General features: G+C 51.1%; 1 protein-coding gene and 1 non-coding gene across 3 annotated transcripts; one reads left to right on the forward strand and one right to left on the reverse strand.

Moving 5' to 3' along the window:
- Nucleotides 1–15,841: 15,841 nt before the first annotated feature.
- LOC115031161 (U6 spliceosomal RNA) lies at nucleotides 15,842–15,943 on the reverse strand. The gene has a single exon (XR_003836784.1). It is a non-coding gene; the product is annotated as a U6 spliceosomal RNA (small nuclear RNA).
- Nucleotides 15,944–16,143: 200 nt separating this feature from the next.
- Nucleotides 16,144–49,064, forward strand: Fbxo21 (F-box protein 21). 2 transcript variants are annotated; one of them, XM_021162088.2, is made up of 12 exons: nucleotides 16,144–16,421; nucleotides 17,240–17,375; nucleotides 19,305–19,399; nucleotides 25,717–25,838; nucleotides 28,391–28,537; nucleotides 28,729–28,865; nucleotides 30,393–30,529; nucleotides 34,220–34,399; nucleotides 35,125–35,257; nucleotides 40,075–40,286; nucleotides 41,766–41,923; nucleotides 47,073–49,064. In XM_021162088.2, the coding sequence occupies exons 1-12, from the start codon at nucleotides 16,183–16,185 to the stop codon at nucleotides 47,258–47,260; spliced, it is 1,884 nt and encodes a 627-aa protein (XP_021017747.1). In that variant the 5' UTR covers nucleotides 16,144–16,182; the 3' UTR covers nucleotides 47,261–49,064. The 2 variants fall into 2 exon arrangements, with proteins under 2 accessions (XP_021017747.1, XP_021017748.1); XM_021162089.2 differs by having other exon boundaries at nucleotides 40,096–40,286.
- Nucleotides 49,065–55,663: the final 6,599 nt, after the last annotated feature.

The raw sequence follows: 55,663 nt of genomic DNA on the forward strand, positions 1-55,663 counted from the left end.
AAACTGAGCTTGTACAATGTCAACCATAGTAGACGACAGAGCTGGGGGCTAGAATCAGCCTGTCCAGCCTCAGAACCTACATTCTAATCCACCATGTTGGTTATTTGCTGAGACACCTGATCTTGGTTCGAATCCCAGCTCCTCCACTTCCTAATTGTGTAACTTTGGGTAAGTGAGTCAACCTCTCTGTGTCTTTATTTCTTCATCATAAAATAGGTTGGTTTTAGGTTGTTGGATTATGATAGGATTAAAGGAGTTCTCGTGTGCAATACATGGATGGGAAGGAACAGGAAGGGATGGAGTGGAACAGGAAGAGATGGAACAGGAAGGGAAGGGATAGGATGGAACAGAAAGGGATGGGATGGATGGGACAGGAAGGGAAGGGAAGGGAACTGGAAAGGAAAGGAATGGATAGGATGGAACAGGAAGGGATGGGATGGATGGGACAGGAAGGGAAGGAAAGGGAACAGGAAGGGAAAGGAAGGGATAGGATGGAACAGGAAGGGATGGGATGAACAGGAAGGGAAGAGATGGGATGGAACAGGAAGGGATGGAGTAGAACAGGAAGAGATGGAACAGGAAGGGAAGGGATGCAATGGAACAGGAAGGGAAGGGATGCAATGGAACAGGAAGGGAAGGGAAGGGAAGGGAAGGGAAGGGAAGGGAAGGGAAGGGAAGGGAAGGGAAGGGAAGGGAAGGGAAGGGAAGGGAAGGGAAGGGAAGGGAAGGGAAGGGAAGGGAAGGGATAGGATGGAACAGGAAGGGATGGAATGGAACAGGAAAGGATGGGATGGAACAGGAAGGGAAGAGATAGAACAGGAGAGGAAGGGACAGATGGGATGGCATTTGTGGGTCTGATAGGGAAATAAACAGGCCTACATTCTGCCTCTTCCAACTTCCCCAGCTTATTTCCCTCTGGGTGCGAGCAGTCTCTCCCTGAAGCACTGTGATACTTACACACTGATTTTCTCTGGCCTCTCGGGGGTGAGCTGTATAAAGCTCCATTTCCTGAAAGTCCCCCCAGCTGCCCCAGTAGCATCAGCTCTGGATCAGGCTACCCGCCACATCTGCTTGTTTAACCAGCTTGCTACCTAGCATCTACTCAGGCTGGAGTTTTGTCAGGTCCAGACTGAGAGTTGGCCAGAGACAACTGAACAGGCTATGTCTCCCAACTGAAGGGCTCCTGTTGCCTAGCAACCAGGTGACCATTTTAAGTTTACACCCCACCCCACCCTGAAACAGAACCTTCGAAAGTACAAATCAAGGAAGAAAAAGGGGCGGCAAAGGCACATGGGACAGGGGTGGGAGGGTAAGAATATGTTAAGTCACTGGAGATCAGTCTAGAGTAGCCGTTCTCAACCTGTGGGTCACAACCCCTTTGGGGATCAAACAACACTTTCACAGGGGTCATCTAAGACCATTGGAAAATGCAGATTACACCATCCATAACTACCAACATTACAGCTATGAAGTCACAATGAAAATAATGTTATAGTTGGGGAATCACCACACCATACGGAACTGTATGAAAGGGTCACAGCATTAGGAAGGTTGAGAACCACTGCTCCAGAGTATGGGCTTCCGGGGAGGTGGTGGGGTTTCTCAGTGGGTAGAGTGCTTGCCACAAGACCAGAGTTCAATCCCTGGAACCCACCTGAGGGAGAGAGCTAACTGCAGAGTTGTCCTCTGACACCCCCCACCACACACATACACACACACACACACACACACACACACACACACACACACACACATGTATCATATCACAGACACATACATGGGCTTCCCATTCATGTAGCAAAAATATGCTTATATCCAGGTGTAATAGCACACTCCAGTAATCTCAGAAACTTGGTGGAGGCAGGAGGATCAGATTTTCAAGGTCATCTTCCGCTACCCTGGAAGTTTAAATCGAGCCTGAAATACATAAGACCGAGCCTGAAATACATAAGATCCCGTCTCAAAAAAGAAGATAAGGGCTGTCGAGATGGCTCAGTGGTTAAAAGTGCCAACTGCTCTTCCGAAGGTCCCAAGTTCAAATCTCAGCAACCACATGGTGGCTCACAACCATCTGTAATGAAATCTGATGCCCTCTTCTGGGGTGTCTGAAGACAGCTACAGTGTACTTACATAAAATAAATAAACCTTAAAATAAATAAATAAATAATAAATAAATAAATGGGGAAGGGAGTGGTATAGCTCAAACCTTTAACCCAGCACTGGAAAGGCAGAGGCAGACAGATATCTGAGTTCAAGGCCAGTCTGTTCCAGGACAGCCAGGCAACACAGAGAAGGTCTATCTATCTTGGAAAACAGAGAGAGAGAGAGAGAGAGAGAGAGAGAGAGACTTTTCCCCCCTTCACTTTACCCTTTGCAAAGTCACCAAAAGGATAAAGTCAAGGTACAGGGGTGTGAAGCTGGCACCGTGGTTAAGAGCACTTGCTATGTAACCTTGAGGGTCTGAAATTACATCCCCAGCACTTGTGAAACTGTAAAGCCAGCACTGTAGGGGCAGAGACAGGAGGATGGGGCTTGCTGGCACCAACCTACCTGAAAAAAATGGGAGTCCCAGACTCAGGAGAGACATTGCCTCAAAGGAATTATATTACATTATATTATGTATATTATATAATAATTCTCTGGCCTTGGAACACGGGCACATGCAACCACATACACAGGTGTGCATACCACACACACACATACACACACACACACGAAGTGGGTTTTTTTTGTTTTGTTTGTTTGTTGGTTGGTTGGTTGGTTGGTTTTTCAAGACAGGGTTTCTCTGTATAGCCCTGGCTGTCCTGGAACTCACTCTGTAGACCAGGCTGGCCTCGAACTCAGAAATCCACCTGCCTCTGCCTCCCGAGTGCTGGGATTAAAGGCGTGCGCCACCATGCCCAGCTTACGAAGCATATTTATGATCAAGTTAAACAGTACAGTATCCAGCCTGTGACTTGAGACTCACTGTCTCAGCTCTTCCTTAACTTGCTGTGTGCAAGATTTGAAGACTTCCCAGGGTGATTTCCCAGGGTTATGCTTGCCCCTTTCCCCTCTCTGCCCCCACAGGATTATCACCAGATAAAACGGCTGTGAAGACAGCCTCAGAGCCAATTGCCAACGTGTGTGTGTGTGTGTGTGTGTGTGTGTTAAATGCTGTGTGACAGAATCTGCTTTACAAAGTTCTGAAGAGACACTTCCTGCAGTTTCAGCAGCAAATTCCAGTGCAAGATCGATGGAGGAGGAGGCGAAGCTTCTCCTTGTGCCTCTAAATCCAAAGGCACCGTGTTCCTCAAAATGCACGCACTGCCCCAGGTTTCTCTTTCATACATACAACCTGCTGTGCTTTCTGCCAACGGCACCCAGTGCCACTGGGAACCAGAGAGGTTCCGCTCAACACCCACAGTGCACGCTTTGAGTACCAGCACCTTGAACCCCTCTTTTGCCTCTCCAGCTTCACCAAAACCTTCTCTGCTGGGTTGATCCTTGCCCCCCCTTCCCTACTCCATCCTCACCCCTGCGCACACGCAGGAGCATGCTCTGGCCTCCGCCATCTTTGTTGGGGCTTCCCTTTCTACTGCTGAAAATTAGTTCCTTTACACTTCACTGTGACGTAGAATCAACCTAAGGAAGGAAAGGTTGGTTCGGCTTGTAGTTGAGGAGGACTGTCTGTCCATCAGGGTGGCAGGAGCAGAAGGCAGCTGGTGACATTGGGACCAGCATGCTTGCCTCAACGGACCCCAGCCCACAGAGTGCTGCTACCCCACATTTAGGGTGGATCCTAACATCTCCATAAACATAATTTGGTTAAGCTCTCCCATTTATGACCAGAGGTGTGTTTCCATGGTGACTTGAAACCCCATCAAATGGAGGACTGGGATTAACCCTTCACTCCCTCGTTTCTAGAGTCGGTACCCATCATCCTTCCGGTCAGTCCCAGCCTCTCTTCTGTGCATATATTAACATGGCTTCTCTGCCTTTGAGTGTTAGTTACCTCTCGCCACTGAAACGCAGAGTAACAGACCTAAATCTCCTCCTCTGCGGCCACACCATTGCAGCAAAGGTTGGGGAGTGAAGTTCTGAATCCAGTGAGGTACAGGACTAACCTCCAAACCAAACTGTCACCATCTCTAAGAGTTTGGGTGGGCCTGCTCATGGAAGAGAGTTGCAGCTGGGCTTATGAACTACTGACCTTCCCTCATGCCAGGAGGGGATGGGAAGAGTCATAAGACCCTCACCTGAGTAGCCACCTAGCCCTCCAACCAGTTGTAGGCAATTCTGCCCAGCCGGGGAGCAGCCTGCATCTGGGGAGAGGCTAGAGTATATAGGTAGAGAAGGAGGTGGGGGAGGGGTCCAGCTATGCAGCCACTATGGCTTCATTGTCTATGCTGGATGCCAGGTGCAAACCTCACCCACTGATCTGTAGGTCAGTCCCAGACTCCCAGGTTCTCCCGTGGAGTAGACATTTGATTTGTCATTCAAACCGGGGAAAGGAAGCAGATGTTATTTAAGTTCCCCCAGTCCAGAGAGAAAATTCTCAGGACCAGCAGGACTGTGGGAGTCCTCTACAAGCTGGGAAAAGTCACAGGGCACTTATCCCACCATCCCAGAAGGAGTATGGCTTATCAGCACCCGTTTTTTTTTTTCAGTCCCATAAGACTTACTAGGGACTTGTAACTTCTAGAAGTGATAAGCGCTTTGTGGGAGATTTTTTTGTTTCTTTTTTTGTTGGCTTGTTTCTCTTTGAGATAAGTTCTCCCTCTCCATCCTCCCTGGTTGGCTTGGAACCCGATAGGTACACCAGGCTGGCCTTGGGTTCACAAAGATCCGCTTGCCTCTGCCTCCTGGGGGCTGGGATTAAAGGTGTGCCCCACCCCATCCCCCACTCCGACCCCCACACCCTGCCATGATACATAGTTTTAAGCCTGTATGTGGATGCTGATTCTCTAAAGCCACATTAGAAAGCTAAAACAAACGTAGCTCGAGAGGGAGAGAGTAGAGTACTTTGCAAGCATGCCGAAGGTCCTGGGTTCCACAGTTAGACTGTAAAGAAAACGAAGGGAGAGGAAGAGAGAAGGAGGGAGAACGGACTGACCTTCTCTAGCTTCTGGAAGCTTCGGTAAATTCCTTGGCCCATGGCCAGCTGCACTCAAGCTGACTGTTTCTCAACACCAGCTATTCTCTGACCCTTCTCCCTCCCCCCTCCCCCCCACAAACATAAACCCCCTCCTCCTGGAGGACTGTGTAATGACACTGCCCCAGGCCACTCAGCATAAGGTCTGTCTAAAGCTTCCTGCCTCGCTCACACCTGAGAAGTCTCTTTTCACCTTTACAAGAGCAGACCTATTCATCAGCTGCCAGGGCTCATCATAGGGACCTGTTTGGGACCATTGTCCTGACCTCCACAACCCTCCAAGGACGCTAGTTCTTCTCAGATGTAATAATATAGTCCAACTGGTCACTTGTGGAAATTTTGATCCTCGCAGTCAGAATCTAGTGAGGAGACACTGGCCAGCAAGACTCATCTTCCAGGGAAAGGAGAGCAAAACCAATGGAGAAGACCTGCATGGGGTTAAATAAAATGGAGGGAGGATGCCAGCCTTAAGGTGACTTCAGGGACACTTGAGGAAGGTGAGGAAGGGAAAAGCCAGGCTGGCTGGACCAGCCACGTAGCTCTCTAGATCCGAGGAGGCCCTCAAATCCCCCAACAGAACAGCTGACCAACGTTTTAAAAGATGGCCGTTTTAATTATGTGTGTGTCTTGTACCGGACTATCCTGGAAGCCAAAGGGCAGCCATCTTCAGGAGTTCCGCTGTGCCCTATCACTAAGAATCCTCCCCGCTGCCTTCCTGACTGTTCTCCTCTTGTATGAGGAACGGGGCAGGGAAGTCAAGGACTGGCACTTGTAGCCACACCCCCCAACCATGTGTATTCAGTTCTGCCCTAGTTGCAGCTGGCCCAAGCAGGGAGCTAGAATACAACAAGGAAGGGAGCTCTGGAAAGAGGCTCCGTCATCCTCTCTGGGTACAAGCTCTCTAGTGTGGCTGGTTTAAGCCCACGCATGCTTCTCACTTCATAAGAAAGGCTCCAGGCCTTGAGAGATGGCTCAGAGGTTAAGAACACTAACTGCTCTTCTGAAGGTCCTGAGTTCAAATCCCAGCAACCACATGGTGGCTCACAACCATCTGTAATGAGATGTAATGAGATCTGATGCCCTCTTCTGGGGTGTCTGAAGACAGCTACAGTGTCATATAATAAGTAAATAAATCTTTAAAAAAAAGAAAAAAGAAAGGGTCCGAAACCCACCGGTTCCCCATCTGGTGGAATCATGCCTCTTAGGACCTTAGGAGGAGAAAGATGCAGTGTTTACATCTTCCCTAGAGAAGGGATTTTAGCAACTGTGTGTGTGCACCTGAGCATAATGCCCCCAGAGGCCAGAAGAGAGCATCAGATCCCCAGCGCTAGAGTTACAGGTGGCTGTGACCTATCTGACATGGGTGCTAGGAACCCAAGTCAGGTCCTTTGCCAGAGCAGGTCCAGAGAGTGGTCTGTGGCAGCCATGACTTGGGTTTTTATTTGTTTTGTGCATGTGGGCCTTTTGTCTCATGTAAATCTGCAACACCTGAAGAAGCTATTGGAGAAAATAGGGCTACCAGTATAGACAGTCGTGAGTCTACGTATGGGTGCTGGGAGCTGAACCAGGTTCTCTGGAAGAGCAGCCAGTGCTCATAACTGTTGAGCCAGCTCTCCAGCAAAGATTTGTTGATTGGTTGATTAATTGATTGGCTGATTGATTGATTTCCATATGTATAAGGGCAATGATTTGGGTTTTAAATGAGTACTTTGATTAGGTAGACAGCAAACCACAATAAAATAATAAAGTGAGAGTGTGAACAAAATAGCAACAGGTGAGGCGCTCAAATCATCTGGCCGACATTAACTGGGGAAACTGAGGCTGCCGCTGGAGTTCCTGTTGGAGCTGTGTTTCGTAGCTGAGCTGAGCTGAGCTGAGCTGAGCTGAGCTGAGCTGAGCTGAGCTGAGCTGAGCTTCCAGCTTCTCTCTCCACCACAGGCATCTTTCTAGCATGAGCTCATCAGTGCTAACCTCTGGACGAAATGCTTTGCCTCCCGGACACAGCCCTCTTGCTCTTGGCCTGGTTTGCTGTTCTGTCCCCTCTGGGTCACAGAGTGAGGAAGGGTGAGCCCATCCCTAAGGGACCTCACAGGACCCTGGACAAAGACACTGCTTGAAGCAGAGGATCGGACCCTGTTTCCGGAGCCAGGTCTCCGTGAGCTCAGGCCACACGCAACAGCTGATCAACCAACGTACAGACATTACTCAGCCGCTGAGGTGTACGAAGGAGGTGAAAGGCAGGGGGCCTGTGGGTCAAAGGGCTTATCAGGGCTGAGATCGTGGGACAAGTGTTCTTGCACTCTGAGCAGGCTCTGCAGGGAAATGGGAGTGTCAGCAAAGGTCCCGGGCAGGAGAGGAGCTGGAATGTATTTCCGACACCATAGACCTAGTCTAAAGCTCCCTATATCTGGGGAGGCCCTAGGAGGAGGGGATCTACCACCCATGTTTTGTCAAATGGACATGTCGTTATACTGCCTTCTAAATATTTATGTTTATGTCACAGACTAGTATAGCTTCTGGCCTTGGTCCAAAGAGCCTCTTTTGGTAGTGTGGGACAGGCAGTCAAAGTGGAGCGCCTCATAACTGGCCAAAACAGGGAGGAGACGAGATTTCTGAGAGCTTAGCCCCAAACACGAGTCAGCAGTTTTGAAAAACAGTAGCCTTCCCAGTCTTTGAAAAGCCAACTAAACAACTGTTATCTGAGCTGTTTTTGGGAGAAGAGCCAGCGGGTGGGGGGTGGCGTGTGTGTGTGGGGGGGGGGGGGTGGGGAAGACTAAAGATATGTAGCTCAGCCCTGTGACCTCTGATCCCTGCGACTTTTAAAGTTAACTAAAAGCAAGGGACTTCACAGAACACAGAGCTTGGGGCATATCCGGGTGTTTCCTCAGTCTCATGAGAAACCAGAGATTTGGGGCATCCCAGGGACCCTCCCCTGCCACCCCACACCTCCACAGTGACAGACCACTGCAAAACACCTTTTCTTTTTCTTTTTCTTTTTCTTTTTCTTTTTCTTTTTCTTTTTCTTTTTCTTTTTCTTTTTCTTTTTCTTTTTCTTTTTCTTTTTCTTTTTCTTTTTCCTTTTCCTTTTCCTTTTCCTTTTCCTTTTCCTTTTCCTTTTCTTTTTCTTTTTCTTTTTCTTTTTCTTTTTCTTTTTCTTTTTCTTTTGGCTGAGTCCAGCTCCTCTCCTGCCCTTCAGTGGCTGTCAGACTGTGGTAGCCAAGCAGGCCTGGTCCAATCAGGCTCAGGCCCCCCTGATCTGTAAAGTGGTGTTGCTTTTGTATGTAATCTGCACACAGCTTCCATGTATCTACTGTGTGTTGGGGGACAATAATAAAAGTCTAAACCAGGCAGTGGTGGCACACACCTCCCAACAGCACTTGGGAGGCAGAGGCAGGTGGATTTCTGAGTTTGAGAGCCAGCCTGGTCTACAGAATGAAGTTCCAGGACAGTCAGGGCTACACAGAGAAAGCTGTCTTAGAAAACAAACAAACAAACAAAACAAAACCAAAAAGTCCTGTTTTGTTTTTCAGACAGGGTCTCGATTAGCTAAGGCTAGCTTCAAACTTCACTGTGTAGCCAAAGATGACCTTAAACTCCTTGTCCTCCTGCCACCATCTCCTAAGTGCTAAAGTTACAGGCAAACACCAATATAACAGTTTACTCACTGCTGTGGGTAGAACCTAGGGCAGCGGTTCTGAACCTGTGGGTCATGACCATCAGCAAACACATATTTCTGAACATCTTAGGAACTAAGACACCTACCACTTGCTCAGTAGCAGTTGTGGAGTAGCAGTGAAAATACATTTATGGTTGGGGAGGGGGGTTCCTAAATCCATTGGAAATAATGTGTTTTCCGATGGTCACAACCCATAGGTTGAGAACCGCAGATCATGCACACTGGGCGAGCACTCTACCCACCGGGCCACATTCCAAGCCCATCTGTTGTTGGTATTCCTGTTTTAAAACCTGTTCTAGCTAAGTTGCCAGGCTGATCTTAAGTCCCATGAGTTTCTGGGATTACAGGCAAGTGCCACCACCTCTTAAAACCCTTTGACCATGGCTTGTTTTGCTGGTTGGTTGAATCCACAGTGTAGAGCCCACCCAGGACAACTGCATTTCTACTGAGGGGCTCTGTTGAAGGAGGTGTGGTTGAGCCCCAAGCCTCCCTCTACCTGGACTGTGGAGATTGTGTGCAAGATGAGCCAGTGCCCCCTAAGGCAATGCTGGTGAACTGACACAATATTTAAGGTTGATTAAACTTCAGTCTATAAGTGCATGTCTGTGTCAGGGTCTGTGTGCGTGAGGGCAGAGGGCAACAGATCTGGAGCTGGAGCTACAGGCTGCTGTGAACTGTCCTCATATAGGCAAGAGGTATTTATGTCTAAGCAGTCTGGGTCGAGATGTGATCCAGTCTGTCCCCACAGCGGGTCTGTTAAGCTGGCCAGACTGTGTGAAATCCCTTTGTGGGAGGGATTCTGTTCCTTCTATGGCTAGATCCAGGGTTTCAGCCTGTTCCTTCCCCCTGGAAAAGGGGGGTCACTTAAATTAAGTGAAGCTCGTTGTTTCCAAGACTCAGTGTGTGGAGGGAATTCCACAAGTGTCCTTATTTAGAACATCCCCCTACCCACTGGGATGGTTAAACCTCGGCAAACAGTCATGGAACTGAGCAGTTTAGCTAGACTGCAGGTATGTGGCATCTATTCATTGGTTGACTGATGAATAATTAATGGATCGATTGGTTGAAACGGACTTTCTATGTAGTCTCTGACTTTGCTGGAGGGTAATATGGAGACCAAGCTGGCCGAAAACTCACAGAGATCTTCCTGTCTCTTGCCTCCCTAGCGCTGGGATTAAAGATGTATATGCTAGCGTGTACATGTGTATGAGAGAGAGAGACAGACTGACAGACAGATGAGACATCATTTCTCATTTCTTTTTTCCCCCAGTGTTGAGATGAAACCCAGGACCTCTCTATAGTCTAAACAAGTGCCCTAGGATAGCCTCGCTTCTTTAAGCATTTTCCTATGAGATGTGTCCACACATATATAGTCTCTGTCCCTTTGATATGTAAAGCTTGCATGTGTGCTCTGTTTTTTTGTTTGTTTGTTTGTTTGTTTTTATCATGGGAAAGTAAACAAATGAGGTACTTTAACCACCGCCACTACAGTCCAGGGGCATTAAGAATATCCACCGCCCAGATTTTTCATCTCCGCCGTCAGAGAGTCAGCATCCATTAAGAAGTAATGGATCAGGAGAGATGGCTCAGCAGTTGGGAGCACTGGCTGCTCCTCCAGAGGTCCTGAGTTCAGTTCCCCTCGCCTACCTTAGAGCCTAACAACCACCTCTAACTCCAGTTCCGGGAGCACCAGACACACACGTGGCACACAGACGTACAAGGCAGAGGAGTCAAACATCCATATATATATAATAATGTAATTTTAATCTTTAAAAAAATATATATAGCTGGGTGTGGTAGCACATGCCTTCCATACCAGCCCTCGAGAGACAGAGGCTGGTGGATTTCTCTGAGTTTAAGGCCAGCCTGGTCTAACCCCCAACACCCCTGCAAAAAAAAGTGACCCACACTTTCCTCCTTCCCCTTGACCTTAATACCCTTGACCCTACATTCTCTTGGATTCATATTTCCTGAAAGTTTCCTGCCAGGGGATCACGTGGGATTTGCCCTCTTGCGTCTGTTTTCTGGGTCCCCCTTGAGGTAGTAGCATCAGCAGCAGAATTCCCTTTTTCACTTGCGGTTAGGAGGCATTCTGTTCACCTTCTCTTCAAGGCCTAAACACGTTTCTGGCCAGCATCATTAGCCAGGAATGTTTTTCTTCCGGGCCTGGGAACCATCTCCTTGAAAACATAAATACCGAAGAAGACAGTGTCCCTGCCTCCCTGTTACCAGATAGGAGTTGAGCTGGGCTCTTTGTTCCTAACTGTAACCACCTGTGCGATAGAGATTTGGAGAGTGTCAGTATTTCTTGAGGCGAAGGGCAGCTGGCCAGCTTGGTGCTTTCCCAGAAGACTAGGCCACTTTAGGAGGAAGGAGGAAGGGATAGGTCCCAAGGAACTATGGGAATAGGGAAAGGAAGCCGCGCTCTGTGAGGAGGGGGACAGAGCTTCCTGGACACAGAGTGGGGACTCACTTGCTGTCTATCCGCTTAGCACTCTTGGTCTGGTCATTACCATGCTGTCTCTGAGTGGCTCACTCTTTTTAATGTGCGTTCCATAACAAAACCACTGTATTCATTTGGAAAGGGCATTTTGGCTGCCAGACTTTTTTTTGTTTGTTTATTTTTTGTTTTTCCTCCCTGTCACCCCAATCATCCTCTTTGATAATCTCCGGTCATGGTCATCTATGATCAGGTGGCAGGTGGCTCGAGGAAGGGACTGTCCCTTCTGATGAGATCCCCTGATCAGCTCCCAGCTGCTGGAAGGATGGATGGAAATGGTTTTTCCAGATCTGAGCACCACCCGTGATGGTGGTGGTGGTGATGGTGGTGATGGTGGTGGTGGTGATGTGATGGTGATTAACCACAGTTTAGATCAGGGCCAGAGCTGGAGGAACAGTGTTCAGAGCCATAGAGGGGACCAGGCAGTGACTGAGGACATAGAGAGATGTGGTCTTTGGAGGTCAGGCTTTGAGAGTCTGGGCTGAAGCAGGGTATCCCCTTCTCTAAGAGCATTATGACTATACAGCTAGCTTCTCTTCCACCAGGGTGGGTCTTGAAGTGAGGCCCTCTATCCTACCTCAAATACAGGCATTCCCCAGCCACAACCCCTCTTGGCTGGATACAGTACTGCACAAGCCATGTGAATCTACTTACCCAATACCCCTACTGCCCCAGGAGGTGGTTAGACACTCTTCCCATTTTACAGATGGGGAAAAAAGTGAGCCTCAGAAAAGCTAGGGAGCTTCTTCTAGCCCCACAACTGGTTAGACTTGTAAGGTCTGTAGGAGTTCCATTTTTGTAGCTTTGATTAAAATGCTGTGATGAAAAGCAGCTTAGGGGAGAAAGGGTTTAACTGACAATTGTAGCTTATACTCTACCACAGGGAAGTCATAGCAATAAGAAGCTGAGACAGGGTGCTGGTGAGATGGCTCAGCAGGTAAGAGCACTGACTGTTCTTCTGAAGGTCCTGAGTTCAAATCCCAGCAACCACATGGTGGCTCACAACCACCGGTAATGAGATCTGACGCCCTCCTCTAGTGCTGTCTTAAGACAGCTAATACAGCGTACTTATGTATAATAATAAATAAATCTTTGGGCCAGAGCAAGCAGGGAGTGAGCAAGTGGAGTTGACTGGAGCAAGCAGAGGTCCTAAGTACAATTCCCAACAACCACATGAAGGCTCACAACCATCTATACAGCTACAGTGTACTCCTATACATAAAAATACAATAAATAAATCTTAAAAAAAAAAAAGCTGAGATAGCTAGCTACAGCACATCCATTATCAAAAGCAGAGAGGAGTGAATGTTTACGGGCTTGTGCTCAGCAAGATTTCAGGACACACACCCCCCTTGCCTAGGCATGGTGCCGCCCATAGTGGGCTGGGTCTTCTCATACCAGTTAACTACTTAAGGCAAACCCTTCTCCATCCAAGACATACCACAAGCCAACCTAGTGTAGACAATTCTTTACAGAGACTCCCCTCGCTAGTGAATCTAGGTCCTGATTACTTTGACAGTAAAAGCTAACTGTCACCCAGTCCATGGGTGATGATTATGAAGACTGCCACATGCAAGGTCTCTCTGCCAAGAAAGTGAGAATCCTAAAGAGACTCTTCAGGTCCTGAAGGGGCTTCAGACCAGAGGGGAAGACACATGCTTAGCAAATGGTTATAAATCAAGAGATTATCGCATTGAAAACACAGGGAAAGAGAGAAGGCAGCAATCAGAAACCAGGCTAAGCCCAGCAAACAGAAACGGGAGACTTGGCTGAATGTGGATCCTGAGCAACGGGATGCACCGGGGAGGATACCAGTGGGAGGAAGGAGACAGCAGCTATCTGGGACCCACTTGGACTGGAGGGGGAGAGAATGACGTAAGCCATGGACAGGCAACGACTGTCCCTTTGTAACAATGTTAGAGACTCAGAGTTATTTCTAAGGCCCGATAGAGGGTCACGGATAGCTTGGCAGGATCTGCTGAGAATTTCCCCAGGTTCTCACCCAGAGCAGTTCTTTACTATGCCCTTTGTATACAGCTGGTCTTTGTAACCTGACTCAGAATTCACTCTCCAGATTCAAGGACTCTGACTTTATGATATCCATATTCCCACAGTTCGGGGTCTGATGATGAGCTGAATTGGGTTTTGTTGGCTGGTTTTTTGTTTTTGTTTTTGTTTTCCTGAAGGATGGGGATTGCCAAGTAGGCAAAGGTGCTTGATGCTAAGCCTGGTGACCTGAGTTCCTTGCCCAGAACCTGTGTGATAGAAGCAGAGAACAGACTCCTGCAAGTTGCCCCCCTATGTCTATATTCACACCATGCACACAGGAGTGTGGAGAACTTTGGGGGCTACTTGGCAGGAATCTGACATTGGCCAAGGACAAGGAAATGGGCTTCAGGCAGGAATCTGACATTAAGCCATGACAAGGAAGTAAGCCCAGGCAGGAATCTAATTTTAGGGTAGAACAAAGAAGTAGGCTTCAGGCAAGAATCTGATTTTGGGCTAGGACAGGGAAGTAGGCTCAGAAATCTTGGTCATCCTGAAAAGCCCTTAGAAAAACAGTGGTCAAAGGAGTGATCACAGGACTTTGTTTATTGCCTTTGGGGGTGGGGGTGGGGAGGCAGAGACAGGGTTTCTCTGTGTAGCCCTGGCTGTCCTGGAACTCACTCTGTAGACCAGGCTGGCCTCGAACTAGAAATCTGCCTGCCTCTGTCTCCCAAGTGCTGGGATTAAAGGCGTGTGCCACCACGCCCAGCAAGGACAGTGCTTGTTCCTTGACTATTTGTGTTTATTGTACTGCTTGACCTTATTACTTGCATGGAATTAAAATTGTATAAAAGTGTATTGGGAAAAAAATAAACCCGTCTCAGCCTCAGAACTGGCTGGGGTCATGCTACAATGCTGTCTGTTTTTTTTCTTTTTAATCCTCACTCCTTCGCTGGAGAACCTGTTGACGGACTGAGCTGACTTGGTCACATGAGCATACAAAATAAATTAAAATGTAAATAAAAGTGCATCTAAAGATGAGACCCAAGCGAGATTCTCCTCTGACCTTCACTCACACGCACACACATATGCACACACATGCAGGCATACGTGCTCTCACACACACACATACACACACATGTGCACACACATGCAGTAAGAAAATAAAGGAGCCGGGCAGTGGTGGCACACGCCTTTAATCCCAACACTTGGGAGGCAGAGGCAGGCAGATTTCTGAGTTCGAGACCAGCCTGGTCTACCGAGTGAGTTTCAGGACAGCCAGAGCTACACAGAGAAACTCTGTCTTGAACCCCCACCCCCACCCCCACCCCCCCAAAAAAACAAAGACAATAAAGCAGGGGCAAGAAAACACACACACACACACTTGTGACACCATCTGCTTTAGGGGTTCAAATCCAGATTTGTGTTTCCTATGACTCAACCAGTGCTTTGGGTTTGTAAGCCTTGGTTTTCTTACCTATGGAGTGGGCATGCATATGGTAATTATTGTATTGCCAGAGAGGGCATATATGTCCCCCAAATCATGAAGGATTGTTGAGTGGAAGACAATTAAAAGCCGACACCATGAACACCTCTAAAATCACACTCGGCATTTTGGGAGGCAGAGTCAAAAGGATCAGCCCAGTCACACAGAGGACAGCTCCCATGATACTTCAACCTGCCTCAAATCAGGACATAGATTCAGGGGTTACTACTATTCTCCACACCATCATAGAGCTAGAAATAGGGGTCCCCCAAAAACAAATAGTATGCTTGCCTCAGTACCCAGTGGAGAGTGAGTCACCCGTGGAGAAGGCCAAATCACTTCCAGGAAGTGCTTGGTATAAGATAGCCATTTTCAACAGCTTAATTTTGGGACTATGGCATGGCTGTAAAGTGCATGGCTAACCCGCACCAAGCTCTGGGTTCCACCCCCGCACCACCACCTCTGTAGTACATCTTGGTGATGTATGCCTTTAATACAAGCTATGGGAGGTAAAGTCAGGGGGGCCAGAAATTCAAGGTCCTTCTCCAGTACATAATTCAAGACCAGAGTGGACTACATCAGACTCTGTCTCAAATTGCTTTTGAGATCGGATCTTAGTATAGATAGCCCAACTTTTGATCTGTGTGCCTCCATCTCCTGAGAGCTGGGAATTCTGAACTAAGCCACCATAGTCATCTTTAACTTTTAGTTATTGTCTGTGTGGACTCATGTCCCACCAAGAAGGTGAAGGCCAAAGGGCAACTTTTGTTTTGTTTTGTTTTGTTTTGTTTTTCAAGACAGGGTTTCTCTGTGTAGCCCTGGCTGTCCTGAAACTCACTCTGTAGACCAGGCTGGCCCCGAACTTGGAAATCCACCTGCTTCTGCCTACCAAGTGCTGGGATTAAAGGCGTGCGCCACCACTGCCCGGGCAACCTCGATATATTTATTTTCGAGACAGGGTTTCTCTGTGAATCCCTGGCTGTCATGGAACTGCTCTATAGCTAAGGCTAGCCTCGAACTCTTGAGATCTGCTTGCCTCCACCTTCCAAATGCTGGGATCAAAGGTGCCACCGCCTCCCCGAATTTGCGTGTCATCCTAGGCGCAGCAGCCATGCAAATCTCTGTATCGTTCCAGTTTTAGTATCTGCGCTGCCGAAGCACCCAGCTTTCATTTTTAAAAATGCCCCTGGGAGAATCAGGACGCGAAAGGACCATCTATCTCTGCAGCAGCAGCCAGCTCTCGCCTCTGGCTATTCCCGGTCGTCCAGGCGGAGTGGGCGGGACCCCTTGGCGTGGGCGGGGCGTTCCCAGCCACGCCCCCGAGGGCGTGGTACGGCTTCTTAGGCTCCTATCGCGCGCGCGCCCGCCCGCACAGCGGCCCCCTCAGGTACGCGGACAAGATGGCGTCGGTAGCGGGGGACAGCGCTATGGAGGTGGTGCCGGCGCTGGCCGAGGAGGCCGCGGCCGAGGCGACAGGCCCCAGCTGCCTGGTGCAGCTGCCGGGCGAGGTGCTGGAGTACATCCTGTGCAGCGGCTCGCTCACGGCGCTGGACATCGGCCGCGTGTCCAGCACCTGCCGCCGCCTGCGCGAGGTGTGCCAGAGCAGCGGGCAGGTGTGGAAGGAGCAGTTCCGGGTGAGGTGAGCGAGCATCCCGTCCCCGGGACCCGCAGAGCCCCTCGGCGCCGGGGCCTCGCGTGGGGCCCCACCCCGCCACCCTCCCGGCCTCCGGGCCGCGCGCCGCCCTCTTCCCGCGGCCGCAGACAAAGGCCTGCCTGCAGCCCGGGGGGCCCCCTCCGGAGCTCCGATGGGGTCGCGGCAGCCGCCCGAGGCCGGGCCTCCGGAGCGCTCGGCCCCGGGGGGCTGCGGCCTTCACGCGCCTCACGGCTGCGGGAGGAGGCGCATCTTTTGTGGCCGCTGCAGGATGTTGACGTGCAAGCAAGGCAGCGGTGCGTGCATTCCTGGCTAGCTCGTTAGGATGCCGGCATCGGACCTGCCAGTCCAGCTCGTGACCTTGGGGGTGGAGGGGGTGATGTCGGTCCACCTCCCTTCTCCAGAGCCTGGGTCTCCTGGTCGGTGATGAGACCCCCCTCCTTTTTTTTTTTTTTTTTTTTTGCATTATGAGGAATCAAATAAGATGCGGCCCGGGTTTGCAGGGCCTGGTGCTGAGGGAGGCGCGCCATCCACACGAACCGTTAGCATCACTGTGATTGTGGCCAGCGCAGAGATGGGGGGCGGAGGGGAGGCGGCGGCTACTGGTGGTAGAAACGCTGCCTTTCGTGTCGCCACGCCAAGGTCACTGCATCTGAGTAGTGAGGGAATGCATGCATATGCTATGATTATTGCAACTAGAGCCTCTGCCAAGTCCCCCCCCCCCTTGCCCGCAGACTCCTCCGTGGTTTTTTGCAGTCTCTGCGGAGCTGAGAAAGGGTGTTTTCTCTCCCCCCCACCCCCCATAGGTGGCCCTCCCTGATGAAGCACTACAGCCCCACCGACTACGTCAATTGGTTAGAGGAATATAAAGTTCGGCAGAAAGCTGGGTTAGAAGCCCGGAAGATTGTAGCCTCCTTCTCCAAGCGGTTCTTTTCAGAGCACGTAAGCATCAGGCTTGGTCATGCTCTGTGTGTGTGTGTGTGTGTGTGTGTGTGTGTGTGTGTGTGTTCGTTCGTGCGCGCACGCGCTTGTTCGTGTGCGCCTGCCATAGCTTTTCAGCTCTTGTTCCTATTTCCCTTTTCACTGCTCACACAATCCTTTGCTTGCATGCTTGTAAGAGTCATTGTGTCCCCTCTCCTCCAGTCCAACAACACGGAACCATTTGTCCCTGCTAGCCCTACTTTTTTTTTAAAGCCAGAGGGAGTGGGGTGTTGAGGAGCGGAGAGGGACACAGGGCGGTGTCCACTAGGTCCAGAGAAGCCTTACTCTTTGAGACTGTTAGGCGCTTTGTGCACTGTCAACCTCTCGGTGCCTGCTTCCCAGGAAGGCTGCAGAAGTACATGCCGTGCAGGGAACTGCCTTATTAAGGAACCAAGGTTAAAAGCTGCCTATAGTTGCTCCTAGCAGTTGAGCATTTCTGTTATCACTGTGGCTCTTTGTTCCGAGAGAGGAGGTTCACTATACGGCCCAGGCTGGTCTTGAACTCCTGTCCAGGCTCCTGAGGGCTGTGATTCCCAGGAGGCAGCCTCAAGCCTGGCTCGAGTGGTGTGTCGCTTTTCTGTAAGGGCTGAGATGTGTGCTTCTTTTCCGGTTCGGAGTTAGTCGTTGTTTTTCTCCCTTGTCCAGAAATGTCCCATGGAAATCGGTGTCTGTTCCATTCACTACTTTTTGTAGGGCTAGGGAATTGTCCCCTCTCATATTTCCAGTCCCTGCAGATTGTGAGTCGACCAGTGTAGCTGACAATGCTTGTTTAGTTCTTCTATTTTGGTGAAGGTTATTTTCTGAAGGTTAGTTCTGATTTCCCACTCTGCTGTTAGAGGAGTTTATGAGCAGCGTTTTCAAGGCGTTTCAAGTTTTGAAAGGGCAGATCTGAACTTTGAACACATTTTTAACTCAGTCCCCAATGGGAACTACAAATAGACATCCCCCAATTTGTTTATAGAAATGCTTGTTAACGGCAGAATGAACCAAGGTTTGGTTCAGTCTGGAACAGTGTCCCAGCCAGTCAGTAATCACAAGTGTTCAGTCCTGGCTTAAATGTGCACACACACAGGTGTTTTGATGCGGGGCCTGTGGGATACAGTTAGTCACAAACCACTGGTTCACAGGCTCTCCTTGGGATCCACCTGGAGCTGTGTGTGCTTTTCTCTAATAATGATGGATCGGTGAACTCTACCCCCCCCCTTCCCTGTGTCACTGCTTACTTAATTAGAACGTGTGGTGGACTTTGAACGCAGCAGGGCACACTTAGAGGTGGATGCATAGATGGGTGATCAATTTGGCACAGCACACTGGTTTTCTTGTTTTCTCCACGTGCACACAAATCAACCTGAAACACTGGCTGCTTTCAAGAGGGAAACTGGGGAAAATCCCAGGACGTTAACCCAAGAGTCTTAATGGACCACCACTTCAGCACATATACCACCCACTTAACACACATCTATCTCCTCAGCGGGCTCGGAAACTCGGACTGTGTGAGTGTGAGGCTGTAGCCACGGGCGCCAGGTCTGAATGTGCCATGGCTGCCATGTTGGTTGCTTTCTGCCCTGGAGGCCCTAGGAGGCTGTGTATAAGAGCCGCTGTCAGCCCGGCGTGGTGGCGCACGCCTTTAATCCCAGCACTCGGGAGGCAGAGGCAGGCGGATTTCTGAGTTCGAGGCCAGCCTGGTCTACAAAGTGAGTTCCAGGACAGCCAGAGCTATACAGAGAAACCCTGTCTCGAAAAACCAAAAAAAACAAACAACAAAAAAAAAAGAGCCGCTGTCACTGCTCTATGTGTGGCCTCCCTCCCTTGGGACTCTCAGATATGTGTCTGCCAGGGTCAGCCATGCTAACTCATGATTGAGGCCTCCTGTGTGTGTCTTCTCCATAGGTCCCCTGTAACGGCTTCAGTGACATTGAGAACCTTGAGGGCCCAGAGATCTTTTTTGAGGATGAGCTGGTGTGTATCCTAAACATGGAAGGAAGGTAAGGCACAGCTTCCCTGGGCTCGCCACCGGGATAACTGCAGAGGGAATTGCTGTGGGGCGTGTGTGTGTGTGTGTGTGTGTGTGTGTGTGTGTGAGAGAGAGAGAGAGAGAGAGATATCTCGCAAGCTAGCTAGCCGCGGTGTTTCCAGATACTTTATATTATGCCACAGTTATGCTCTGAAAAGCTTTGTGTACGCCTGCTCTCGGGGTGGACAGTTGACAGGTGGCTCACCCCTGAAGTCCCAGTGCTCAGGAGGTCGGGGCAGGAGAAGCGGCAACTTTGAGAGAGAGCTGCATAGTGAGTTTCAGAACATCCTGGGATACAGAGCGAGACCTGGTCTCAATAAAGTCTTTTGAAAAAAAAAATGTCAGGGGAGCAGGGGAGACAGTCAGTGAAGACCCAAATCTGAGCTCCCGTGTCATACGATGGCCATTCTAGTGCTGGCCTTGATAGCCACCAGCTTAGGCACACAGAGAGTACCAAACTCCAGCAAGAGATTGTCTCTAAAGCTAGTGCGTACGACTCGTGAGGAATGAGACCTTTGATCGACCGCGGGCCTCCATATATGCTCACGTGTGGTTTTACTGAGCACGGGAAGACCTCTCTTCTTGTAGGTATCTAAATAGTAACTCCCTACATGCACTTAGCGATGGGGGCCCATTTAAGGGGCAGGGGAAGGTGAGCCTGTGTTCTCCGCAGACACACTTCTGATTAAGAAGAGCCCCTTGCGGGCTAGAGAGACAGACAGCTCAGTATGAACTGCTCCGCTTGGACATAGGACCTGACTTCAGTTCCCAGCACTCACATTGGGTGGCTCCCAGCGCCAATAACACCAGTGCCACAGAATCTGAACCCTCTTTTGACCTTCTCGGTGCAGCCATGGACATATCATCGCTTAACATAAAAATGACCCCTTATCTCTTACTGTTGTTTCAAATGGGTCTGTTTTGTATTTTCTGCCAAAAGCTTCATTTCCAGTACCCTGGTGACTTGCCTTGCAGCCTAACCTCCTGTGGGAGAGACCTTCTATTCTAAAAGTTGGAGATAAAGATGAATGTCCGGACCCAGGGACAGTGTTTCGGGGGTGAAGGGGGAAGTAAGAGGTGAAGTGCCACCATTCAGTGCCTGGGAGCTTCCCCGGACCTGCGAACCTGTCTGTGTGTAGGTTTATATGTATGTACGCTGGAGTGTGCACTGATAGGATCGTGTGGCCTTGTAATGGCCATTAGGCATGGCATGTGTGCAGTGTGGTTTGGTGGCTTTAGTTTGTTAGAGGTGAACTTTTTTTCTTATTTGCACTCTTACCCTGTCCTTCCCACTTCCTGCTTTTATGTTGACCTTTCCTGACTCCAGCCCCGTGGCTTTGCTTGTGTACTGTTGAATGTCAAAGCCAGGGCCAAGTGATCACTCTGGCCCTGAACTCTTGGCCTCACCTGCTTGCTTGCTTGTTTGTTTGTTTAATGTTCACTGGCATTTAACCTGCATGTGTGTGTCAGATCCCCCAGAGCTTGAGTTACAGTTACGGGCCGCTATGTGGATGGTAGGAATCGAACCCAGGTCCTCTGGAAGAGCAGCCAGTGCTCTTAACTGCTGAGTCATCTGTCTGGCCCCACCTGTGTGGTTTTTGATAGTGACCTGCTTTGGCTTGTTTTATCCTAACCACATGATAAGGTGGAGAGGGATTGTTGTTTGGCAAAATAGGGGCTGTGTGAGAAGCAGTCCCTTCTCTACTTTTCTCAGCGTTACCCCAAGAGGGTAACGAGGGTAACTGTCCCAGTCGGCTGTTAATGGAGGAGGTCCCTTAGGTAACAGCTACCCTCTGTCTTCCTGGGTCTCCCTGGCTGGCAGACAGCTGCTTGCAGTGGCTACAGTGGCTACTCTCTAGGCTTAAGTTCTTGGCCCTGTGGGTTGGGAATAAGTTTCCTTGGTCAGAGTGTTGCAGTGTGTTGAGAAATGTGTAAAAACTTATCACAAAGATGTTGGTTTTCCCCAGATTAATACCCAGTGGTGTTCCAGGAGACACAAAGAGGCAACCAAAGTAGGAGTGAGAAGGTCTTTATGTGTTCAGTTGTTTTTCCAACTGGATAATGCTGTCATTTAATAAGTACAGAAAAGTTAATCTACAAGAAGAGCCAGGGGAAAAAGTGTTTAAATAAGTGTCACGGGACGTGTGCACTGTGAGTTAGTGGGGCAGACTGTGAGGGAGCTTGTGATCTGACCAGAGCTATGTGGAGACAGCCCTGAGCAGAGGGATGGAGGAGAGGACCCCGGTAGGAGAGGGAGGCAAACTGTCGAGTAGAGAGTACTGCCTGGAACAGGGTACACAGCTGGAATCTGGCAGTCAGCCTTCCACTCAAAATGTACTTGTGGAGAGTGAGCAGCTGACACTGTAACTCTGGCTGCCAGGCCAGCTGGGAAGCCATGAGTGCTTTTCAGAGGCTGCCATGACAGGAAAATGGAGAGTGACTCTGCCTGGCCCATTGACCATCGTGGGAGACACCTTGGAATTCACTCTCCCGAGGAATGTTACAATCTGGGACTAGTTAGGTCATCAGGAAAACTGAAAGTGTATAGCCTGGAGAGTCTGTGTTGGTAGCTCAAAACAAGGTTGAAACAGCATTACCCTTGGTGGGACTCACGTGTAATGACAAGGAATGTTGTGCCTCTTAGAATGTTTGGAGTGGCCAGTCTGCACGGTCTACACGGTAACCCTGTTTGCATGCACAGTGGGGAGCGAGCAGTTTCCATAGATACTCAAGTGCCCCTCTCTGAGTTTGGGGTGACTGCACCTGTGTTGTTCTGTGGTCTGCAAAAAGCACAGCCTGCAGGAATAATTTACCACAGAGCTTGTGTTGTGCCTGAGAAAGTGGCTTGAGTGGCCAGTGCCCAGCGAGACACTTGTAAAAAAGTTACTGGATCTTAGAATCAGAAAGGGCCTTTGGGTATCCAGGCAAAATAGATGGAAGTTACTTCTATGCAAAAGAATGACTGTATCCTCAGACTTCAACACCAGCACTTTCTGCCAGAGGAAAAAGTTACTCCAAGATGTAAAGAAAATGCCAGCCAACGATTTTTATATCCAGCTGAATTGACTTCCAAGTCTAAAGGCCAAAGACAAACTTGTCAACTTGGAAGAAAGCAGACTTTGGGCTCTTTCTGACACTTCTGCTAGAAATGGAGTTTAAAACTCAAAACCACAGAGGTAGTCTGACTCAAGCCTACCAGTGAGCACTAAATGTATTTACCTTGATCTCCTGAATGCAAATGCAACCTACCCAGGAGACAGTGCTGTGTGTGTGGTTAGGGCAGCAGCCCTGACTAAGGCAGGAGTCACTAGCTGGAAGAACACTGAGCCAGTTCAACACATGAAGATGCTTGCTGAGGGAGGGCCTGAGTGCCATCCCTGGCATCCACACACTGGATCCTGCAAGTTGTCTTCTGACAATCCCATATGCCTCATGGTGTGCATTCACACACGACTCACACACTTGTCCACACAATAACAAACCTAAATGTATCTTTAATAAGAAAGGGAATTGAGCGGTGATGGTGGGAAGATCATACGCAGAATAGCCAGCGGCTTTCATACTCGGGCAAATGTCAGGACAACTGCTCCTTACCCTGAGGCCAGGCTGTGTGTAAGATGAAAGTGTGTAGTGAAGCCAGTGAGTGGCCATCCTGTTAGCTCATGTTGTGAGGGTAGAGTTGTTCAGGAGTACAGATACATGCAGGAGGCAAAAGGAGGTCAAAGCTTTTACCTCTGAATTTGAATTGACAGTGTCCGTGCGAACCCATGACCAGTGGAGTAGATATGGCCGTCCCGCTTGCTTCCCCAAATTAGGCCAGGGTCATGGAGACATGGCTGCTTCTCAGGCCTGTGTCAGAAATGTACAAGATGAGCCCAGAGTTTCTTGGCACTTTAGAGCCAAGTCAGCAAGACTGCCGTCAGCCCCTCACTTCAGTGTGGGGCCTGTGTGAGGCCTCCGTGGGCTAAAGGTGTGGCAGGGTGCAGCAGACAGTCTTTGAGACCATTACTCAGGCATTGAAGGAGAATGGGGATGCAGCACTGAGAAAATGAGCAAAAGGGATAGTCTGAGCACTCACACCGTCAGGAACTGAGGAATGGGAGGAGCCCGCAGCCAGCCTCACTGATTAACTTGGCAGGGCTGGTTCAGTTAGACCTGGGCAGTGAGCAGCAGTGGCCACTGGTCTCAGAGAAGGGCACAGCCAGGCCTTGCCACCGCCTCCATCCGACTTTTCTCTTTTTTCTTACTGCAGTCAGTCCCACTGTGTGGTCCAGGGTGGCCTCGCTTGCAGCCCCTCTCTGCCTCTGCCCCCTGAGAGGATCTTTTTTTCTTGTGGTGCTGAGGCTAGAAGGCTGGAGGAGCATGCATCTACAACAGCTCTGCACCCACAGATGGCTTTTGATGGAAGGCTCCACCACCTCCTTGGGTCGCAGATTTAGGTGCCACATACCTGGCATCCAAATCTCATGGAGCCTGTCCAGCCAATTTGTTGTGTATTTATTTTGTGTTATTGTTCGTCTTGTTCATCAGTGTATACTCAGGCTCTCATGCCCTGTGCATGAGGTGGTCAAAGGGTAGCTTATAGCAATTGGCTTTTTTTCAAAGGATGGATTGTGGTGATCAAAACTCAGGCTTGGTACCTTTCTTGCCAGCTTCTCCATCTACTTTCTAATAAGAAATTCAGAGCAAGCTAAAGCTTATGTGAATGTACTTCAAATGATGGGAAGTTGCCGTTTGGAGTGGGGAAACAGCGAGGGGCCCTTGAACAGTTTAGAGTGTGTGTTGGTGGTCACACTGGAGCAGTGGTTCTCAACTTGGGCGTGTAAAGACCCCTTTGGACTTCAAATGAAACTTTCATAGGGGTCACATACCAGGTAACCTTTACATCAGATATTTATTTGTATTACGATTCATAACAGTAGCAAAATAACAGTTATGAAGTAACAATGAGAATAATTTTATGATTGGGGGTAACCACAACATGAGGGTTGAGAGCCACTGCTCCAGAGAGATGCGGGAAATGGCCACAGAGGCATGAAGTGTGACTGGTATGATGTCCCAAAGTCTGAGCGGTGGATATGGTGTTTGTTTCTTTTGTTTGTTGAAGAGGACTTTCTCCAACAGAGGTTAAAGAAAAGGTGGAACAGACAGCTCTGTGGACTGTCACTGACCCTCTGTAGATGGAGAGTCTTCTACTGCTTCTTAGAGGCTACCCCACACGGTAATCCCGCCTCCCACTTGAGGACCTTGCATTTGGGAGACCTGACGTGCTCTGTGCATGAGTTTCTACACACATGAGTTTCTGCACGTCCTCAGCGCACTGGGTGTTACTGTGAGCACTGGAGATACCACCGTGAACAGCCCCAAATCTCTGCCTTCACAAGCTCCTAGGTAGCAATAAAACACCTAAGATGTTTATCATGACAGGAAGTGGGATGCCCAAGGGGAGAATGCAGTGTGAATTAGAGTGTGAGGGCTTATCGGGCAGCTTTAAGGTAGGATGGGGGGCCTGACTCCAGCTCTGAACAGATTGCAGGTGTCCTTCCGGGCAAGTAACATTCCACTGAGGAATAAAAATGCCAGGTGACACAGCCAAGTACAGGGCTGCAGCAGGAGCAGGTGGAACTGAGATGTAGGGGCAAGGGGGTGTGGCACAGGGACATTACCTTTTCACTAGAAGGTGGGCTTTGCGTGTGAGGAGGTGGGAACAGTGGAGAACTGAGGCAGAGCCATGCTTTTGTGGAGGAGCGCATCACTAGGACCTTGGACTGCTGTGTCAAAGGATGAGAAGGGAGAGTGTGGAAGCAGGAGCCAGCCAGGCAAGAGGAGGGGAGCGAGACACCTACAGAGGGTGGGCTAGCTTGCCAAGTTGGTGACAGATACTCATGAGAGGGTGTTGGGAGAGGGGGCGGGCCAGAGGGCTGACGGCTCACTGTGTCTCAAGAGAGGTGCTGAGAAGGAAGGCTTGTGATGGCCCAGTTATCCAGGCAGGTGCAGAGTAACAGTTGAGGGTGCAGGTTGGCATACTTCTGGAGGGTGGTCAGTGTGGATGGACCTGAAGCCATAGGGCTGGAAGGACTCCCGAGTGTGGGAAGCAGGCCTGGGACCTGGGAACGACACAGTGTGCTCACTTCCCAGGATTCCTTTCTCCAGAGATGCAGAGGGTATGGTGAACGGTCAGTTGGGGGCAGGTGTGGTCTGTTGTCTTTGTCCTGTAAAGTGCAGTATGGGATGTGAGGTGATGCTGGACAACTGAGGTTCTTAGTGGCTTGTCTGATTGTTTTCCAGGAAAGCTTTGACCTGGAAATACTACGCAAAGAAAATTCTCTACTACCTGCGGCAGCAGAAAATCCTCAATAACCTCAAGGCGTTCCTGCAGCAGCCCGACGACTACGAGTCCTATCTCGAAGGTAGGTCTGTCTGCCTGCCGGTGGGTGGGGGCTTTGCAGCTGAGCAGCCTTTAAGAGCCCACAGCAACTGTCCCTCCAGACAGGGGAAAAGAAAGCTGTGCTAGTGGGCTTCAGAAGAGGCGGGCAGCACTCAAAGTGACAGTGAGGGCTGGTCGCTCAGTAGGGAAAGTACTTGCCACACAGCTATGAGGAATTGATTTCAGTCCCCAGAACCAGTGTGGAAAGCCAGACTTGGTGCACACTTGTAACCTTAGCACTGGAGAGAGGGAGACAGGGGACTCTTACAGTTCCCTGGCCAGTGAGCTTGGCAAAAACAAGGTGAACCGCTTCCAAGAATGATGCTCAGGTTGACCTCTGACCTCAGCACACAAGCACACATGAGCCTGCAGATTGACCTTTGGCTAGTGAGATCGGTTCTTGCTGTTCAGAGTTGTAACTTCAGATATCAGCTTGCCCATATTTACCTGTGTCCCCTGAAGCAGTTGGGGATTAGTGAGGATAGGCAGCTCCCGGGGGGAGGTGTGGTTCAAGTGGGAGGGAAGGGGGGCCATTGAGGTGGCCCCTGCCCTGTGACAGGAGAGACTGGGTTCTTAGGGGAACAGTAAGAAAATAAGACTTGGCTTTTTAAACATTGTATTAATTCTTGGGTAGAAGGCCTCCTAGGCGATGATTGTGAAGTGTGTGCTTATGCACCCTCCCTGCTCCTGGGGGGTCACCATATGGGTGACTTTCCCCTCTGATGTTCTAGGTCACATCCTACCCGTTACGGTTCTCCAGTCTCTCAGCTGGACTCTGAGGGATCCTGGCTTTCCCTGGGTGTCACTGCCTGCTGCCCTCCAGTAAGCCAGCCTGCCTGACCTGCTTGGTTGGTTCCCAGGCCCTCTGTGGTCTGAACCTTCCCTAACTTTGAACCTTTCCACACTGTGCTCCAGAGTCCTGCTCCTGTATCCAGGCCTTTGCCTGGCTGCTGTCTAGAGATGGATGCTTGTCTTGACTTCCTCCTGATGACAGCCCTCTTCCCTCAGCCCCTCAGCCCTTAGCTCAGGGTTCACTTCTCTGAGTTTCCGCTGACTCCAAGCAGAGCTCACCGGCCTCAACAGCCACAGTGGGTGTCACACCCCATCTGTGTTAAAAGTATTCATTGCATTTCTTTGCATTTTGTTTTATTTTGTCTATTTTAGACAGAGCACAGCCTAGCCATCAGCTTGTCTTCTTGTGAGTGCTAGGTGTGCCCAGCCCTTGTAAGCAGGGTTGTTATGTTGCAGGCCCTGGAGTAAAGATCCCCACAGCTCAGTGTTAACTGTGTGAGGCTCGGTTGTTCTCTCAAAGGAGCTGAAAACTCTTGTAGTAAAATGAAAAAAAAAAAAAAAGTCATAGCCCTCCTCCTGTCTGCTGTTGCACTTGCTGGAGCTGGGAATTAGGCTGTCTTTTGAGGTGTTTGATGTTTCTTTTGTTTGAGGCAGAGTCTCACTATGTGGCTTGGCTGCTAAGACAGAGATGCCTCTGCTTCTGCCTCTGTCCCCTGAGTGCTAGGATTAAAGGTGTGTCCCGTTACACCAGCCTTCAGCTTATTTAAGTGTTCAGCATAGTGAGGCAGTCTTTGTGATCTGTAGATTATATATAAAAGATAAATGATTGTCAATACATTTTCAAATACAAAATGACAGTTTTCACCGTCCACCCAAGTAACTAGTTAGGCAGTAGCCACTGAGTGGCTGGCAGTGGCTGGTGGGGGTGCTGGCTCCAGAGCCTCACCCTGACTAGACTCCTGTAGCCAGCCACTGAAGAAGCCAGGGCAGGTGGCTCACAGTGGCTGAGCCCCAAGTGAGTTCTCCCACACTCAGGCAGCACAGGACCTGCAGCCTCTTCCAGGAGTCCAGTTGCCCTCAACTGCCTTCAGCTTCTTGGAGGGTTGGTAGGAACAGCAAGATCCTGGGCGAGTCTACACTCTCTTGAATTCAAAGGGAACTGGAAGGCTTTCAAATAGAAATATGCTGCAACCAAGTTCTGGTTTAGGCATGGTGTGAGGTTGGCTGAGGCCAGCGATGAACCTCTGGCCCTGCTCTGTGGACCAGCAAGGGCTCCTTCTCTGTCCTGAGGAGGTCTTTACACTGTGACTCTTCAGCCATGGGAGGTGTGATTGGTTGGAATGGTCTGTCCGCCACTCCTGCTTTCAGATTAGTTGGGAGGAAGTGCCTCAAAGTGAGCCTTTCCTGCGGTTGGGTTCTGAACTCAGGAGTGTGGAGGAGAGCGGTGGCCCGAGGGCACTCTTGTGGCATTTGGCTGTCCTTCTAAGAGGATGTGGGAACGTGTATTTCTGCTCTCTGAATCATGACCTCCAAAAGAAGTGGTTGGTTTTGTCTTCTTAAATGATGTATGAGTGCTTTGTGGTGACGGGGTTTGCTCCTCCCCCTCACCGTGTTGGCATGATGCCTGACATCCCCAGGAGCTGGGGTGGTGTGCCGTGTGAGAAGTCACGGCATGGGTGCTGGATCAGAAACGCCCTGCCAGCCGTCGGGTGGAGAGGGACGCTGACTGCACTCCTCACACAGGTGCTGTTTACATCGACCAGTACTGCAACCCGCTCTCCGACATCAGCTTCAGAGACATCCAGGCCCAGATCCACAGCATTGTGGAGCTTGTGTGCAAAACCCTCCGTGGCATCAACAGCCGCCACCCCAGCCTGACCTTCAGGGCAGGTGCGGAACTGTCTGAGATGGGCTGGCTGGGGGGGGGGCGGGGGGGGGCTACCTGACGATGGGAAGCACTAACGCCACTCTGGCTCTATCCGAAGCTGGGCGGCACTTGCCTGCCAGGCTCTTATCAGTCACTGTGTGTTTGGGGTGTGCTTGCTCATGCTTGTGACCCAGAGGAGATCTCTGTGCTGTAGGTGAGTCCTCTATGATAATGGAGATAGAACTTCAGAGCCAAGTGCTAGACGCCATCAACTATGTCCTATACGACCAGCTGAAGTTCAAAGGGAACCGCATGGACTACTATAATGCCTTGAACCTCTACATGCACCAGGTAGGTGTGGCTGCAGTGAGGAGACATGAGGTTCCCCTCCCCTATCCCATGGCTGTGGGATCTGCAGCATTGTCTGCGTGCTAACCATGCAGGCACTCTGCATTGCCTAACCCTGCAAGTGTGCACACACATAGGATCAGATAGTGCCAGGGACTGTGTGTGGCTTAACGCTGAGGAAGGGCAGGGCGTGGAGGTCCTGTGCCCTCGCCTGCCCTACCTGCAGGTTTTGGTGCCCTGGGATGCTGTGCCCCTGGCTCCCCGGCAGATAGACAAAGGTGACTGTGTGTGCAGCCATACAACCTATAGGCTCATCTCTGGTGGGCTGTCTGTCCATCTCTTGCCGGCAAAGGCTGTTGTTCCATGTTTCAGTGAAGTCTGTTTTTCCTCTACCACAGGGGCAGTATTGTGGGTTAGATCCGCTACAGGATGGCTTTTGTTAGCAAGCCCTGTACCAAGAAGTGGGCGTCTCTGTAGCTCAGTTTGCTCAGTCTATGATTATGAATGCTGAACCACACAAACTTGCCTCCGTTGCCTGGCTTCCTGTGGCCCAGCTACATCAGCCACATACCTCTGATGTCCATTTTCTTGTCTGTCCCGTTCTCTGTAACTTACAGTTTCTGTTGTCCTATTATATGCTTTTTACGTGCTTGCCTTCTGGTAGGAGGAGGCTGGCAGACTGCCTATAAAAAGCCTGGCAGTCAGTCCAGGTTCTCAGGCTGTGGTCGGAGTGCTCAGTATTGACTCACTGGGTGAAAGGGCACAGGCAACTAGAGTCTTGAAGGTGGCTGTCCATTCCATGCCAGCTTCATTGCCTATTTTGAGACAGGCTGTCACTCAGTAGCCCAAGCTGGTCTTGGACTCTCTCCTCCTGCCTCAGACTCCCAAGTGCTGGGATTATAAGCATGGACCACAGAAGTCCTGGCTTCTGTGATTTTCTTTTTTGTTGTTGTTTGTTTTTTGTTTTTTCGAGACAGGGTTTCTCTGTATAGCCCTGGCTGTCCTGGAACTCACTTTGTAGACCAGGCTGGCCTCAAACTCAGAAATCTGCCTGCCTCTGCCTCCCGAGTGCTGGGATTAAAGGTGTGCGCCACCACGCCTGGCTTTCTGTGATTTTCATGTCACAGGATAGTATTGTTTTTAAATATTTTAAAAACTTGAAAATTCATGTGTGTGTGACTGCTAAGTGGTGGAATGCTTCCCCAGTGTACATGAGGCTCCAGCTTCCATGTCTAGCCCTGCAAAGACAAACAAAAGTCAAAACCAAGATATTGGAGGTGTCAGGGGGTGTTGGGGGGCACACACCTACAAGCCCAGCACTTGGGAGGCTTAGGGAGCAGAGTAGAGAGTTTGAGGCCAGCCTGGGTTTGTAAGGAGACTCTGTCTCAGGGGTAGGGGGAAGACAGTCTGCTGCTGGCTCTGAGAAAACAGCCACTGGCTGATTTGGTCCCTGATCTAAACGCAGCTCTGGAAGCCAGCATGGGCTGCCAGCCCCTGGGCCTCCTGAACCTGACACTTTTCGTCCCTCAGGTGTTGACCCGCAGAACAGGAATCCCCATCAGCATGTCTCTGCTCTACCTGACCATCGCCCGGCAGCTGGGGGTTCCCCTGGAGCCTGTCAACTTCCCAAGCCACTTCCTGCTGCGGTGGTGCCAAGGTGCAGAAGGGTAAGCTGACTCTGCTATGTTGAATGGGAGCTGAGGAACCAGGGCCTAGCATTAAATTGGGTGTGCTGGAGCAGGTGTCTGCTTCCGAGAGTGCAGTTGGATTCTGGCAGTGATGGTGTGCTGTAGTTACACTGGGCCCTGTGGGACAGGTGACAAGCACTACTCTGGATCTTTCTGTATGTCTCACGAAAGCATATGAGTCACAACTATCTCAGAAGCCAAGGTCTTGTGTCTCTCAAGGTCCCATAGCTTGAAGCTCAATCCTATCAGAGGGTTCTTTTCCACTCAGCCATAAAGCGTCTTCCTCCTCCCACACTTGTGCCCTGGCTTGTGAGAGAGGAGGAGCAGGGTGGTAGTGCTTGTTCTGGGATCAGCCTGTTTCAGGCCGGGTCCTCTTGTTCTCCAGCTTCCCCTTTGAGGTGTCTTCCCTAGGGAGGAAACTCATCCCCTGCATCCTGTCCTGGAGGGTGGGATGTGCAGTCCCTGAGCTTCAGTGCCAGACAGGACTCAAATCTTTGGTGTGAAGAGTTCAAGGCCAACCTCCAGTATGCATGTGTGTGACACAACACACACTGTTCCCCGCTTAGACTCTGTAGTCTCTGTTCTGCTGTGTGGAAAAGAAGTGAGCGGGGCTACATGTGCCCTTCCAGTGAGGAAGAAAGCTGTTCCACAGGGGTGAAGCCCCATCCCTCTGCTACTTCTCTGACTTGTTATAGACTGTCATTATTTTCCTCACAGTGCGCAGGTAGGTTAATTTTTGGAATAAAGATATCCCCCCCCCCCGCTTTTTTTTAATAAGAAAAATGATTTTCAGCCCGACCCCGTTGTGTGTCTGTAAGATATCCATGTGACATCCACTCAGGGTCCTGTGTGATCTGAGCATTTCTGGCTCATTTCATTTCTAGTGTAAGGTCTATGCTACCCTGGCTGTCCTGGAACTTGGAATCCTCCTGCTTCAGCCCCATGTCCTGAGTACTAGCATTAAAATAGGACTGAGCCACCACCCAGGCTCAAACAGCGTAATAGCCTGAAGACAGGAGGAACACTTTACTCCAGCATCTAGGCAGGTGGCAAAAACAAACCCAGAGACTTAGACAAGACTGGAACACCAGGGACCATGCTGGCATGCACCCACACAGGCCTTAGCAGCAGCTGGACTCCACCCTCCCTGTCCATGCTGTGCCCTGCGCCCTTTTCCCTGGCCACACAAGACACCCCATCCAGATCAGCAACCTGCTTTCACTGTTCTTAGCTTTTGCTCCTCCATACAGAGTGAGAGCCAGTTTATCAGTTCCTTAGAGTCCTTTGTGGAAGGCATTGGGAGGCTGAGGCAAGAGTTTGTGGCCAGCCTGGGCTACAGTCTAACCCCTGTATTAAACAAAACAAAAATTCTACTTGGATATCAACTGGAGCTAGAAACCTCTCTGGCTGGTTCTGGCACTAGTGTAAGGATCCTGTCTCTGACCGTGGCCCTGGGAGTCCAGCAGGAAATTGTTCTCCTATACACACGGCCTGTTAAGGTTATCCTGAGCTACCAAGCCTTTTGTCTCTACCCGTGGCTGGTACTTGTATATAGGCCTAGCCATCAGCACCAGGCAGGATGGGTCTTCAGTGTGGATGGTTTGTAGCTCACAGAATCTGGACAGTGCTGTCTTGTCTTTTCTAGCTTAGTATGTTGGCTTCAAAGCAGAAACAGACAGCAGATAATCTTGCCTAGAATAGTTTTTCTTTTTTAACTGTGTGTGTGTGTGTTTACAGAAGTCAGAGGACACCTTGTGGGGGAGTGAGTCAGTTTTTTCCTTCTATTTGGGTTCCAGGGATCCAATTCGGGGCCTTGAGCTTGGCAGCCAGCACCTTTATCTCTGAGACAGCATGGTAGCCCAGGGATCATGTCTGCGTGGACTGCTTTTCCATGTCACCATTAAGCTTGCTGTGTGGGTGACACCCTTTATTGGTGTCATCAAAGCTAACTTCTAATTTTGTGAAGTGTGCTTTTTGTGTGGGGTGTTGGATTTTTGGGAATTGGACAGGCCTCACTCTATAGCCCTGGCTGGCCTGGCACTTGCAGTGTAGCTCAAACAGGCTCCCAGTCACAGCTGCCTGCCCGCCTCTGCACTGTGACCAAAGTCAGTGCCTCGAAGCCAGCTAGGTCTGCTGAGTTGTATTTACATGAAGGCAGTAGGTTTCTTTTTCAAAAAATGTATTATTATCTGTCCGCGCTTTTTCACTTGCTTTCTGTGTAGGAGCAGCTGTTTGGGTTTTGTTTGTGGGACTTGATTTTGTTGTTGTTTTGTTTTTGGGGGGTTTTGTTTTGTTTTTTGTTTTGATTTTTCAAGACAGGGTTTCTCTGTGTAGCCCTGGCTGTCCTGGAACTCACTTTGTAGACCAGGCTGGCCTCGAACTGAGAAATCCACCTGCCTCTGCCTCCTGAGTGCTGGGATTAAAAGCATGCGCCACCACACCCGGCTAAGGACTTGAGTTTTTTTATGTGTGCTGCAGACCGAACTCTGCCTTACCACTAAGGTTCACCCATCCCCAGAATTGGTCTTACAAGTTCATCTCTATGTTCTTGGGACACAGCTAGTCCAGGCCTGTTTTATTTATTTTTTTTTAAAGATTTATTTATTTATTATATATAAGTACACTGTAGCTGTCTTTAAACACTCCAGAAGAGGGCGTCAGATCTCATTGCAGATGGTTGTGAGCCACCATGTGGTTGCTGGGATTTGAACTCTGGACCTTTGGAAGAGCAGTCGGGTGCGCTTACCCACTGAGCCATCTCACCAGCCCCCAGGCCTGTTTTAAAAACACCCCGGTACTTGGCCACATGCGCATTCTGTCTGTGTGTTTTGTATTTGATGATTTCTTGTAGGAAGTTCTGGCCTCACAGCAAGCGCTGTCAAGTCCCATGCTCTTTTAGAACATTTATGTAAGTCTTAGGGCTTTGCCAAAAGTGCGCTATGAACGCAACTCAGGAAAGAAATCCGGCTGAGATAGCAGCCAAAGACAAAATGTTGTGTGATTGCAGTGGGCACGGGATCAAGATTGCTCAAAAGAAGCTGTCCCCACACAGAGCCACCCACCCCTTCATGAGCCCTCGAGACCACTTGGCCATGCTGTGAGAATAAGCAGATCCAGGATCACTGCTCTCTAGGATGGTGGCCTGGTATTATGTGTGCACAGAGGAGCTGGTGCTCCATATGTTTTCATAGGTCCTCGGAGGTCCAAGACCCCCAGACAGGTGGCTGCTTGACACTCTGTTGTTAGCAGCCACCTTGGTCACTCCCCGTGTGGTGTGCTGTGAACTCCTGGCTCAGGGCTGTAGGGCTCGGAGCAGCTGTCACGTGGTGTGCTTCACTGCTGCCCCTGTTAGTTGATTAGGATGTGTGTGTGTGTCACAGTGTGTGTGTAAGGTCAAGGACAGCTTGCTGGGATCTCCTTGCATATGGGTCCCCGGGATCAAGCTCCTATTATCAGGCTTGACAGTGAGCATCAAGCTGAGCCATCTCTTGCCTTTCTGCTTCTTAGTACCAGGGCACTGTGGTCACCGCAGCCAAGGCTGTGTTGACAGGATGGAATCTCACTGAGGCCATGATGGTATTGGTGAGAACAGTCCAGCGGTGCTCTGGCCTCCGCCTGGAGTGCCTCCTCTAGGGGTTTTAATCCTGACTTAAGGCTCTTCTTGGGCAGGGCAACCCTGGACATCTTTGACTACATCTACATAGATGCTTTTGGGAAGGGCAAGCAGCTGACAGTGAAAGAGTGTGAGTACCTGATCGGCCAGCACGTGACAGCAGCACTCTACGGCGTGGTTAATGTGAAGAAGGTGCTACAGCGGATGGTGGGCAACTTGCTGAGCCTGGGCAAGAGGTGAGGACCCTGGCTCCCATTGCTGCCTCCCACACAGCGTGGGCCTTCTAGGGGTCTGCGCTCCTCAGGAAGCTTGGTGAATGAGCCAGCCTGTGGTGACTGCTTCTGTGATACCGGCTGTGTATTCGTGCGTGCCGAGCAGTAGACTCAACTCTGCTCAAACCCTACAGTCTTAGAGTGACAGAGATGTCACTCCTGTCCAGGTGCTCTGACCTCTGACTGTACCCCGTCCTGTAAGAGAACAGAGGCTGAGGTTAACTGCTCCATAGTTGGAGGAAGTAGGTCCTGGAAATCACTGTAGGAAATGTGTAACAGTCAGCTTCCTGAGGCCTAACAACAGGATTCGTTTTGAACAGACCATTTAGAACAGTTGTCACTTGGCAGAATTGAGCAGACTGCGGGGGTAGGGGTGAGGGACAGACATGATGATGACCTTCTGTCTGTCTGTGTGCGCGTGCGCGTACGCAAGCAGCTTGTCCACTCCCAACACCAGAACACAGACACCGGTCACAGGTGCTGAGCCCCAGTTGACACATTTACCCAGGTTTGCTCTTGCTGGTGCAGTCTCTGTGAGCTTGGACCCGCAGCCATCAGTCTCATCCTGGGAGTGTTGCAGGGTTGCACAGGAGGGTCTGGGAATCGGAAACCTTGGGGTCTGCATCAGTTGCTTGTAGACTTCCACTGGGAAAGCCACAGCCTAAGGCGAGGTTCTGTGTTGTCCCCAGGGAAGGCATTGACCAGTCCTACCAGCTCCTCAGAGACTCCTTGGACCTGTACCTGGCGATGTACCCGGACCAGGTGCAGCTCCTGCTCCTCCAAGCCAGACTCTACTTCCACTTGGGCATCTGGCCAGAGAAGGTAATTATCTTACTTTGATGCTGGGCCTTTGCCTTAGAGAGGAAAGCCGTAGCTCAGACCAAGGCTGTTACAAGGTCGTCCTCCTGTTAGCAAGGGAGTAAGTTCAGATTTGCTCAGTCTCCCAGCCCTGACCCACTAATTAAATGGCTTTCTGTCTTCTAAGAAGCACTGGCTCTGTCTGCCACCAGGAATGCCTGTTGGTTCTGAGCCTCATCTCTGGGCTCAAGACACAAGGCCTTTGCTGCTGCTCACCCATGCCACCCCACTGTGCCTTCTGAGCATTACCTGACTGGGCAAGGAGAGGCAAGACAGGTGCTCAGTGCTGCCTGCCTTTGCTGCAGCTGTTGGACATGGTTGGGAAGATCCGGCTAAGGCCAGCTGAGGCTTCTTTCTGTCCCAGTTGAGGATTCTGGATTTGCTAATGCCATAATGCCCATGACTGGCAATAAGTGCTAAGGGGACGCCACCTGTGGAATGCAGAACTGGCTTTTGGGCACACTGAGTGCAGTTTCGTGTGAGTGTACAGGAGTTGTGACCCACTCTCCTCCTGCCCTTGGTCTTGAAAGAGCCCATTGGTCATTTTGTTTGCTTAGAACAGCCTGCAGAGGGCATTTGATTCCGAGCCTTGGCTGGGACATTTCCCAGAGTTTTGAAATGTGCAGTCTTTCTATCGAAAGTAAATGCTCTCTGGGCAGTGGTGGCGCACACCTTTAATCCCAGCACTTGGGAGGCAGAGGCAGGCGGATTTCTAAGTTCGAGGCCAGCCTGATCTACAGAATGAGTTCCAGGACAGCCAGGGCTACACAGAGAAACCCTGTCTTGAAAAACCAAAAAAAAAAAAAAAAAAAAAGTAAATGCTCTGGGGGCTGCGGAGATGGCCTGACTGTTTCTCACTTACAGAAGACTTGGGATTCAGTTCCCAGCTTGCACATGAGAGTTCTCAGCTACCTGTAACTCTAACTCCAGGGGGTCCTATGCCCCCGCCCCACATCCACATATTTAAAAATCAAATCTTTTAAACTGTAGTTTTAAAGAGAAAGTAAACGCTCTGCTAAGTGACTCTATCGTAAGTTTGTGGCCTTAAGGATGTGTAGTGCCGCACAACGTGGCAGTCCTGTATCCTTGGCCAAACAGACACAAGCTAGAAGTGTGCACCCTGGGAACTGCCACCCGTTCAGCAGCCCAGGGGTCAGTTAGTCTTTTGAATTTGTTCAGGCAGTTGTGTTTGTTGAGGGATTTCAGGATCATTTGGGAAGGAGAGAGCAAAGGTCCGTTTGCTGGGCTGTCCCAGTCAGGATCAACAACTGAAGTCCACCATCCTGCTGCAGGGTCTCCTGGGTGTCCCCTCGCAGCATCCTGTCACCTTCCCAGTGTCACTCAAACCAGTACAAGTTTTCTTCTGGTGTGTGCTGCCTGCCGGGTAGATACAGGTCTTCTGTTCTGAGCTAGGACCCCCCCCTTAAGTTCTCAGTGCCCACCTAGGGAATTAACACCCCAAGATCATGAGAGAGCTGCTTAGGGGTGCACATCATCACTCCATGTGGCTTCTCCAGAGGAGGGCTTCTGGGGGAGGTCAAAGGGTGGGCCATCCCTGAGAGCAGAGGGGCAGGAGTGGCACCCAGATGGCCTACAGGAGACCCCCTCGGGGAGGGTGTGCATGGGATGACAGCCTGTGGTGGGCGCATGCGCCTGGCTGGCTAAAAAGCATCTGTTTCTGAGCAGGAAGCCTGCAGGTGCCTCACTTTCTGTTCCTTGAAGTTGGGGAGACGTGGAAAGCCAGTCCTCTTGGTCACTGTGACTGGCTGTGGTGGCCATGTTTGCTGAAAGCCTCCCTGTGTCCTTTCAGTGCCCTGTGGCACTGCATTGTGATTGCCAGTTTCCACGTGCTGAAAGGCAAGAAGTTACCTCTGCTCTGAGCCCACCCAGGTATCACCCTGAGGGTCACTATGACTAAGGAGAAAGCAGCTGTACTTAGTGCTGCTGGAGCGGATGGACTGTGACCCTTAGGCTTTCTCTGCAGTGTGGGAAGCACCCCCTCCCCTCTCTGTAATGAAAGACTTATCGGCCCCATTGTGCTTGCCTGCGGCTGCCGTCCTATCTCATCCCTGCCTGCTGGCTCACACGGTGTCCACTGTGTACTGACTGCCCACCTCCTGCCTTTGCTCCGGACACTCCCCAAAGCATGCGCTCTTACTCCCAGCCCTCCCCCAGGCCCTGTTCTGGCCAGCAGCCCTTCTGTTGCTATTGTAAGGCTGGCAGGTGGCCTTGCCCTAGGTGGCCTTGCCCTTTGCCCTGCTTCCTGGCCGCTTCCCGCCACTTCCCAGGCTCCTTCCGACCTCTTGCCTTGGGTCTTCCTGCCTGGCTTTACACATGGGTGCTCTTTAGACTTTCTCTACCCAGTGTACAGTCCCAGGAGCTTACTTCAGTGCCTCCTTCAGTCACACCTGAGCAGGGTAAGGGAGGGCCTGGCCCACTGGCCTTCCTGTCATGTCCACAGCAGTCAGGATGTCAGCAGAAAAGACTGGTCCTGAGTGGCTCCTTGCTGCCTTTGGATGCTTTTCTCCCAGGTCTCTGTGCTCCTGCCCACCTGCCTGACCTGTTGTGTCCTGCTTCTCTCCCCTGGTGCTCTGCTGCACTGGTGTGTCTACCATGTTCGTGTGGCACTCCCCTCTGCTGACCCGCTCCATTGCTGCTCCAACCTCCCTCTCTACCCTGGACCACATTCTAGGACCTGGGATACACTGTGCTCCTCACTAGTCACTCTGTACAGCACTGGTCCTGGCTTGAGGCAGCTGCCCAGAGAAATTCCTATGGGGAATGGTTAGGTGACTGTGCTTCCCTTGGACGCAAGAGGAGGAGACTTCCAGCACTTACAGATTTCCCAACATGGGGCCAGCCAACATAGGCTCTAGAAGTGGGTGTTTAGGGCATAGGCTGCTTGGGCTAGGAGAGAGTGCCAAGGCAGGGTGTGTAGAACTGACCTGGGACCACCCATGGCAAGCAGCATTCTGCGACCTTTGACCTTCGTCAAGGGCTCCTGCCATGCCCAACTGCAGCCCCAGCAGGAAATCCAACAGACAAGTAAGCCAGGGGAGCCAAGAGTGCAGAGTGAGGCTTCGTGGTCAAGCATGACTCATGCACACAGGTTAGCGACTGGTGAGCTTGGAGCTGCCATCTGTAGGGCCTGGCCACAGCCATCTGTGCTGCTTTGTGACCCGAGGAGTAGCAGTGTACAGGAACATCCCTGGGCAAGAGGACATCCCTCCAGCTCTCTCCCTGAGTGTGGGGACTTTTGTTTTGGTTTTTATTTGGATGGGACATGGTTTGTTTTTGTCTCTGAGGCAGGGTTATAGTGTATAGCCCACACTGGCTCTCAATCTACTTCCCAGTGTTGGGATTAAAGATACACGTCATTACATCCAGCCAGGGCCCGCAGCATTGGTCTTGGTCACCATGCCCACTGTCATTACTATTTTTGTGACCACACCAGGTCCAAGTCACATTTCCTTCTCCATGTCCCCTCCCCTCAACTTCACACATCTGCAAGGAACCAGTATCTTCTGTCTTAGCGTCTGAATGTGGGTTACCTCTGTGCCCTGAGAAGTCCATGTCTGGCTGTGTTGCAGGTCTGTTGGGTGGCCTCTGGGCAAGAAGGGGCTTGTGTGCACAGTAGCAGAGCTGCCTCACTGGCAGACACACACAAAGACGGCCATTGTTCCGGCAGAATCCACAGAGGCCCATTGTCAGATGGGATGCTCTCAGCTACAAAGGACAAATTCGGGGAGCATCCCCACCTTAGAGCCCCCTCCTGGAGGTGGTATGAGGTTGGGGGCTGGCTCCTAGTAGATTCTTGTTGAGGCTAGCTTTGGAATATTTGAAGTCCTGGCACTCCGCCTGTTGCTTATATTAAGTTGCATCACAGTAATTAAGATGCTTCTATCGGATTCTCCTGCCACAATGGTGGTTGAAACCTTGGACTGAGGTCATACCCAGGGCCACATCTTTGTTAACCCTCTGACCTCAGGCCAGCATTTCAACTTAGTGAGCCAAATCAGTGGTGGCTGTGCCATGTGGTGCCCTACAGAAACCTCCAGTTGGTCCCCAGGAAATACCAGGAGCCCTTTGTATTGCTTGGAAGGCGAGGTTGGCTTCAGAAAAGTTGCCGAGGCTTTGTGGATATGGCTGTCAGTGTGGCAGGAAGCAGCTGGAGAGGGAAGCAGCTGGAAGGTGGGCGGGGCTGCGCCTAGCGCTGAGATGTCTGTCTCATTAAGCAGCTTGGGCTCAGTAGACTGGAAGGACAGGCTTGTCAGAGACCAGTGTGTGCTCCAGCACTGCAGTGCATGGGTTCCAGTGTCAGTGTGTATACACACACTTTGCATGTTGCCTGACTCTCGAGTGGGGCTGCTGAGCGCAGCAGACAGACAGTGTCGGGGTCAGCCCTGTTGCCAGCCTCAGCTCTGCACAGGTGGCTGCCTTCTGGAAGCTTGCTGAGCCTGGCCCTTCCCTCCAGTGACATCAGCTTAGGAGAGACCCATCCAGCCCCAGGACAGTTCTGCCAAGCGTCTTTTGCCTTGGCTAAGGGGGTCTCGGAATTTTTTCCTCTTAAAGCAAGAATGACAGGATGGAATGGTTTCTGTACTTTAAAAGAAAAAAGAAAAAAGAAGTTGGCCTTCCTCAGCTCTTGTGCTAACCAAAAATTTTTGGCCCACAAGAATCCTGGTCCACAAGTGGCATGCCAGTCTTTGTCAGGCTACGTGGGTAGGTGTCGATCCCACGCTTCGGAAAAGAAAAGGCCTGGCGAAAATATTATCTCCTAGTCTTTCTGCCTTGTCTTGAAGGTGCTTGACATCCTCCAGCACATCCAGACCCTGGACCCCGGGCAGCACGGGGCGGTGGGCTATCTCGTGCAGCATACCTTAGAGCACATTGAGCGTAAGAAGGAGGAGGTGGGCGTGGAGGTGAAGCTGCGCTCCGAGGAGAAGCACAGGGATGTCTGCTACTCCATCGGGCTTGTGATGAAGCACAAGAGGTGAGTGAGTGAGTGCCTGCCCACGGCCTCTGTGGCCATCCTTCCCCCCCCCCCCCCCCGGGGAACTTAGGTCATTTCACAGAGCACCCTGCTTCTGGCTGAAGTATCATGTCTTGCATGGACTCTGACTGCACTAAGACTTTGTATAGGTTGCCGGGCTACAGCCCCAGGCCCTCTCCTGCTTCTCCCTTCTTCCCCTGCCAGCCCCGATTGATCAGGGTTGCAGTTGGGTACACATCTGTTTGTCATTGCAGTTTAACTCGAGAGTGGTAGTGTGGGTTCATGTCCTACAAGTAGCCTATGAGCTGTGAGTGACTGTCCCCACAGCATGCCCTGCAATGCAGTGCAGCAGGTGACACTTGGTCTGCAGGACTCCCTCACTGGCAAAGACAGCTCTGTCTCGTGCCACACAGGCTTCCTTCCTTCCCCACCCCCTCTGTTATCTGTGAGGATGAGCTGTCAGTGATGTCCCTGATAGGGGCTATGGTTCCTGTTCATTTAGTGAATGGAAAGTTGCAGAGGTAGATAAGTGGGTAGGAGGGGACACGAGGCAGCTGAAGCTCCTGGTGCCCTGGAGCACCACACCCTCCTCTTCCTCCTCTTCCTCTTCCTCCTCGGGTCTGGACTAAAGGCGCTAGTGCTGCATACATTCACCCTAGCCACTCTGGGTCTTTGTGAAGGAAAGGGAGGGCACCACTACTCACTCATGTACCTGCATCTGACCACAGCAGTAAGCAGTTGCCTGGCTTCCTCCAAAGCTGGGTGGGTCATGGAGGGTTTTTTGCATGGTAGTTTATTTACGGTCCTCTGTTCACTTGGCCTTACTGTCATCTGCTTCCATCCTTCTTGGATCTCAAGTTACATGATAGTTAGCTGCTGTGCCTCTGGAAGTCTGTTTTAGTCTTCAGTGACAATCCATGATATCTGCAGTCTAGTCCCCATCCTGTTGCCTTTGACACCGACTGACACTTCTGTGCGTCTCTCACTATGGTCAAAAGTTTCTTTTTGCCGGGGGAGGGGTTCGAGACAGGGTTTCTCTGTGTAGCCCTGGCTGTCCTGTAGACCAGGCTGGCCTCGAACCCAGAAATCCGCCTGCCTTTGCCTCCTGAGTGCTGGGATTAAAGGCGTGCGCCACTGCTGCATGACTGCTCAAAAGTTTCTTAAGCTAGGTATGGCAGTGTACATCTTTAATCCCTGTATTCAAGGGTCAGGCAGGCTGAGCTCCATGAGTTTGAAGCCAGCCTGATCTACATAGTTCCAGGACAGCCAGAGCCGCACAGCAAGAACCGTCTACAAAAATCAAACAGCAATAACAACAGGTTATTCTTTTCCAGTGACATGCTTTGTTGACAGGGTTTGTAAGAGGGACAGGGTGTCTGAGGGACTCGACACAGGGTAAAAGCATGGAATGGACAGAAGGTGTGAGAGCCCTAGCCAGGCTCCCTGGGAACTCACTGGCCATCTTCCCCTGCTCCACAGGTACGGCTACAACTGTGTGATCTACGGCTGGGACCCTACGTGCATGATGGGGCATGAGTGGATCCGAAACATGAATGTGCACAGTCTGCCTCACGGCCACCATCAGCCCTTCTACAACGTGCTGGTGGAGGATGGCTCCTGCAGATATGCAGCCCAAGGTAAGGCGCTCGCTGAACCTGCACTGGCCCCTGGTTGACCATGCTGTGGTCCACACCAGCCAGACTGCCATGTCTTCCAGCCTGGCTTCCAATACTGGCCCAAAGTCGCCCTCGTGTGGCCACAAGTGGGAACTGCAGTCCCTTTCACCATCCCTGTGTGTTGGTGACCCCAGGAGTCCTAAGCCTGGGATAGGTGGAGCTGAAGAGCCAGAGCGGAGACTACCTTGTGAGCCTGGTGTGCTTTCTGACCAGGAAGATGCACAAGATTGTATTAATTAGAGGGGACGTGAACGATGGACAGATGTACTCATGGGTACCAAGTCGGCCTGGGACGCAGGCTCAGCCTCTCTCATGCAGAGCTGGCTGGAGCTTATGGAGGCCACTTCCACTTTGCCCTGCCCAGAAGGATGTGAAGCAGGAGCTTGGCCACGAGCTCTGGCCTGAACCGTCAGGCTTGCTCTACCCACACTAAAGCTGAAAATACTGAGGGCTCAAGTGGCAAGGTTTCAGAAGGCAGGAATAGTTCCCACATACGTGACCATGACGTGTGGAGGCTAGGAAGACCCTGCAGTCACAGCACGATGGGTCTCTGGGTAAGGCGACGGTGCCGCCATGCTCCCTGGATGTTCTGCAGGCTCCCACAGCACGGTCCTCAGCTTTTGAAGCTGAGTCCAGTTCAAACTCTCCAGGGCTTTGTTGGGTGACTGGTGAGGGAGACTTTCCGTCCTCAGAAAGCTTATGGGCCTGGCAGCACCAGGTACATCAGTTGTCCACGTATACACAGTAGGTGTGACATCTTTACATAGAGCATGGAAGTTTCTAGAAACAGTTCATTTAGTCTTAGATCATTTGCCTGATCCACTTGATAAACCGAGGACTGAACTTTAGATGTTCTGAATAGCTGAACCAGCAGTCTACAGAAAAAGGAAGTGTGTGGCCCACTGACCCAGTACCGCACAGTGGGAAGTGGCTGTAATTGTGTTGCTTTCCAGTGGCCTTCCTGTCAGCCCAGAGTGTGGCCTCTCCCAGGGGCTGCTGTTGCTGGGGTGCAGGGGTGGCAAGGGACTCTTCCCGTAGCCACACGCAGGCATCACTCGCCTTCCTGGGCCAACCTGTCCCTGCGACCTGTGAACTGTTGATTTATGTGCTGGGCTTCCAGCCTGGGTTCTCTGCCCCATGATCCTCAGTGTATGCTCACATCCACCCTGCCTGCGCCTGCCGACACACTCCGCACGCTGCTGACGAGCTCCTCGTCCGGATATGTTTGTCAGTGAACAGAGATGTGGACTTTTTGCCAGCCATCGAAGGAGCGTTAGAGAATCCTGCTTCGCAGCTAACTAGAGCTGCAGCAGCACTAAACCACATGGCTAACAGCCCATGTTCCATCAGCTTCCTCATTGCCCAGTGGTCACAGGACAGCCCTGTGCGGTGTGACAGGCTCAGCCATGTAGCTCTGCTATGGCTCCCTCCCTCTGCAGAGCCTGGCATTACAGCACAGCTTCTCTCTTCAATCTCTGCCGCACCAGGACTTGAATTTTTTTTTTCTTTTTTCTAGGCATCCATGCGTTGGTTGCCCAGGCTGTCTGACCTTCTAGCTTGGCTCACTGTCTCTTTATCTCTGCTTTCTCTGTGACCTGGCAGTGAAGTCTGAGGCCTGACTGCATGGCCATCACTACCCCACAGGCCACCCCACCCAGAGGAGCGGGGATCGTGGCCCACACTGGGTGATGTTGAGTTTGACCCTAGGTAATGCAGCTTCTGTCATTAGCAGGGAGTCATACTGTGTCCTGTGAGTGTCAGTCCCCAGAGACCTATGACACTGCGGTTTGCCCTAGCACTTGGTCCAGGCTGACGCAGGAGTAATGTGCTTGAGGCGTGCCTGCTGCATCTGCTCAGTGGCAGGAGATGCTTCTCCCTGGGCTGCTCCCCACCCCTGCTCCCTGCCAGAAGCCTGCTTCTTACTCCAGTGTGTCATGGTCTCTGAGGACAGTTGGGTGCTCACAGCCCATGGCATAGAATGGAGACCTTGCTAGAGTAATGACTTTCTAGTCCTTAGCCCTCCAAAGCATGTGTGGCAGACCCCCTGCTGCCACCAGGGGGAGCTCTGCACACACTCTGTTGGCTCCTGTCCTTCACTCTATGGAGGTGTGCCTTTCGTGTGAGGGCGGGGTCCCCCCCCCCCCAGGCAGGCGATATCTCATCTGTTAGCAAAGGGCCCTTGGTGAGGCTTTGAGCACAGGAGCCGTAGCTGGATGGCAGGTCTCCTTCCTTAACTCCTGACGTTTCCTATGCTGCTCTTCCACTGTGGTGCCACGGTGAGGACCCCCGAAGTGGGAGTGAGGGGTATAAAGTGACAGTTGGTCATGTTAGGGGCCATTTGGCCTTCTCTTGTTTAGATTCTGCGTGGTGAGGTGGGCACGGACTGTGGTATGCGTGAAGAGATGAGGAGGCTTATGGGAGTCGGCTCTCCCCACTGTATGGGTCCTGGGGGGCAAACTGAGGTCTTAGGCTGTGGACAAGTGCCTTTGCCCGCTGAGTCATTTCAGTGGCCTAGCATTGTCTTTTAGGGATAAAATGTCAAGCGTTCACGCTTCTGGTGACTCCACCCCACAACCCTTTGACTAGAGACATCCACACTTAGTACCAAGAGGTCTGTGGTCTCTGTTCAAACAGTGGAGTAGAAATAAATGCTTACTGTGCATTTGGTATAGATGGCAAGATGAGTACTAGACTCCAGGGTGTGCAGGATGTGCCGGCCGCTGTCCCCCAGAGAGGGCGGGGCCAGGCTAGGCGCCCACAGAGGGCTCCTGTGGTGTCTCTTGCATGCCTGTCCATGGAGTTTAAGGAAACACATTTCTCCCGAGAGCCGCAGTGTTGTGCTGCTTAGAAGCATATCAGGTGACACGTTACTTCCAGATGCATGGCCACTGTCCTGCTTGCTGTCTTCCCTCCTGGGAGATGCTTGTATAGGCTCTGTGCTTAGGGGTGAACAGCTGTGACCCCCACACTTGGGAAGCAGGAGGAGCATTAGTGTGAAGCCAGCCTGGGCACCTTATCTCAGAGTAAACATAACATCAGGCTGGGCCGCAGCTTGGGGGTAGAGCACTCACCCAGCAAGCACAGCCCAGGCTCAGTTCCTCAGCACCACAGCTGCCCAAGGGCCAGCAGGCCAGGGCACTGAACCCAGCTGGAGAGGGGCCCAGGCAGCCCAGAGCTCCCAAGTTCTGCCCGCTGTCTTGCCTCAGCTTTCCAGAGTGGCCTCTTGCTAGAAGCCATGTTCAAAAGCCTGCAATAGCTACCCAGCCGTGTTGTCCCCCCTCCCCCCGAGGCATGCAGAGGCTGGAACTCCCTGCTCAGGCCACTGTTTAGCACCTAGAGAGGGTGCCCCCGTGGGTGGGGCTGTGCAGCACAGGAGCTCCTGTAGAGCAGGGTGTCTCTCCTGAGCAGATGGGCAGTGGACAAGGAAACAAACTCCCAGTGCTGGGACCTGTACCCTGTGGACACTCAGCAGTGCCCCTGAACTCCCCCCACTGCAGTCCAGAGCAGCTCTAGAGCTAACCACAGAAATGCCTTCAGACTTTAACGGTTAGCCTCCTGTCGACCCCCACTGCACTAAACAGGTCAGCCTCAAAGGAGAATCGAATTTCCTGTAAAATTGAATTGGTTTCTGTCACTTGTCCTGCCTGCAGTGGCAGGTATGCTTCATGAGAGCAAGGACCTTCACTTGAGGTGCACGGCTCTCTGTTCTCCTTGGTGTTTTCTGTGGGGCATGAGTCCTCTGTGGCTGGCCTGCAGTAGTTCTGTGAAACAGTTGCCAAGGGTGCCCTAGTGTTACAACCTTTAGAAGTGTGAGCATGGAGACGCTGACATTGCTGCCCACCCCGCCACCCCCAGCACTACACTGCGGGGTCTGACCCAGCCAGGCCCTCAGCAGTCCCTCCCATGGGGTGGGACCAAGATGATAGTGCACTGAGGCTGCCATGGGGCCTGACCAGAGTAAACCCCAGGTTCAAAAGTGCCCTGCAGCCTAGAAGTGCTAGGCCTCCTGGCATTTCCTCAGGTGAACACTGTCTCTGACCCTGCGCCCTCCCTCCTGCTCTGCAATCAGCCTCCTGCCTCCACACTAGGGTCTTGGTGTGCTGACCGTGTGACTTCACGGCGTGTGTTCCTAACCCAGTCTGAAGATGCTGCCCCAACAGTTTCCCCAGATCCTCCAGATTTGTGGCTAAAAGCAAACAGATGGTTGGCCACATTCTACCTCACAGACAAGCACCAGGGACAGCCCTGGCTCTAGGCCTCTGGAAGTGTCTGGGTTGGGCTGTGTGCTGTGTGTTGTGTGCTGTGTGCTGCTTGTGTGCTCCGGACCCACTTAACGTAATTCTAGAGCAGAGTTGTGCCTGTGCCCCAGCCTAGGAACAAGTCCTGGGGCTTCTGTGTGGTCAGCTCTTCTCTTGCTAGGACTTTGGCAGCCGTGGGGCCTTGTGGTCCCCTGACCTCTGAGGTTGGGCCAGGAGGAGGCTTTGCTCTTTTCCATGTGGTGCCTAGGATCTGTTCCTCCTTTTGTCAAAGTCAAGATATGAAGGGCATAGGCAGGCTCTCCTAGGGACCAGGCAGGGTGTGAGTGCAGCCACAGCCACCAGCTCACCTAGGAGGTGCGGCCCCAAGGGCGGGACTCAGTTGGAGAATGGTTGCTGTGTGGCAGGGGCTCTTCTCTGTGGACAGGGTGGCAGGTTAGAGACTCAGGACCATGAGGTTCTGACACCTGGGCAACGGCGGGATGTGCAGGGGAGGATCGTGTACCCTGGCTCCAGCTAAGGGAGATGCTAAGCCAGATGAGGGGTGCAAAGAGTACCCCAAAGGTGCCACTGAGAATCTCAGAGCCAAGCATCTCTCTCAGAGAATAGAAAGGGATGTCTTCTGAGCAGAGCCACAGGAAGGAGACCTGTGCCACTGTTGCTCCCTCCCCTTACCTCCCACCTCCGCCTTTTCCTCTTGAGTAATACCTGTAATACCAGAACATCCATCCCTGCTGGTAACTTTTGCTCTGTTTCAAAAGCACCCCTGGAAGGGACATCAGGAGGGTTTCAGCAGAGAGCCACTGTAGAAAGCAAAATGCTAACAGCAGTATCTGCCGCCTCTTTGCCAACAGAAAACCTGGAATATAATGTGGAGCCTCAGGAAATCTCGCACCCAGATGTGGGGCGCTACTTCTCGGAGTTCACAGGCACACACTACATCCCAAATGCAGAGCTGGAGATCCGGTACCCCGAGGACCTGGAGTTTGTGTACGAGACAGTGCAGAATATTTACAGTGCAAAGGAGGACACAGCCGAGTAAACTCAGGGGGTGTCACATCTGTGCTGCTGCTGCTGCTGCTGCTGCTGCTGCTACCTTCTAGGGGACCAGGATTCCTGAAGGACGCGTGCTGCCCCTGGAGTCAGCACAGGACAGCCACTTCACCAGCAGCCTGGCTGCCTCCCCACTTTAGATGGTGTGCACTCCTCCAGCCACAGACAGCGTTGCTCTCCGCTACACTAGTGAATCAGTTGAAAGGCACCGTGTCCCGTGGCATGGCTCGTGTGCTTGTCCCGTGGTGACAGTGTGTGACATTCTGTCTTCTCACCCCCTTCCCATCCCTGTCTCCATCTACCTTGTGTCAGTCTCTCCCGTTGGACAGTCATTCGGGGGCCACGTTTCCTCATCTCTGGAACAAGGTCGCTGAGTCAGGCCTGCCGCCCTCTGCCTTGAGTTAGATTGTACTTGGAGAAGGGCATGGAAGTGGGAGTCACAGCGATCACAGTTCAGTTTTTTGCTAATACAGAAACACAGATTTCAAGTATTCCCTTTTTTGTTGTTATTTTTTTAATTTAAATTGGGAGAACAACAGTGTCTCCCTTCTCTCACTGGGTCTGTGCACATTTCTGCCTGTTGTGAGCTCCTGTCTTGTTACGTTGGTTCTCTGAGCAAATGCACAGCAATGGCCTTTCCGAGAGAGCTTCTCCACGTTTCCGAGCTGCTCCTTTAAGATGACTACTCCTTGGTTAACTTTAGGATCTACTCCAGTATCCTGAGCAGATCTTAAGTCGGTCATGGGCCCGCTAAATGGCTCTTAAAACTTGTACCTCCTGGTCCCCAAACCAAGAGAACGGGTCTGTTCTTCTGATCAGGAAAATGAACTGACGAAGCCTAACTGGGGGAGACAGGCGTCGTGTTCCCTGTCACTCCTGAGTCACATCCAGACCCTCCATTTTGAGAGTGTTGGGCTTATGGGAAGCGGAGCACATGCTCTGGGCTTCAAGCTGCCTGTCTGAAGGCCCCAGGACACTGACTCTTGGATGAGGTCTGGCCTCAGGTCACCCCTGGCTTCTGCCTGATGCTGTCTGTGAGTGAGGAGCAAGCCTTTACCAGATCCTAGTGGGTGCTACCTGGTCCTCAGACAAGCAGTCCCATAAGTAAAACTACCCACGGGGCCAATGGCACATCTGTCCTGTGTTGCTGTAGTGAGCGGAGCTTTAGGGGGCCGCCTGCCAGCCTCGCCCACCCGCCTGCCTGCCTGCCGCATGTGTATCCTCACACCACACCCCTCCAAATGAGCGCTCCCTCTTCCATTGCCCTTCACCAGCCCCAGGATGATGAGATGAGGCAGTCACTAGAAGGGCGGGAAGCTTGAAGCTCTTGCAGCTGGAAAGGTTCCTGTCCAGTCTGTGCCTCACCAGGCAGAACCAGTCAGAGGCGGGTCCAGACTTACATTTGGAAACTTAACTACTCAGAGCTTCTGCCCGAGGTTGGGGGATTTTACACCTGCTCATTCAAAGGTGAGAACCGCCCCACGAGGACTCACACCCTTGCACCCCAGTACTAAGCAGCCTCGGAGTATGCTGGGAGTCTCCATTGCTGGGTTTCTGCTTCGATTTCCTTTTTCCTGTAGAGAAACGTCAAAGCTGAGGAAGATGGCTTCCCTCCCTGACCTGACTGTAAATAATGTACCTAGACTGTTTTTAAATGTGTTTCTTCACGAAGGCTTCGTTTGGCTGAGGGAGCCTATATCACCCGTGTAAGTTGGTATTTGGGCACTTTATATTTTTCTAAAAATGTGTTTTGGATCCTGTACTCTAATAAATCATAAGTTTCTTTTTAAAAATTTTTCCAAAAGTTTTCTCCATTTTCAAAAACCCTGTTATAAAAAGTAGAACTTTCACAATGTTAAAATACTAAATATTTGGTTATAGCAACTTCTAATGAATGCCAAGGGTCTTTTTTTTCTTTTCTTTTCTTTTTTTTTTTTTTTTGTACAACAATTAATAAACGAACTTGCCGAGAGAAACCATGCCAGTGACCTGCCCGCTTTCATTCAGTAGCAAGAGAGGAGGAAGCAGGGTTTCTCTCCTGAACAAGGTGGAAGAAAAAAAAAATAGCCAACTTTAGCTTTCCTTTAACATTTGACAAGTGTCTTGCTGAGTGCAGACTTTCTGGGCTCTGGGAACTGCTGGAAGTGTCCGGGCTGTCAGTTGAGAATGCCTTTTTGTCTCCCAAAGGAGAACTGCACATCCAAGGAGGGACAAGCAGGACAGTGGTCTCTGTTGTCCCTGGTGACCGTATGCTAGCTGCACTCCGCTCAGGGTGTCCTGCTGTGAACACCACTAGGTTACTCAGAATGAGCCCTCTCCACACCTGCAGCTTGCTGGCCCTCTGGAGAGGCCAGACAGGGGGACGAGTCTTCCTCATTCAAGCCTAGAGCTTACCCAGCACACTCAAGATGTCCAAAGCTAGCCCATCCCTGTCTCCCTAGTTAGCAAGGGCCTTGTTTTTGATCTTGGAGCACCATTGTGGATTCATCATTGCACCAGCCCCTTTTGCTCTCATTTGGAAGTGTTTCCACCTTCCTTAATGTATTAAATGGAGCCAGGCCAGGGACAGGTCCCTGTCTATAAAGACAGCTGTTTGCTTGCCTTAGTCCTGACAAGAAGTGGGGGTAGGGGTGGGGATTGGATGACCGAGAAAGGCTTTGTTTAAGAGCATCTGTGGGTATCATCCGGATGTAGCCCGTGCTATCTGTTTATCTGGCTTAGTTTGCATAGAAGGAAAGAGTACGCACGGAGGCTCTTTATTGGAGGATACTGATGCTTGTCTTGGGTGAGCTGCTTTGTGGAAGGTAGCACAGAGCCAGATCACCAAATGCCTTGCCAGCGCTGGGTGACATCACTTGCTTGCCTTTGGTTTAAAAGGCACAATGGCTCCACTCAAGGCTGCCTGGAGGCAGGCTGCTGCTCAGGCCCTCCTGAGGATAAGATCTTGCTGTGTAAACCTAGGCCAGGCTGTTTGTGTAGGTGGGTGTTAAGTTAAACCACTGAGCCCAGCCCTTCACATCTGTGTCATAGACACAACTACCTCACTGCCCCCTCTCCGCCTTCTGTTCTGAGCATCCTAAAGCCTGGCAGGTTTAAGAACGGTCCCTTCCATGGGTGAAAAATCTGTACAGTTAGAGCATCTGTGTGCAGTGGCCTTGTAGTGACAGGTATATAGGCTAACACTACTAGAATTCTGTAGTAAATAGACCCCAAAACCTCTGAGCCCCAAGCACCATAAAACTTTCGTATTCGTGCTCTGGAATTGATGGGGAGGGGGCTGGCCTGGTATCCGGAGACCCAGGCTTAGGGAGGTGACTGCCAAGGGTCCCCTGAGGGCTTCTCCCCATCCAGTCTGAAGAGAGTAAGGGCAGAGCGACACATTTAGAGGTTCCCATGACTGGATCAGGCCCGGCCGCCTGCAGCATGTGAGGGCACTGCATGGTAGCTGCCACGGGTCACCCCTACGTGTCCCACAGCAGGGCAGCTAGCATTAAAGATGGCCAGCTTGGGGGAGAGGCACACCAGTACTCCGTCCCTTGTGAGTGTCACAGCAACCTGCTATCAGAATGGGGGCCATGCCACCACTACATGCTGTCACTCTTGTAAGTGACACTCTGAGATCTCTTAATTGTTCATCAGATAACCCACATAAAAATGGTACCCGGAATTCTCTTCCAGAATGTTCCGGCCTTCTCCGTTGGCCTTGTGCTGCCCTGTCTCTGTAATGGTTTCCCTCTCAGCTGGGAGCAGCCAGGGTAAAATGATCATTTGAACTGTTTCCCAAGCAACTGCAGCTCGGAGATTTCCTTGTCTGCTTCAGGGCTGAATAGTGTGCTATTGTGTCTGTATGCCATGCACGGTTCCTTCATCTGCTCCTCTCGTGATGAACACCAAGCTGGTTGGTTCCCTGGCTCAGCACAGAGTGCAAGATAACACAGCTAATACATGACACTAAGCCACCATTCCTTCTGGCCACCTTCCTCAAGGAGGTGTTCCTCCCCCTCCTCAGCCTTGACTGCTGTTCTCCATTCCTGTGGATCCGTCTCCCGTGGACACTTTTGTCTGTGGGATGTTGGCCCTGAGGCCTCCTGTATCTGGTCTCTCACTCAGCATAGTGGATCACAGCCGGGGAAGGATCGCATTTATGACAGACAACACCTTTCTTCCACTTGTCTGTTGATGGATACTTATTCCTGCCTTAGCATGCCACAAGTCCCTGGGAAACTCCCGTGCCCTGCACAGCCATGATCTCTGTCAGAAGTAGTCCCTGCTGAGATGGTCTTGAGAACATTTTGCCTGCTAAGGGTGCTCCTGTCCCACTGAGAATGTGACCTCTGCCTGCAAGTGCCAAGGGGACAGTCGATGTCTGTCTCACTGAGTCAATATTGAAAACTTTAAGGGCCATTGAGTGCTTAGCCTTAAGGGATTTGCTACCAATACATGCTGGAAGAAGAGATGCTCACTCACAGGTTGTTCTCTGAGTTACACGGGCACACACACACAACACACACAACACACACCATGCACACGCACACATACTCTCCCTCTGTCTCTCTCTTCCTCATACGCACACATACACACTCACATACATGTACACAAATCCATTCACATATACATAAATAGATAAATATACTTTAAAGTGTTTCTCAAAAAAATAAATGTGGCGGGGGTGGTGGTGGTGGTGGTGGTGGTAGTTGTAGCGCACGCCTTTAATCCCAACACTTGGGAGGCAAAGGCAGGCAGATTTTTTAGTTTGAGGCCAGCCTGGTCTACAGAATGAGTTTCAGGACAGCCAGGGCTACACAGTGAAACCCTGTCTTGAAAAACCATAAATAAATAAATAAATAAATAAATAAATAAATAAATAAATAAGGCTGGAGTGAAGTCCAAAGTCCACAAACCAAACACTGAAAACCGTATAACCAAGACCTGATCCCTCAGTCACCCCCACCACCAGGTCCCCACCCCACGTGTACTCCTGGTCCTTTTTGAGCTCTCTGCCATGCACTGTTCCCTGAGGCATTCGAAACTGGTGACCCTTCTTCTGCCTGACAGCCGACAGACCGGCCTGCATTTGCAGAGAGTCAGGACCCCCTCACCCCTGCCGACCTGAAATGCTATTGAATATGACCTCATGCTGCAGATAGACAAGGCGCCATGGTGCTGTGAGCTCACCAAGAGGCTTAGCCTTTCTCCTTTCCGCAGCATCCTCTGCCCCCCAGCTGGAGTGCATGCCGGTCCTGGACACCACCCCAGAAGATGACATCAGCCTTAAAGGACTAGATCTGAATACTTTCCAAGCACGGGCTGAAGGCTGAGACCCTGTCTTTTCCTGGCCTGCCCGGAGACTTGGCCACCACTGAGTCATGCATGATCTGGGCAAGGTGCTAGGTAGCACAGTCACTCACAAAGACTCAAATGTCAATGTGGTTTCTTGACCTTTTTTTTTTTTTAAATGTTTCTTTTTTTTTCCTCCAACTAGTCTCAGTGTTTAGCCCAGGCTGGTCTGGAATTCTTTTTTTTTTTTTTTTTTTAAGATTTATTTTATATATGTGAATACACTCTTGCTGTCTTCAGACACCCCAGAAGAGGGCATCGGATCTCATTACGGATGATTGTGAGCCACCATGTGGTTGCTGGGATTTGAACTCAGGACCTCTGGAAGAGCAGTCAGTGCTCTTAACCGCTGAGCCATCTTTCCAACCCTGGCCTGGAATTCTTGACCTCTTCCCTCAGTCTTCCTGGTGCTGGAGCCTCTGCGCCCCACTGCGATGTGTCTCTGTGAGGGGCAGGACAGGTCTCAGCAATTTCCCCAATAGAAAACTTAACAGTCTTCATCCTTAGAGCACAAATGAGCTAGCTTCGTGAGGGTGCTGCTTGACACAGATGTTGACCCAGGAAACACAGGCGGTGAACACTTGTAGACTATTCTATATAGTCACTTTATCATCCTGTCCTTGGACCCTGTCGGTGTTGGGGTGGCATTCAACGCAGATGGATATACTTGGAGTTCTTCCAGGTCACAGGAAAGGAAATGAAGGCTTGGAGAGGCTGAGGAACTTAACCTGGGATGGTACAGCTCCTGAGAGATGGGGCTCAGGGCTCAGCCCAGTGCTGTGTGGTGCCCGCACCAGCTGCAGCTCACAGCTCTCCTGGTCTGTCTGTTTGAATGCCCCATCTTCTTGGGGATGGAGAGCTGAGATCAAGCCATCCTCCTCACAAAGGTGCCTGCGGCACTGTGACACAGCTGTAGCAGGGACAATTTGGTGGTTAGTGAAACACACAGAAAGGTAGACTCGCACCCTTTGGGACAGGCCAGGGATCAGCTGCGTCTATGTGCTACACATTTTTACTTTTCCAGGGATCAGACGCTGCCAAGCCAAGGTGCTCAGAGGCTGACCTGTGGATCCCTGGGTCTCATGTTCTCTCAGAGTGCCAGCTTAGTTACTGATGAGCGAGGGTATTGTTTATGGAGACTTTCCTCCCGTGAGTTCTCCCACTCAGTAAGAAGGCTCCGGGTAAGTGTCATTTGTCCTGCATTCCCTAGGGCTGCTCAGAGCTGAGGAGGGCATGATGCTGCTGAGCAGAAAGCTTGTTTTCCCAGCTCCCAGATGAGCAGGGCAGGTCTGTGAAGTGAGGGCGGGGGCAGCAATCCCAAAGTGAGCCGCATAGACCAGGGCAGCGCTGCCCAACAGGTACTAGAGACAAACACAGGGTCTGAGGGTGAGGGCAAGCAGACCTTGCAGTTAGTTCCCTCTCACAGTGAGAGACTCCTCATCAGCACCATCCAGGCATCCCCGCAAACAAGGCCAACTGACAACATCCAGTCCCCTGTGGAGCTCATTAAGCCCCAGTGCCTGGTGACCTTCCTGGAGGAGGCCATCAAGCTGCTGGGAACCCAGCCAGGAGGGAGCCAGTGTGTGCAAGATGAGCCAGGCGCCCTGCCAGCTGGTCGCATGGCCAGGGCTCTGCTGTTCCCTCTGGGGACCCCGAGTTCCTCTGTGGGGATGAGAAGGTGGGGGCGAGGTAAGTTTCCACATCCTCTCCCGGTGACTCCGGAGGAGCCTGGGTTGGCGGCTTCACGTGGCTGTTGTCTCCTGTGTCCTGCACAGCACAGATGGAAGGCAGAGAGATGAGTACCTGTCCTTCTCTAAGGCCTTGAAGCCACCAGAAGCACACATTTATTTGGGGATGCCATTGCTGTCCCTTAAAAGCAGAACACTGCTGTATCCATCTCCAAAGGCTGGGCGCAGTGCATGTCCCTGAGGCCAGCAGTGTGTGTGGGGGGCGGGGTTGTATGGGGACTCAGCAGGGGCTGAGGAAGCTGTGAGTTTAGCAATCCTGTCTTAAGGCTGTAAGCATCTCCTTTATTCACTGGGAGTGAGTGACTTGGAGAAACAGAGATGGCAGCCCTCTTCCACTCCATGACCAGGTCCTCTTAGTTGTTGGCAGCAGCATGGCCCTCACAGGTCCCAGAGGATGATGACCCCAAGAGAAGGCACAGGGCCTTGGAGCACATGTCTCAACCCAGAGCAGATGGAGCCTGGTGGTTCAGGCTGGTCACCTAGTACTCAGGAGGCTGAAGCAGGAAGATTGCAAGTTTGGGCCAGCCTGACCACATAAAGATACTAAATTTAATAATAATAATAATAATAATAATAATAATTTAAATATAATATTCTGGGCTGGGGTATAGTCTCTGGTAAAGCCATATACAACACAAGTCAGGTCCACTTTCAACCACCAGCACAGAAATTAAAGATACTCTATACCAGGCATGGGATACATGTATGTAATCTCTAAGTCCTGGGGAGGCTGAGGCAGGAGGATGTCCACCAGTTCAAGGCCAGCCTGACTACATAGTGAGACCCTGTGTGTAATATTCTGCACACAGAAATACAAATAGAAATGCCTGTGAGTGGGTTGTGCTAAGCTGGCTTGTATTTCACAGGCATCGTTAAGCATCTAACTAAACGCCCTCGAGCATTGCACCAACTTAATGCTTGCTTCTTAAGCACTGTAGTTATGGCAAGGTGGAGGGGCTCGCACACAGCAGGGATCTGTTTACAAACTCGGGGTTGGGGTGGGGAACTTCCTGAAACTTTCAAAGTAGAAAGTCTGACAATGCAGCCTGAATGCAGCCTCCCTGAACTTAAAATGCACTTAAGAATGGCTACCTATCTCAGTGGGTGATAACACAGGTCACACCAGCCTGGGGACCCGAGTTCCATCCCACAGAAAGGTGGAAGTAGAGAACCAACTTCATGAAGTTGTGTGTGCTCTGATCTCCTTACACACCCACCTCTACACACAGTAATACAATTTTTTTTTTTTCGAGACAGGGTTTCTCTGTATAGCCCTTGCTGTCCTGGAACTCACTTTATAGACCAGG

The sequence above is a fragment of the Mus caroli genome, unplaced genomic scaffold (assembly GCF_978045245.1).
Source record: "Mus caroli unplaced genomic scaffold, Mus_caroli_1 scaffold_4, whole genome shotgun sequence".
Lineage (NCBI taxonomy): Eukaryota > Metazoa > Chordata > Mammalia > Rodentia > Muridae > Mus > Mus caroli.

What these genes read in the sequence shown, in the direction of transcription:
- Fbxo21 (XM_021162088.2), top strand. Translation starts at nt 16,183, where the DNA reads ATGGCGTCGGTAGCGGGGGACAGCGCTATGGAGGTGGTGCCGGCGCTG. An exon ending in CAGCCTGACCTTCAGGGCAG is followed by an intron (nt 28,538 to 28,728) that starts GTGCGGAACTGT and finishes TCTGTGCTGTAG; the next exon opens with GTGAGTCCTCTATGATAATG. An exon ending in TGGGCATCTGGCCAGAGAAG is followed by an intron (nt 35,258 to 40,074) that starts GTAATTATCTTA and finishes ATTATCTCCTAG; the next exon opens with TCTTTCTGCCTTGTCTTGAA.